The following is a 70,631-nucleotide window of genomic DNA, read 5'->3' on the forward strand; positions in this document are numbered from 1 at the left end:
CTTTTCTATACACCCACTCTGAAGATGTATACCGAGTACTTCTGTCTTTTCTATACACTCACTCTGAAGATGTACACTGAGTACTTCTGTCTTTTAGAATTGTTGCAATTCCTAAGGAACTACAAATTGGAATTTCTTATAATACTGTATTTAACTTCATGTGAGCATGTAGTACTGTATGATGTATTTTAACTATCCCGTATACAGAATATTTATAGCAAGGGTATCATAACATTTGCAGATCCAGGATTAAGAAAGAAGGCTGGCAAGCCACCATGTGTAGTCCAACAGTTGTAAAAAGTCTATGGATTTTTATCATGCTGGTATATGAACCTCCATATAGTGTGGCATTTCCCTCTAAATCTGCCTCTGAATAAGTAAGCAATAGCCCACAATCTTATAGTTCCAACAAAACCCTTATTTGTCAAAAAATAATTGTTATAAGAAATAAAAGGGAGACAAAACAATCTTGCATTGATAGCTTCTATATTTATCTAGAGCTAGACAACACTAGGCCAGCATATGTATGTCTAAGCTCTTCCTGATTTGGATGTTACTAGGTCAAATTTTACAGAAATGTCTGAATATCAGATGATTTCATATGAATAGACTCAATTGTTATCAATTTTACCATGATAACATCCCTTTGGCGAACCCCTTTTGATTTAGGGAAAGTTTATTTCATAATACCCTCTACAGTCTTCATAACAAAAAAACTACAAAACATACATGACGTATGTTCAAATAGATTTTAATCAATATCATTTTGGATAAGGAAGTGATATTACTGCCAGTATACAAAATACTTATATATATATTCAAATTAAATAATAAAAAGTTGGTGTAAAGAGTGGCATTACCAATACTAAAAGTACCAGTAATACCTTTGATGTTAGATTAATTGACTCATCGATGTTCCTTCTATTTTTAGCAGACCTTGAGACAAAAAAAAAGATAAAATGAAATGTGAAGATAAACAATTCAGAACAAAGAAGCAAAGATAAATTTCGTAAACTTACCGGGTAAAGACGTGTGGTTACAAAATGAAAGAATGTATTAAGAAAAAATATTGAAAATCTTGTTTAATGTCCATTGGAAAATATCAGACATAAATAAGCACCTTGCTCAAAAGCTGGATTTTTAAAGGGCAAGTTCATAGGGTAAAAGTCAGCAGGAAAACAAGTCAGCTTGCCAGACAAATTATCAATTCTGACTCCGAGCTGATCATGAACACCTTTTGCTATTTCTCCAAATGCGTTGTGCTTCGCTTATTTGCAGTAAAATCAATTGACGTCTTTAGTTTGATCTATGATATATTGCAGTCAAGGTGAATAAACTGCCATGCAAGAGATCCCCATGGTGGCTAGGAAATAAAGACTAAGAAATCCCCATGGTGGCTAGGAAATAAAGACTAAGAGATCCCCATGGTGGCTAGGAAATAAACACTAAGATGAACAAATCCCACCATATTGTCAGAGATCCCCATGGTGGCTAGGAAATAAAGATTGAACAAATCCCACCATATTGTCAAACAAAACTCAGATAAAAAGTAAGACTACAATTCACAAAACACCGTAAATAACCAGAATAACTAGAAAAATCACAATGTAAAAACGGTTTCAAGTAATTTAATGGAACCAACAAAATATAAAAAAAAATCAACAAAGTTCTTTAAATATGTCAAATAGATCAGATTAAGACATTTTCTTGTTAATGACTCCTCAGGTGGGCAATTGTGTTATGAATGAATACGTTTATTTGCAAAATGTATATATGATCGTATATACTTGCTATGGTAATCAAAACATGTATTGCATACATGACATAATGATAAACAGCAGAAAACAGCACACATGGTACATTGTTAACTATTAACCAACTAGATCTAAGTACATTATAGCCAACAATGACTGTTTATTATATAAACCCAAACTGGGCTTAATACAGACAAACTGGGCATCAACACAGGGCCATTACAGAAAAAAACCATTACAGAAAAACAGGGCCATTACAGAAAAACAGTGTTAATATCAAATATAATAAATTTAACATTACCGCCGATTTTCAAATAATGGGATCACTGTTCATCCTGTTTTTCAACTCATAACTTCTGTCAACTCAACATCTTGGATATTTGGTATATTAAAAGCTTTATGATGGTGGAGCATAGGCGTATCCAGAGGGGGCCTGGGGGCCCGCCCCCCCCCTTTTGTGGGAAAAAATTGGTTGATTATATATGGAATCACTGAAACATGACTGGAGAGGCCCCCCTTAGGTCAGTCAGCGCCCCCCCCCCCCCCTTTCCCCCTTTGTGAAAAGTTCTGGATCCGCCAATGAGGTGGAGTACAAATTATTTTTTTTCAAACTAAACTGTCATTAAAAGAGTAGAGAGTACATCCAGTTGGCAGCAACACATACACTTTTGTTCAGTTGGTTAATAAATGTATTAAGAAATGGGTGTCCTCGGCGTTGCCTCGGGCCATTACAGTCTTCCTCGCCCATTATTACAAACAAAAAACTGTAAGGGACTTTTCACAGTTACAGAAGAATTAGAACATGAACTTGATGTATTTCTCAATATCATTTTATTATTATATGCTGATGATACTGTTTTGATGTCTGAAACACCACAAGATCTTAAATAAAGTTAGATTTTTTAATGAATACTGTAACTATACTGGAAATTAAAAGTAAATGTATCCAAAACCAAAATATTATGTTTTTCATATGGAAGATTACCGGACAATTTACACTTCGATGATCAAGAAATAGAAATCGTTCAAGAGTTTAGTTATTTGGGTATCTTATTGACAAAAACGGGAAATTATAAAAAGGCGATTAAATCACAAGTTGAAAAAGGGACAAAAGCGATGTATGAGATACTAAAAAGGGTTAAATTGCATAGCCTATCAGTTTCTTGCCAGTTAGATCTTCTTGATAGAGTAGTAAAACCTGTTCTTTTATATGGATGAGAAATATGGGGATTCAGCAACTGTGATATTGTCGAAAAGGTTCATCTAAAATTTTGTAAGTTTCTCCTAAATCTGAAATCTTCCACTCCAAACTGTATGATATACGGTGAGCTAGGACGTTTTCCACTCTCTACTGATGTAAAATTAAGGATGATATCCTACTGGTCTAAATTAATTATGGGAAAGCAGTCAAAGTATTCATGTATTATTTATAAGCTACTGTACCACTTGAATTGTACTAAACACATAGATTTTAAATGGTTAATATGTGTTAAAAATATATTTGATGAATGTGGATTTTCTTATATCTGGAACACCCAGCTCTTTTTAAATGATGTATGGTTGAAATATAATTATCAAAGTAAGATTGTGTGATCAATTCAAACAAACATGGAACGAAACTATTCAAAACTGTTCCAAAGCCTTGAATTATAGTATTTTTAAGAATTTATTGTGTTTTGAAGAATATTTTAATATTTTAGACGAAACAGATTTTTTGACATTATGTAAATTTAGAATATGTAACCATAAACTTCCAGTCGAACTTGGAAGATGGTACAATATAGAAAGGGAAAAAAGAAAGTGTAATTTATGTAAGCTAGATATTGGAGATGAATTTCATTACATTATTAATTGTTCACATTTTAGAGAAGAGAGAAATAAATTTATCAATCGAAATTTTAGTATAAAGCCAAATATTATAGTATTTACTGAAATTAAGTCGTCTACAAATAGGACAGATCTCATTAATTTATGCAAGTTTATACGAATTATAAACAAGCGAGTGTGTCCTCCTGAAGAAGTTCTTTTAGTCTTTCTTGTTGTTGTATGTATTGTATATTTGTGTTTATGTATTTAATATATTGTATTATACATGCATGTCTTCTCTGTACCTATGTATTTGGTGATGAGAATAAAGATATATATATATATATATTACAGACCTTGGACATATAACAGGGCCATTATAAAAACACCCATTAATTGGACATCTCATTGTCCATTCAATCTTAAGATAATTCCATAATTTTATTATCAAAGTTTTGTTGACAGCTTTTAAAAATTGAAATATTTGGCAAAGAACAAAAGTATTTTGGTAAATAATGTGACCTTACAGGACAAACTATCATCAAGATATTCGTCTTCAACAACGTTGATATTACAACAAAGACATAATCGTAAGTTCTCTTGGAGTATTGGTATATCTACCAACTTCGATATTGAATTGAAATGTTCCACAACGTAGTTAGTAAGTAATCGATCATCACAAAAGAAATTTTAGTAATTTTCAAGACAAAAATCTTTCTTGACTATTCTATACAGACCTATACGCACAAAGTTTTTCACCTCACAAAGATGCTGACCACTGTTGTAAAAATTGATCAGCAATACGTTTTTGAGCAATATCAAAAATTACATTAGTTAATATAATATCCTGTCAGTAAAATCCCCCAAAAGTTCAGATCAATAATTAGACAGTAAATCTCATACACAAAAGTTTTACCATTATTTAACATTTTTAAACGGTTCTAAGATCTTCTACGCATGTAAACATCGTAGACAACTTACACTTGTTTTTGTTTTCAATATAATATGCCGGAACCAACATTTTAAAATGTTATCAGTAGCTTTCTCTTAAGATTTCTTATATTTTAAACGTTTTGATAAATACTATTGTAAACTGCAACTGGGAACAGTATATCTAACATATATGTTAAAAATTCCTGACCAACATGATCGGTTTTCAAAACAATCCAACCACCCTGGGTTGAAGTCATAAAACTTCACAAAATCATGCTCGAAACATGAAATCCATCATTTTAATTGGTTGAGTTTGGAGTATGAGTACAAAAACTGACTCGAAATGTTTATGACTTCAAGTCCATTTTAAGCACAATCCAACGTCCGTATGCAATACAACAATCTTCTGTGCATTTTTCAAAACAAGTTTATACTCAAGTTCCAATACCATACAGCAAGTTCAAGCAGAGTTTTTAATACAATATTGCATCACACTACTTCTCCTTATTTTTCAACACTATATAGTAGCGTGAAAAATGCAACAAACTTATGTTCATTTCTCTTCCAATACAACAATATGATATAAATAAAAGTTGTGGTATGATTGCCATGCAATGACCCAGGGGCGGATCCAGGATTTTTGAAAGGGGGCGAAGTTTTAAAGATCGGTGAGCGGAGCGAGGCGAAAAATTTTGAGAGCTTTTTTTGGCTAAAAAAAATAAATAAGTGTAACATGCAATTTTTAAACGCTTCCTGTCGTGGGGCATGTTTATTTTGTAGTTCTCCCTATTAATTGTCTTTCATAAAATGATAGTATGGATCCAAAGCTATGTACTGATAAATTTAATGTGGGACTTGTCACGGTCAGTAAAAAATAGACAAGGAAAATTCTCGACGGTTTGTACATGTTGTAAGTTAAGTTATCATAGCCTCACAGATATCTTGTTGTAAACAAGATATACAAATGTACGCCTGGCTATTCAATGGAATTTACAATATGATGGACAAGAGTTAAAAAAGACAAACAAGCATTTTTTTTTTTATCTCAATGTTAAGGGAAGTGAAGGTTCCAAATCCACCAAAGGCTACAAATGAGTCTAATGACAACGAATTTATGAATGACGGTCGACAAATGGAGACAGAAAGGAAACACCAAGAAGGCAGATTGCAGTCTGGTCTTGAAAAAAGTATTCAATAAATCAGTTTGGCAAAACAAACATTCCGGTCAGACATGCAAACCCCGGCCACAAAAAAAATACGCCCGTTTTGATTCATCATGTCATTTAATGCTTAATAATTCTGTTGGAAATGTTTGTTTCTAATAGCAAAAAAATTGACAAGATTTTTGTTTTCATTCTAGTTCCGGCCAGAACTTGTTTAAGGAAAAAATCAGAGTCATTTTTTTCTCTCTCAAATATCTAAGACTGCCTACTCAAATGAAATGGTTCGTACCTTAATTAGACTTTAAATCTATTTAGAGCTTATACAGACTTGGAATCATTATTCAGCTATGTTATTTTAAAATAGGCTGGCGTTTAGGATTAAACTTGTTTTCGTAGGTAAATAATATTGCTGTGGAACTTTTTTTTTAATGAGAGTGTAATAGTCTATAGAGTATTACTTTCTGTTTGGTGGAAAAGTGAAATAGAAGTCAAAACGTTCTTCCCAATCCTTTGTCGCTTTAAATGTGTTATGATTGTCATCCCCATGTAGCCTAAGCAATGTATTACTGTAATTTGAATTTCAAAATGACCGAGTGACGTCCTATCAAAGGGGGCGTACGCCCACGACGCCCCTTTCTGGATCCTCCACTGATACCTTTATGTAACACTGTGTTATATAGAGGTGTATAAAGGGGGGAATCTGAGACGGGTGTCTGTGGAAAATGGGCCAAAAAATGGAAAATAATGGGTTGCTTAAAGATTAACTGCAAAATTAAAAATATACTGATTACAGAAAAGGACAATTTATTATGTCCAGAATACGGTTATCCTGTAATTACACAAAGATTTTGCCGAATAAACAAGCATACAGAAATGAAACGGTTAATGTTCTCTCAGGATACACTTTGTAGCAACGGTGTAGATTAGTGTACTAACTATATTAACAGAGACATATCTATTAAGCAGAGTATTATATCATGTCCCGTGGAAATAAATATAATCATGATGAGTAACTGCAGACTATATTTGGAGAATGATATTCGTTTTTGCTTCTATATTTGTGAAGGTTTTTTTCTTAACATACCGTCAGAGACATATATGTACTGTATTTATATGTCTCTGATACGGTTACATCGTTAATTAAGTATTTACGTATAGTACCGCTGAACATTTTTTTTTAATAAGTTTAGCGGATAATGATAAATGTAGGCTTTGATCTCAAATGAGAAAGAGACAACTTTGAGATTTTATCTCTTTTATTTATTCAGTTCATTAGGAGTATTTGGTTGTTTTTTTTTGGTTTTTTTTTTTCGGGGGAGGGACTGGGTATTTATTGGGACTATTATAGTTCCAGGTATTTAATGGGGAAAATCTCATTTTTTTTACTATCTTATTCAAGCTGAAATAAAAGCTTATGTTAATTGTCTATGTTTTGTATACTTTGTAGACCAACGTTTGTAAATATAGCCCAACATGCAAACTTCTTATACGTTCAGGTATTTCACATCCAAATTTTTATGGAAATATTCTTTATAAAGAACAAAACTGTCAGTATTCACCCCAGAAGCTAACAAAACCTTTAAATAGACTTATTAAGAAGGGATATAGTTACGATACTGTTGTCAGGTCATTAGTTATTGCATATTTTGGCGTTAATATTGATTCACTTATAGGGTCGTTGCATCGGAACTAAACACATTTATTCAAAAACCAACTGTTGGCATGACACGGGTAATGTTCTTCTCATATATGTTATGATGGTATGATACTAAACCCCTAACGGTAAGGATTGTGCCTGATGTTCATATGATGAAATCATAATCTTTCAGTCAGTTTAATTGAAGTCTGGAGCTGGCATGTCAGTTAACTGCTAGTAGTCTGTTGTTATTTATGTGTTATTGTCATTTTGTTTATTTTCTTTGGTTACATCTTCTGACATCAGACTTTAATGAATTTTAAATGTGCGTATTGTTATGCGTTTACTTTTCTACATTGGCTAGAGGTATAGGGGGAGGGTTGAGATCTCACAAACATGTTTAACCCCGCCGCATTTTTGCGCCTGTCCCAAGTCAGGAGCCTCGATCTGGCCTTTGTTAGTCTTGTATTATTTTAATTTTAGTTTCTTGTGTACAATTTGGAAATTAGTATGGCGTTCATTATCACTGAACTAGTATATATTTGTTAAGGGGCCAGCTGAAGGACTCCTCCGGGAGCGGGAATTTCTCGCTACATTGAAGACCTGTTGGTGACCTTCTGCTGTTGTTTTTTTCTATGGTCGGGTTGTTGTCTCTTGGCACATTCTCCATTTCAATTCTCAATTTTATGATACTTAACCCCTAACGGGAGGGATTGTGCCTGATATTCATGATGATGAAGACATAATCTTTCAATCAGTTTAATTGAAGTCTGGAGCTGACATGTCAGTTAACTGCTAGTAGTCTGTTGTTATTTATTTGTTATTGTCATTTTGTTTATTTTCTTTGGTTACATCTTCTGACATCAGACTCGGACTTCTCTTGAACTGAATTTTAATGTGCGTATTGTTATGCGTTTACTTTTCTTCATTGGCTAGAGGTATAGGGGGAGGGTTGAAATCTCATAAACATGTTTAACCCCGCCGCATTTTTGCGCCTGTCCCAAGTCAGGCATATAGCCTTTGGTCTTTAATTGTTGGTCTTGTGTTATTTTTTAATTTTAGTTTCTTGTGTACAATTTGGAGTTTAGTATGGCGTTCACTATCACTGAACTAGTATATATAATTGTTTAGGGGCCAGCTGAAGGACGCCTCCGGGTGCGGGAATTTTTCGCTGCATTGAAGACCTGTTGGTGACCTTCTGCTGTTGTCTGTTCTTCTATGGTCGGGTTGTTGTCTCTTTGACACATTCCCCATTTCCATTCTCAATTTTATTTGCCGACTCCAAATAAACTGAGCTTATTTATTTATTATCAATATTTATTATATATTTGTATGTACATTTCGTTGTTTTATCTTGGAGTTTTATACAAAAAAATGATAGCTAATTTATATGGTTCTAGGTTTTATCAAGATCTATCAAGGAGGGTGGTAAAGGGTTATTTTCGTGCAACGTGATCGCCGTTTTTTTATTTCACGTTTTTTACTTTTTTATTTGACGTTCAGTCGTGCAAGACGGATGCCTCGTTCAACGTGTCCAGCTTAATTAATTTTACGTGCATCGTGCTTTTCAAAGTCACGGCTTATTTTGCGTGCTCGGTTTTTTAAAATAAAATTCAAACACTTGGTAGGGATTGTCAAGAAATACCATTTTAAAAGCCGTAAACCAATAATATCATAAATGTGTATACTAAATCGGGAATATCAAGTAAAACAAAAAGACGACGGTTAATCATGAGGGGGGATAGGACCTTTATCGGGTCTTTTAAAGCTCGGGAATTCGGGATTGACCCTTTCGTGATCCGGGAATCCTTTTTTCCGATTTCGGGACGTCGGGATTAACTTTATTTAGATTCGGGACGTCGGGATTAACTTTATTTAGATTCGGGACGTCGGGATTAACTTTATTTAGATTCGGGACCTCGGGATTTCGTTTTTTTAAGTCCGGGATTTCGGGATCAGGACCCCTCCTATCCCCCCTCAATCATGATACTAGAAGTCACAAAAGGTTAACATAAAAGTGTTTATTTTTCGTGCGACGTTCATTACAGAAATTATTTCACGTGTGAAATTATGTCTTTATTTCACGTTTTGTTTCGTGCAAGCACCCCCCCCCCCCCTTTTTACCACCCTCACCAAGGATTTGAATATAGCCTGTTCTTAATTTAATTTTAATTCATTTTACTTTAATAATTTTATTTAATTTTATTTAATTTTACCATTTTGTTTTACTTAATTTAGTTATTAATTTAGAATTTTATATTATTTTTCATTTTTATTTATTCATTTTTAGGGGTATTTTTTTGTTAGGATACTGGCTGAGTTTTATGGAGAGTTGTCGTTCTTCTTGTACTCTCCTGTTATTTCCTGCGCCCACCCAAAATGGCAGATGACTGTCAGAGTGAACATGCAACAAGTTTTATGTTATATTGACTATATAACTAAACTATCATTGATTTAAATTAATTCATAGCTTGATATTATTCACCCGTCATTATTCGTACACTTAAAAACAAGTTATAGGTGCAGAAGACATGAGAAAAATGAACTGATTTAAAAAGAACATTTTTTAATCGCACCCATTTTTGTGACCTCATATTATCCTGGGGATTTAAATTGTGATAGACAAGTCCATTCAAAGGCAACTGACCACAACCTGTAATCACTGACCATGAGGGAATATAAAGTTGTAGTTTTAGGCAGTGGTGGTGTAGGAAAAAGTGCTCTAACAGTTAAATTTGTAAGTGGTACTTTCATGGAAAAGTATGATCCAACTATTGAAGATTTCTACAGAAAGGAAATCGAGGTTGATTCAGCACCATCAGTGCTAGAAATTCTTGATACTGCAGGAACAGAACAATTTGCATCTATGCGAGATCTGTATATTAAAAATGGACAAGGTTTTGTTATTGTTTACAGCATAACAAGTTTACAAACATTTCAGGACATAAAAACAATGAAAGAACAAATACAGAGAGTGAAAGGCATTGATGATATACCAATGATATTAGTTGGGAATAAAGCTGACTTAGATCATCAAAGAGAAGTACCATCAAGTGAAGGGGCTTCATTATCTCTGGCGTGGGGGTGTCCCTTCACAGAGACTTCAGCCAAAGTTACACAAAATGTAAATGAAGTTTTTATTGAAATAGTGAGAGAAATGAACACTAGTCCTGTTAAAGAAAAAAAAGGCTGCTGTGTGATAGTATGAAAATAAGGTTTGTACATGTACATTATGAAGAGCCAAACATTATCATTCTTATTACAAGGCATTTTTATTATTACAAGGCATTTTCATAGCGCATTATATAAAAATACAATTACTCTAAGCGCTTTACAAAACAAAAAATGTTTGTTTGAAAAAATTGTACCACAACAGACATGACAGAGAGCTTGAGATTTAATGTAACTCAATAGCTTGAGGTTTAACTCAATAGCTGTACTGTAGTGGATAAGAGGGATATTCGGTGTATTAATTTATGTCAATGACACAAAAAATGGACCCATCATGCACTCAACAAAACCATAACCTTAGAATTTTTTAGTGCTTCCCTTTTCATTGTTTTGGATTGCTTGTACCAATTGACAAAGTCATGTGACTCGCTATGGTGGAGTTGACCAGTGTGTCGATCAAACATCACTCAGTCATTTAGAAATTCAAATTACAGCAATACATTGCTTAGGCTGCATGGGGATGAAAATCATAACACATTCAAAGCGACAAAGCCAAAGGATTGGGAAGAACATTTTGACTTCTATTTCACTTTTCCACCAAACAGAAAGTAATACTCTATAGACTATTACACTCGCCCCCCCCCCCCCCTCCTTTTAAAAAATCCTGGATCCACCCTTGCATTGTTTGCACCTGTCCTGCATGTCCTAAGTCAGGAATCTGTTGTTCAATAGTTGTTGTTTGTTGACAAATGGTTGATGTGGTTCTTAAGTGTTTTTCATTTTAAACCGGATTTTTGTGACAAAAATGTTGGTTATTGATTTGCATGATTTGGGGATGTACGGCGGGCGGTCGGCAACCAAAAATTGTCCGTGCATTTACCCATGAACCGTTCATCCAAAGCTTTTAAAATTTTAATATGTTGTTACTGATGACAAAATGGAGGTCAAGTTCAAGAATGACGATTTTGACTTTTACCGTTCAGGAGTTATCATGGTTATGTTTCTTGAAAGATTGAAAAATGGTGTTTCCAGTCGTGTCCGTGCATTTACTCATGAACTGTTCAACCAAAGCTTTTCAAATTTTAATATGTTGTTACTGATGACAAAATGGAGGTCAAGTTCAATAATGTAGATTTTGACTTTTACCGTTCAGGAGTTATAGTTCTTGAAAGATAAAAAAAAATGGTGTTTCTATTCATGTTGTTGCATTTACTCATGAACCATTCAACCTAAGCTCTTTCAAATTTTAATATGTTGATACTGATGACAAAATGGAGGTCAAATCTGATATTGACGATTTTCACTTTCACCGTTCATCAGTTATGGTTCTTGTGATATTGCCAGGACACAAATAAATGTTAATAAATCTGGTTGCTGTCGTTGTGACAGCCGCTTGTTTTATATAGATTAGTCCGTTGCTTTTCCCATTTGTATTGTTTAACTTCTAATTAGTCATTTTTGGGACTCTTTGTATTTTGTAGCTTACTGTTTGGGTGAGCCAAGGTACCGTATTGAAGACCGTACTGTGACCTACATTGTACATTTGTTTGTACATGTATATTTGTTAACTTTTATAAATTTTAACTTTGACATGTTGATGGTGAGTTGTCTCTTTGGCACTTATTCAGTCCACCTCTTCTTATATTTATGTACACATTTAACATTTTAAGACAGACACAATATGTTCATGATGTTGGAATAGTTGTTCAAGATTTACTTTCTTGCACTTTCATATGGCATACTTTAAAACATGGGGGATACTTTTTTGCTACATTAAAATGTACATGTACATTTACATTTGTAACTAATGTGTGTTAATAATATGCTTTATACATGAACATTAAATTATTAATTAAAGAGGAGATTTTTTCTTCATTTCCAGTCCAACTTCCAGATTTTTTCTGTTATAACTTTATAGGGTTACATGCATGTACAATGTATATAAAGTGGACTAAACTTGAAACACTTTGAGATATTTGCATGATTTGTTAGATAACACTTCCTATCAGGATTTCCTTATAAGAAAACCTTGCTACCTACAATGTGCATGTACAAGGAAGCTTTTTATCATGTTCTTATAAATGGTAAAATGGAAGTCATCTTCACTATACAGTGTACAGTAAAAGGTCTAAGGTAGTAATTGTTAGAGGTGAAAATTTCATATGCATTTAGCATTCTCAGAAAACAGAATTTGCACATGTTGTAATACTGTCATTCTTCTAAAAATCAATGCATCAAATACACATCCATAACACAATCTACATCATTGTACATGATCTACAAGAATATCATATGAATATTAGATAAATGTTAACTATCACATTACCATGATGCTTAAGGGCCCTGGGGAGAATACTGCAATCAACTCGCATGGTATTCAATTGCAATGACAGATTAACTATTAAAACCCATATGTTTTAGCTAATTTATTAAAATCTAATATAGACATGATAGACAGAATGACAGAGAAATTTTATCCTGCAATAATGATAGCAAGATAAGATCTTCAAAAATTCACCACAACTAAAATATTCAATCAACTCCTTTTAATGTAGGAGCTATTACCCTTCAATAACAATTTTTGCCTATTTTGGGACTATGTTAGGTTAAGAAATACTGTGAACAGATTATATGATAAACAAAGTAAAATTTAACACAACTGAATTTGTGAATCAACCTCTTTGAAGATGTACTGGCCCTACATGTAAATGTTTGTGTTTTTATCTTGAAAACTATAAACATGGTCATGATGGTTGGTTAACAGTAAGACAAAATTTGAACAAGAAATTGAATTAACTCCCGATTGGGGTTATATTTATTGGCCTTAAATGAAATGTCACTGGACCTTTTTATGCCCCACCTACGATAGTAGAGGGGCATTATGTTTTCTGGTCTGTGCGTCCGTTCGTCGGTCCGTCCGTTCGTTCGTCCGTCTGTCCCGCTTCAGGTTAAAGTTTTTGGTCGAGGTAGTTTTTGATGAAGTTGAAGTCCAATCGACTTCAAACTTGGTACACATGTTCCCTATGATATGATCTTTCTAATTTTAATGCCAAATTAGAGATTTTACCCCAATTTCACGGTCCACTGAACATAGAAAATGATAGTGCGAGTGGGGCATTCGTGTACTGAGGACACATTCTTGTTTTTTATGAATACATGCATTTATAAACACCAAAAAATGTACTTTTCCCCAAACAAAAGGTAATACTTACCCTTTCCAGCATTTACATTTATTGCAATGTAGTAATTATGTTATTTAAGGAATTACTATTTTTTTTCTGTCAAGAAGAAATAACATAAACAATATGGTGCACACTGTACACAGGTTATTTATAAGTGTACATGTCAATGCATTTGCACAATATTTTTTAGGTTATTTCGAATAGACAGAAAAAATAAAACAGTCATTCCTTATACAATGTACATGTAATTTAATTTAATTCTAAATTCCATTTGTAAGAAGTAAATTTAGGGAAAGCATTTACATGTATGACGTCACGGTCATATGACAAAATTACATGTACAAATGTATGTCTATGAGCTGATAGACAAAACACTTTCAGCCAATCAGAAGGTGTTTTACATCCAAAATTCAATTATGAAGGAAGAATACTTGTTTTTCTTAAATTAAATTATCAAATTATGTGAACCTGATGACAACTATACATTTTCTCTTACTACGTAATATAAACTAAACTGTATAATTTGCAGGATGTAAACTTATCTAAAGATGTAAAATTGTACTTATATGTATACATGTAATTGTACATGTCACCTTCTATTTACCATTATGAACCCGATAAAGGAGTTCTGTCAAATAGCTAGAAACTTCAGGCTCAACTATGTTTGTATTATTCAGATCACCATACTGAAAGGCATACACATGTATATTCATGATGCTATAAAGTGAAATATTTGCAAAGTCTCTCAACTACAGTATTTCTTATTTAAAAAGTCTGTTATTGATCGTTGTTCTGACATTCATATTGTACATGTACATGTTGTATGCAAGTCTGTCTCAAGCATGGGTTGGTATCAGCATACAAATTTGGGTGCAGACAACTAACTGGGGTTTTAAACCAACCCAATTCATATATAATCATCAAACGATCTGTTTAATGTGGAAATATTTAATACTGGTAAATTGATAAAATATGTATAATAAAAATTTACTCAATTAAAGGAAGTTAGCCTTGCCTATTAAGGGGTTTATTTAGTTCATACTGAAATATCACTCAAAGTAAATAGAACCATAATTAGCCTACATTTGTACATGTACATGTACATACATTTTGTATTTACCCAAATATACGTTTCATAGGAAAATCATTAAATATTTAAAATTATTTATTTTCTAGCTGTCAGTCTTACAATCTGTGACATCTTATTTAGATATATTTACCACACATTGGGGTCAGTCCTATTATTAACAAAAAAAAGATCAGATCAAAGACTGTTCAGACATCTTTTGAAACAAATGAGTTTTATTACCCAATTGATATTTATAATATATATTTGAAAAAAGTTACCCTTATGATATCAGAGGCATGTTTGTGTTTACAAACCTTCAAGGCTTTATATGGGAAGAGACCCCTTCTGGTGCATCATGTAAGTGTATGTCACCACTGAAACTTGTGGGAATTTTGTATTAGTTCATGTAAACTCAAAGGAAATGCAATACATGTATGGTGTGTAATTTGATTGAAAATGAAAAAGCCAATTATTTTGTCAGGAGTACAAAGACATGATGAGTCAGGTTGACAATAAAGGATAGTAGTTCAAATACGTTGTTTTCTGTTAGACATTGTTGTTTTCTGCAGTAGTTCAAATAAATCTGAATATATATATATACCAGCATTCCAAAAATCTACATTCTCTACAGGAATAAGAGAAATAGATTATGGATGGAACCTGTATTGATTGTGTTAGCAGTAGTGTTTCCGACACTTGTCATTAGGCTTGCCATTGATAATGGAATGGATTCCCATACTAATTTGTTTAATTGGTTTTACAGCCTGTCTTTTATCTATTGCTGAGGTATTCAATTAGACAAGGATTGTTGTCATGTGACTTGGTGTTAATGTCATTGTAGATTTTAACTCTATTCCCTAATATGATCATGTAACAAATAGATATACCTCAGGATTTATGAGGACTGTGTTTTACAGAGTTGTCATGGTATTTCTTTTTATTGTTTCTTTGTTCCACTGACACTGTAAATACCATTGGATATACAACAAACTTGTTGTTTTTAAAACAAATGCAGCTATTATATGCATGCAATGAGTACCAGATGAAACTACCATCAAAGCATAAGTTCAAAATTTATTTACAGGTTGCATACATGTATATACATGTACATTGTATATTAAACTACCAAATTTATTTATATTAAAATCAAAGTGGCTACATGTTTTTTAATCATAATTTTTAAGTTCCCTGAATATGAAAACAATGAAAACAGTGTTGTATCTTACATACATCATTTTCAATTCATTAGTAAAATATGATATGATTTAACATATTTACTGTGTGATAATTGATATCTCAGCATTATTAATAAAATATTTGACATAAATACTTTGGGACGCCCCATTGGTTATTATGTACATGTATATAAAGTAAACATTGACACAGAAGATAGTCATAAAAGTAATATACATTTGTGATTATTGTATTAAATCAGAGACTTTGTCATTGTCATAAGCTCCCTCAAATATTTCTACAATTTCTGATCTTGTCTTTAGAAGGCAATATGTGATCACAGATTGCCTCAGCAGTGGTGATAGTGTTGGTCTTGTCATAGTGTCATCAGCATTAAAGTTCATTCCGAGATCATGGGGATTACAGTTCATTAATACATGAATATTTAAAACTTTAATTACTATGCGGTAATTAGAGATCTACATGCTCTGGTTTATTAGCCATTGAACTGCAAATTTATATTTCAGGTGTAGGTTCCAATTTATAAATTGTTTTTATATCTGGGACAAAACAGATGATTAGTAAACTTTCATTTTAAGTTGTACAATTCACATTGTAATTAAGCATGACATTATTCATCCATATTTGTGATATGTATGTCCCAGGTAATAAATTTCAAGGTAATATGTATTGTGTAGACTGTAGTCAACAAACTACAATGAATAATCCTGTAATCCTGAATATTACAAACACTTTTTAAAGGGAAAGATATAGAAATAAAACAATGAAAACCCATATGTGGCTGGCATGACAGTTATCAATGTGACCAAAACATACTTGTCAAGAAAATAACATAATTTAAATGATACATGTATTACATTGTAAATCTAGAATTGGGAGTTATATTGTACATGTATCTTCCTTTGTCCAGAATTGGGAGTTGAACCAACAATGAAGGTTATAGGAAGATCTATATATCTAATTTATAGTACACAAATATACAAATGTATTACCTTGTCAAGTTTAATACTATACTACAATGTTTAATGTTTAGTTCCTAATGCAAAATGCATTTGATCAGATTTTATTTAAATGTTAAAACAAATATTATTTAGCTGTTATCATTGTCTTTTATCCAATATTTTTAGGTCTTATTTTATACTTTCAGATCTCCTAGATGTTTTAAAATGTTACAGACAATTCATTCTCAAGGTCAATGGTAATTAAAGAGGTCCAATTAATTCATGGGCACAGATCCAGCTATCAGCCAACATTTGCAGTTGTCTCCCCTGAGCACAGCAACCATTTGCAGTTATCTCCCCTGAGCACAGCAAACATTTCCAGTTATCTCGGCTTTCATCTTCATATTCAACAATATAATCATCAGCTTTGTTCCATATATTAGTAGAGCAGCTCACAAGATCCCAAGTATTCTACAAGAGACAAACATTGACAAGCAGTGGTTAGATAATCATCATTATAAAGTCAGGAATTGTATTTGATAGGAAATTATTGGAGTTTTATTTTTGTATTAGTATGTCAGGTACACATGAACATGCAGTTTATAAACAGTCAAAGATAAAGCTGTACAAATGTAAACCCTACCTTAAACCAATGTAAAGGTATCATTTCTTTGTTCAGTAGTGTTAAACCATAGTTGTGTAATGTGCTATTTTCAGGATAGTAAAATTAACAATTGTTTGCTTATTTGTGGACTGTGACAAAGTGCTTTATAGTCTGTTTCAAAACCATTGATGTATTATAAAGTTTACAGCATAGCCTCCATCTATTAAAATGCATTGTTATATAAGTGCCTTGATAGGAGTTAAGGTGTTTCAATATTTCTAAAGAAATGGTGGCTAAATACATACCTAATAACTTTATTTGTTAAATATTAGATATATAATATGCACAAAAATAGTCTAATTTGACATGAATGGTCAGTCAGGAGTAACACTTATACAAGTCGCTTGTATTAACTGGTTCTGGTAGATAAATTTTGAGGCAGAGTAACTGAGTTATCTCCCTTTATCAATAATTAATAAAAAAAAATGCTATACAAGAATGAAAGTCATATTTCTTCTTTTTTTTCTTTTTTTTTCTTTTTTTTCTTTTTTTTTTCTTTTTACAGCATTGCTCCAACAGTTTTTAATTGTCAGTAGTCATAAAAGTTATATTATGTAATATCCCTGACCGATGATTGGTCTTGCAATGATTATTTAACTGTTCTATGCAAAATTATTTTGAAAACATGCTTTATTAGATTTAAGTTAACATTGGTAAAATTTTAACTCAATAGCATTAAAAAGTTTTTACAACCAAGCCCCATGGGTAATGTGCATGCTATAATAAAAAGGACTTTTTGACCTTTCAAAGATGTAGAGTTTTAAAGATCATATATGTGATTTTTTTTTGTCTTAAACAACAAGTTTTCAGTATATTTTAATTTTTAATGGTTATGAACACTGATTTATCTAAAAATTAAACATTTTTGCAGAAATGCAGTAAATGTTTACCCCTTGATTAGTTTTCTTCATAATTTTATGGAAATTTCAATTAGACTTGAATCTTGACATGATTTTTACAGACCAGAAAGCAATTTTACAAGCCTACTTTGTGACGACTTTAGAATAACACAACTTTTGTAGAGTCCATTTTGTATTTCTGATGAACCAATTCAGTGAAGTATATATACCTCAGATTTCACTTAGATATGACGAATAGAACTATTTTCTTTCCAATTCAATTGCAATTTCCAAGATGTTTCTATTGTCAGAATACTGGTTTCAGGACTATGACATGCTAATTTGTAGGATCCAGCCATAAATGGTTAATGCTGTCAAAATAGCACTTTTACATGCAACATAGAATACAGTTAGTAAATTATTTTATCAAGAGTCATGCTTGTTATACTTGTTATTCACTGATCAACATGTTGTGGTTATACTGTGATTGCAGTGTATCCTATTACTCTTCTTGGGCATTGACTATCATATTTTGTGTTAGTTTATACTTAATGTCTTTATAAATCATACTTTATTGTAAGATGCATCAGTATTTAAAGAACATTGTTTACATTTCTGTTGATCAGAATAACAGTCATATATATATTATATCTATAATTTATTACAAGTACACAGATAAAGAATTTTTCAATAATGTTTTAATAATCCTCAGCTCAAAAGCACTATAGCTATTGTCAGGAAATTATTCTGTTGTTTAAATCTTATTTTCATTCCATATTGGAAAAAATTTCTAAAACAAAATTGTAATGGCCGCAAAAAATAAAACTGATGTATCTATACTGGTCAGATGCTTTAATGTCAAAGCACACAATGGTGATCATGATATAACTTTTGTTTTAGTCAAACAATCATACTTAATATCTCAAAGGAAGAATTATATTGAACATGCATGATTTGTAAACAAATTATTTGAGATACAGATCTCATGTTTTAGGTTTAACTTACAAAGTTATGAAAACTCTGTTCTATTTTCTGGTCTGATTATCATTATTATGCTAACCAATGAATATTCAACTTCAAAATATTTTTAAAGTGTGTATCATGACAAAACTAAGGATCTCAAAAATATCTTCACCACAGTGAGTGTGGTGTGAAGTAGGACCTTTATTTCTAAACAAGATGCTGAAAGGTTGTTAAATCTAGTGGTTTTCTTTCTTTTTATTTATTTTTAAAAGGGACCAAAACTCAAAACATTTTGATTTTTTATGTTTTAAGTTCAAAAATCTATTAAACATTGTCCATATTGGACATGAAGCTGTACACCGGTCATTGAGAAAATTAATCAGAAAAGAAAAAGAAAAGGAAAACTTCTTTTGTTTTCCATACACCTTATCGCTATTTGTCAGCCATTACTGGATAGCACACAGGTTCCCGTAAAATCTTGATGTCATAATACAAAATATCTGACGCAACAATGAAAAAGTGATTGTTGTATGCGTCAAAAGTTCAAGCGGCCGGGTCAGCCGGGATAAGCGATAAGGTGTATTATTTGCATGAAAACTATTATTCTTCTGTCTTTTATGCTCAGAAGTCAGAAATATATTTTTTTATTTCCTGACAACTATTGATATGTATTTGGAAGAGACAATTTTATTTTGTGTTATGATCTATTACAAGTATTGAATCTTTGTAAGAAATTATACTGTGCTGTTATCCCTCTTGTCTTTCATTTTGATTTTTGTAAATTGTAGGTATCATGTTTTAAATAACAGTGTTTATTAAATTGTAAATTCTGAAAGGAAGATGATATATAGAAATCATGCTTGTAATAAGTTTGTTTTGGTCTACAATGTTACTGATTAAGTACTGACTTTAACATTGTATATTGATAACCAACACCATATGTAGCAGTAGAGTTGTAATGTTTTTTGAATGGTCAGTCATGTGACTTCAAAGAAACTTTCATTGGATTGTAATCAAACTTGAATACATTATTACACATAACGAGGGGGTTAACCTTTGGATGTTCAAGGTCACAGATACTAGAAATTTACCCATGTTTGTTTATGTAAGGGATTCCAGGTTGTCTCAATTCACTTAAACTGTTCAGTACTTTCAGAATTATGTAAGTTTATTGATAAATGTATAAAACGATATAGTCACATTTAAAGTATTCCAGAAACAATCCTTGTTCAACGTTGCGGTGTTGCATGTCATTGTACATTACAATTTGAAATATTATATAAAAATTGTATCTTACAACAGTGATAACTCAATTTAGGAGGTCAAAAGTTTTGACCTAGAGATTTTTATAATAGTAAAATCTGTTTCAAGGATATTAGAATTTAATATTTAAATTCTAGGACATGTAGGTTTCAACAACTTTAACATTTCAACATTGTTCAGGGAAAATTTTGCTTTGAACCAATATAACCCTCAAGAAGTTATAACACAGTTTTAAGGAACCATAAGCACAACACTGTAACACATACCTACTGTGGATTCATTTATTTTCTAGGATGAGGTTTATAGAAAATTTGGCTTTTGATGAATTTGTAGTTCACCTTTACCCATGAAACCAACAAAAATTATTATCTAACAAATAATAATAAATCCACAGTTGATAAACTCATCAATTAAAAAGGGAAGTGTTGTATGTAATTAATACCAAAACAATGTAAAAAGGGAAGTGTTGTATGTAATTAATACCAAAACAATGAAAAAAGGGAAGTGTTGTATGTAATTAATACCAAAACAATGTGTATTCAGGAGTTCATTCATTATAAAGTGATATATTTAATGCTTACATTTCATATTTAAATTAGAATTGTAGATTCTCCATTTTTAGATTGTGAATGATTAGAATGTGCTGATTGAAAGAAAATTAAGTGTAAACATTAATGTAAGTTCATCAACATTATTACCTCCCTTGTAATGGTATTTATCATTAATACAAATGTATACAAGTATAACCTTTAGTATTATTTCATCATTCAAAGATCATGCTACAACATTCAAATACAAATATTATATACATGTATCTAAAGTTTAAATGATTAAGTTGAATGAACTAATGTGTATTAGACATTTTGTTTGATTATTGTGAACTGATTTGTACAAACGACATTTCTCTTTTTTATACAGTGTCATCCTTTTTACTCCATTACTTAGATATTCTTTATAACATATATAATCATTGTATTCCACTGCAGATACTGGAAATTCATTTTACTGCACAAACAATAAACTATCATGAACCAAACTGTATTGTAATATGTTGTTAATTTAAACTTACCATAATTCATAAAACTTGTACTTTAACAAATATGTTTCTGACAAGGGTATAAAACATTTACCCCTAATTTCTGAAGTGAATGATTTGAATTGACTTATCTCATTTAAGATCTCTTTATTTTCTACAATATTGCTTTTATTTTTTTTTACATGCATCTGTTTTGAGTCATTTGAACAACTGTTTTATTGTTTATGTATGGGTGAAAGATGGTCAAGTCAAGCTTTATTATTTAATTTTTCATGACAATTTTACTTTAGTTGAAAATTTATCAACAAAAAGTTAATATTTATTGAAGTCTACCATAGACACTTCTCTTTATATTGTTCCTCTGAAACTGTACTATGCTATTCCACCATATTTATTTGACAATTTTGTGGGATTGATCAGACTTGGACTATTAGCTTATTGTACCATAATCTTGCTAAAGTGTGTAGCTGGTGTACCACAAGTCTACGCTGGTTTGTGACAGGGGAAATTACTCTGGTTTGTGACTGGTTTTCCATAAGTCTACTGTAGTATGTGTCTTGTCATTTGGCTACAATACGACAAGGTTTACTTACCATGATCTTACAAGGTTGGTGGCTACAATGTGTTTCTGGAAATCCATAGACTACTATATTGATTGTGACAAGGGGCAGTTAGATACATAGCTGCTTAGGGAATTGTGTTCCAGAATTCAATCTTGTTTGTGACAGTGAACAATTGACCACAGTCTAGCTAGCATACCTCAGTCTATTTATGTATGTGACACAAAATATTTGGTTACAAATTAGCAATCTTGTAGTTATGAAAAGTCATATTTTATATTAAAATTATTTTATCATGAGAAATTTGATTCAAGTTAGGAGCTAACATTGTAATGACAAGTTTACTTTTACTGTTGTTGAAAAATTAATCAAATGTATGGTATTTCATTTTTCTGGCTGAAATCACCTTAAAAAAAATGAAAAAAAATTTATTATGATGGAAGTCTTTATTAATTTCTGGGTATCAAATTTGTTATACCATGAACAAAGCACATACATATATATCTTATACCCATGCATAAATACTTTTCATAAAGCTTAAAAACATTCATGTATTTTACATTTGAAAAAATATGAATATGTCCATCTGCATTAAATGCAAAGCTTGTTTTATATAGACCACCATTGATATTGTAATTACTGTTGGGATTTGTATAAATGGAAATCTCAGTATTACTTATAAACATATTCTTTATCTTTTGTCTTTCTTTTTTATATACGATCTGAAAATTTCTTAGGGCCTCGATGGCCAAATGGTCTGAGTAGTTTTGCTTCAATCACTAGCCAGTCAACACTCAGGTTGGGATTTCTAACCTTGCCCGGGTTGGTGCACTCTACTCCAATCTTAATGGACTAGCATTGTCAGTTTTAGCCAAAAGAAAAGAATAGGCTGCCAAAGTATTGAAAAACAACTCCTTAATCCATTTAGAAATAATGGACACAACAGCAAACATAGTCGACATTAAAATTCGAATGGGCAAGGATGAAATTTGAAAAAGAGACAGGATGACAATTTATGTAAAAAAAAGTCAGGATACACTAATAAAAAAGGGCAGGACCGAAAAGAGTGAAAAATTAAAAGGCAGGACAGAGATTGCAACTCTCCCCGTAAACATCAAATGGTAGCTCTCAAAGATGAATGATTCTAATCTTTGATTGAAGTCATTTCACTTTCTCAGATTAAACAAAATCAGTGGAAACTTCATCATAATTAAAATCTCATTTAATTTCATTTTATTTGAGTTCTCGACATTTAAAAAATCTTTTACAATTTATACCATATCTTAATAAAATACTGAATGATACAATGTTTACAAAACAAATCAAAACATTTTATCATTTTAGCTCACCTGGCCCGAAAGGGCTAAGTGTGCTTTTTTCATCACTTGGCGCTCGTCAACTTACAAAAATCTTCTCTAAATCTACTACGCTAACGTTTATCAAACTTTGCCAAAATCATCATTGGGGTAGTTTTTTTTTTAATCATTCTTTCTTTTTGCCTATATGCACCGACGATTAAGCGAGTTACGGTCGATCTGAATTTCATTCCAATTGTGTTTTTCACTAGCATATTTTCGTCTTGAACATGCTGTCTCATTGGCACTCAGAAAAAGAAGGAAAACAGCAACACAACTGATTATTCATAATGGAGATGATGTCAATCTCATTAAAGTCCGATGTTCTGATACGCTAGCCTCCACTAAAATCCGATGTATCAGAAGTGGAGGGTAGCGTATCAGAACATCGGATTTTAAAGAGATTGAGATAATCAAGGAATTGTATATTTAACAATTTTCAACATGTTTCGAAATAAAATAATTTACATAGTACCAATTATATTTAGCATTCGTAATTTAGACCAAACTGTAGGAAAATATTTCTTCTTTAAAGTGATATCCCATTTTCTCACTTTTTTCTTTCTACTTTTCAATATTATAAAGAAATCGTAGTGTACTCCCAGATTGATAGACATATTTTGACAGAATAATGAAACTCAAAACAGAAATTTCGAAAAATCGTAGAAAACTCAGAAAAGTAACAAGAAACTTTAAAAAGAGCTTAACGACAGAATAAGGTTTCAGCTTCATAATGATATCAACTGTTTTGTTTTGTGCTTCGTATTTGTCGAGTTTTTAGAAAAACATCAAAACATCGTATTTTTTGTTTTGTAATCCGGATGAAACTCCCTCAAGTTTCAAGACAGAGGTCTAATCTAATGAGAATTTACTCAATACAATATTACAAACCTATGTTTAATGAGGCATTAAAATGATACCTAAGGCCTTTCCTTTTTCAAGGAATAAAGTTTATTCTTGATTTCGGCTTTATGTCTCATTTATATCGTCTCAAGCAAGACTGAATTTGACACAGACTGTGAAATAGTTTGGGCAAAAATAACATCTCCAAACAATAAAACATTATACTTAAGGTGCGTACTATAAACCACCTTCAGATAAAGTGGAATCTTTAGAGAACATGGGTATCTCTCTTAATACTGCATGCAAGAAAGCAAATGCAAACATCTGGCTAAGTGGTGACTTCAATCTCGGCCACATAAACTGGGAGAAAAACTTGATAGTACCAAATAAACCAGACTCAGCATTACACCAACAACTGCTTAATATTCTGGACGATAACAATTTAGTACAAGTAATAAACAAAAAAACCAGGAATGATAGAACATTAGACTTAATGTGCATGACAAACCCATCTTTTGTCAACAGAATTAAGACCCTCCCACCTATAGGACGAAGTGACCACGACATTGTCTTCTGTGAGATTAACTTTGCTTTACCATCACCAAAACAACACCCTCATAAAGTACTTATTTACAAAAAAGCAAACTGGGAGAACATAAAGAAAGATCTTGAAATAATTCATGATTACTTAAAAGTGAACAAGAAAAATATGACTGTCGATGATCTGTGGAACACCTTCAAAACCAAAACGACAGATACCATCAACAAAAACATACCTACCAAAGAAATTGGGAAAAAATCAAAACTACCATGGGTAAACAGAGACCTAAAAAGACTCATCAGAAAGAAAAACAAACTTTACACAAAGAAAAAACATGACTCATCCTACAACAAACATGACTCATCCTACAACAGCAAATACAAAGAGATCAAGACTAAACTCCAAAAAGAGATGAGAAAAGCATACTGGGCATATATTGAAAATATGATCTTCGACATTGACATAAAAGAACCAGACCAACAATGTTTCAACAAGCAACCCAAAAAATTATACTCATATATTAAAAGCCAAAGAAATGAGAACACCGGCATTGCACCATTACGAAGTGAAGGTACCCTTCATACAAACCCCTCTGAAAAAGCAAACATCCTTAATAAGCAATTCCAATCAGCTTTCACATCTGAAAAAAATATAGAAATACCAACGAAAGAACCTAGTTCACACCCTATAATGGAAAAAATAAACATCAGTAGAGAAGGAGTATATAAACTAATAAAAAATATAAACACTAACAAAGCTACAGGACCAGATACTATCGCTGGCAAAATACTTAAAGAAAACATTGAAATAACTTCATACATTCTTACTATCATCTTCAACAAATCTCTTGAGACAGGCAAAGTACCTTCAGACTGGAACCATGCTAACGTTACACCAGTATTTAAAAAAGGAGACAAACATCATCCTGGAAATTACAGACCAATATCACTTACCTGCATCTCATGTAAATTATTAGAACATTTATAAGCAAGTAACATGATGAAACACCTAGAAACAAACAAAATATTGTATGAACTACAACATGGATTCAGATCTAAAAGATCATGTGAATCACAAGTAATTTCTCTTGTACACCAACTTGCTCAAAACAACGACAAAAATATTCAAACTGACCTAGTAATCATGGACTTTGCGAAAGCGTTTGATAAAGTGCCACACAAACGCCTACTTTACAAACTAAAACACTATGGCATCTCTGATCAAGCAATTCATTGGATCGATTCATTCCTCTCCAATAGAACCCAAACAGTACTCCTCGAAAACACAACTTCTAACATAATTCCAGTAACATCAGGTGTTCCTCAGGGGACTGTACTAGGACCAATACTCTTTCTCATATATATTAACGACCTACCAGACTATCTAAAACAGAGCCAAATAAGACTCTTTGCAGACGACAGCATAATATATCGGCCTATAACCTGCCAAAATGATTGCATAAAGCTTCAAGAAGACATAGAAGCAGCTATAAAATGGGAGAAAGACTGGCTCATGTCTTTCCACCCGGACAAATGTACCATCCTTAGAGTATCAACAAAGAAAAAACAAATACATTTTTATTACAACATGCATGGTCATATCTTAGAACAAGTTCTATCTGCAAAATATTTAGGCATTACACTTTCTTCAGACCTCAAATGGAACAAACATATTAAACAATCAGCAGCAAAAGCAAACCAATCATTAGCATTCATCAGACGTAATCTAAAAATAAATTCTAAATTAGTTAAGGAAAGAGCCTATCAAACAATAGTTAGACCAAAACTAGAATACTGCTGTACAGTTTGGGATCCACACACCTCAGAAAATATATGTAAATTAGAACAAGTACAAAGAAGAGCTGCAAGATATACTTGCAACAGATATCACAATACCAGCAGTGTATCTGAAATGATAGAACATCTAAACTGGCAATCCTTACAAGAACGCAGACTAAAAACCAGACTCCAAATGTTGCACAAAGTCATCAACAATGAAATTGCAATACCATCGCAAGATATACTCATAAAAAGCCAGTCTAGAACAAGAACTACCCATCAACAGACATACAGACAACTTCAGTGTAATAAAGACACCTTTAAATTTTCTTTTTTCAGCCAATCGGCAATCAAAGATTGGAACAAATTACCACCCGATATCGCAAACCAAACCTCTACAGACAACTTTAAGGATGCACTCACTCATGAGGTGCTCCTTAAAACATACTCTCATCTAAACTAAATGTGCTTATTGTTTTTATCTTATAGTTAAATATATATATATATATAAAAAATGTAAAAATTGAAACTTAAAAAATTGTAAATCTCATAATTAAATAAAAGAAAAAAAAATGAAATTAACTTAAAACGACCTCATACAGGCATGCGCCGGAAAGTAATCCTCAAAAAGTTGATGGTATTCCGTAACTAAAGAAGAAGATGACCCCGTGAATTTAAAGACCGATCTATATGACAGGAAATGGACCACCGTCATGATTTTTTATATTATTCATCATACTTCCGCCTAAGCCAGACATGGATTATAGCTCTGCGGGTGCTCTGCGGGTATCCCGATTGATCTCGAGCCGCGTTTCCATTCCTTTTAAATATACAATTCCTTGAGATAAGGTAGGCCGATTGGATCAACATTAGGTGTCTGCAAAATATAGAGGGAATCAGAGGCCGAGTGGTCAAAGTAGTGGAACTTCCTATCACTAACCTCCTAACAAAGGTCATGGATTCTCTCCTTTACTCTGACTTTCTCCAACAATAAAAACTAATACATCGAAATTGCACAGTTGTTGTGAAACTAGTGTTAAAACTTGTTAAAAATAGCAAAAATAATCAGGAAGACATCTACAAATCAGGCCGCATGACTGACAAAAATCGTTAGTTGAATTCTTATTGACGTTATTGCGCTTGAACGAAGATTTTTCCAGTTTTTTGCATTTTGTCTATCAACTTGCAATATTCAACAGATAGATAAATAGATCGAAACATTGAATAGAATTTTTTTATCAGCAAGACAAAATCTACATATGACCATCAAATCTGAAATCTTCAGTCGACTATTATTGGAGTTATCGCTCTTATTATAATTCGCCTTTTATCGTGAAAGTTAACAACATACTAATCAAATAGAAACTATAAAAAAAGGAAATGATCAGCAGGATAAGATCTATACAAACGCAAACCCGTGAATGAAATTGTCAGCTCTTTATAGATGCTTGATTTCTTGATTGACAACATATTTGTTGCGTTTGGAGGAAATGTTTTTCAACAGACTCGGAATTCAATGGGAAACAGTTATCTTATAAAACGTAATGTCCTATTTATATGGTTTATGGTCTCGCCTTGACGGAGTCGAAAAGGAGAATATGTATGCTGTTTCCGGAGTCGGCGGCAACGTCAACAGTGTATAAGTATGTGATAAGGTCTAGCTTATGGTAAACCACTAGTGGTAGACCAATGATATTTGGTATGCAGTTATAAAGGCATTGGCACATCTCATTTCAACGGAGATATTTGCCCTGCCCCATTCAGTCATGGTCTATTGACTTTGAAACTTTTGCTTAGTTTAGATATATTAGTTTATGACTATATAAGTTTAAGATGAACCACTAATGTCAAGTCAATGAATTTTGGTATGCAAGTTCATTGGCAACTGCGAGTCTCATTTCCATTGAGATTATATCTCCCACCTTTTCATCATGGTTTATTGACTTTGAAACTGTTGCACAGTTTGCCGGAAGTTAATTTTTGTGTTTAGATTTGTTTAAAGGAAAAGACTATTAATGAAAAGTCAATGGTATTTAGTATGCAGTAGTATTAGCATTGATACATCTCTTATTCAGGGAAATTGTTTAACCATTGACGTTCAGCTCAGGCACTTGTCTTATATTAAGGTATACAGGAAAAAAATTTCTGAGACAAGTGCCTGTGATGTTCAGTTATAAATCATTCAAATGTCATTGACCTTGAAAATTTGGATATCTTGAATGTTAAAGTAAATGCTATTATAATTTTAACATTTGTATTATCAAAATTTGTAAAACGCGAGAAATGTCTATGGGTTAACAGTTTATAAAACACATTCAAGGCCGTAACTAGGCATCTATTTTAGTGAGACAAAATAATTGAGCCGAGCAAAGCTAGGCGAAAATTTTTTTTGGAGGGTATGAAATGAATGGTGCAAAATCCTGCATTCTTAGCATTTTTTGAGAGTTTGATAATGTTTTGAATTTGTACACTTTTTATATAAATTTTTCATATTTTAAGACTTTTTCTAACACCAAATTTTTAACAACTTTATTTAAATTTATATGTAAGATAATCATCCAAATATCACTGATTTGAGTCTGCTGCCAGAACATAAAACAAACATCGATTCAGTAGAGTTTGCCACATTTTTCTATGGCCGGTTCAGTCAAATTGTTTCAGAATCATGATTTGGTCTGCTGATATCCTTATCGCGATGAACATGGAGCATGACAAGACCGCACAATCTCTCACCACTCATGTATGCTCTTTTCCAAGTTTTCAGTCGTTTCAGGGCAGGCTGTGTTTCTAAAGGTAGCACATTATCATCAACACAATGATCAATGTCTTCTTCCAATTCCTTCTCCATCAGAAATTCGGTAGCAGCTTTTGTTTGCAAAAGGGAATTAAGCTTTCCTGTAAGCACCATCATACAGTCGCAGTTACAAAATATTAAACTCGCTTTTATGCTGACAAAGAGTAGACAAACTAGGGATAGAATGAGATAACATACATGTATATGATTCTATTTATAGAGTAAGTATATATGATATGGGTACAGGGGAATTGGAATGGAGTTTTTGACGTTTACATGTAGTTCCGTAATTTCAAATTATTTCTGGAAATAGTTGGTGGTATTTTAGTTCCAGAATCTATAAATTTAGGGGTTAGGTGTTGGAGGTGTCCGATTCCGAAACCCCGAATATAAAGAAACGAAATTCCGTAGTCCCGAATATGTAAAGACAAAATCCTGTGTTAAAGGTTCTACCATTCCTCAATAATATCAAATTGGAATATGGGATATTTTTTTCAATTTTTAAGGTTAAAGAAACATGGGTAAAAACTAATCCATGCATTCATGTTTCATATTATTTATATTTTATTTATCTGTAAAGAGAAAGATTAAAGTTCGTGAAATGAATACGCAGATAGGACTGCCCCCTTGCGATGCCCAGTACTTGATTTGTCAAAAGTTGGTGAAACGGAGAAATGAATACGCAGACAGGACTGCCCCCTTCCGAAGACCAGTACTTGATTTGTCAGTCTACTTATCGTTTTTGGATTGTTCTAATGAAGTTATATGCAATACTCAGACTCTGTTCACAAAAAAAAAACTAGTTTACTAGAATTATTCCTTCTTTACCTTCAGTGTCGCTTTTCCTTTTATCGTTACTAGGTTAAAGTGTAATCGAGAAACATCACCCGTTGAGATGCTGAGTTATATCCAGAAAGAATAGTTTAAAAGGAATGATGACAAGTTATAGCAATTAAGGTTGAGACAGAACAACAAATGACTATTATATTTATATATATGTATAAAAAAAATAATCAGTGTCGAAATTTTGCCTCACTTGCCTCAAGGGTAGTTACGGCCTTGACATTGATGCATTGCTTAAATAGTTTAATGTCTTTAAATATCACACACCATTGGTTATAATATATATAATAGCGATAGTTCGTAAAAATTGTCAATGATAGTGTCAACAATCTAATTATAAATCGAAAGGAACCTCTAATACTGTGGTAATTTCTCGTCCGGCCCGAAGATTTAAAGTAACATTTACAAGATCAGGATTGTATACTCCAAATGTCGGCCACAAAGGTCGACTAACATCGACATTTCTGAATCTAAAGATAAACTTTCTACTTTTTGCATCTACAACAATCCATTGTTTATTTCTTGTATCAAGCAAGAACCCGTATGTTGTTTTGTGGGTAGTGCCTGGAGGAGAGTTTTCTGTTGCTGGTGTGTGAAACAAACGCTGCCCATTGTTCCAACACTGAAGACAAATCGTGCGGCAAATATTACATCGACGTGCACAGAACGTCCATGCAAGGGCATGGTTGTCCAAAGTGTAATTCATATCAACTTCAGATTTGCGAGCAATTCCAATTTCAAATATCAGATCTTGGCGTAGCTGACGTTTTACGAAGAAGTGGACCGAACATTCGAAATAATGTTGGTTTGTTTTCCCCAGTGGTTTCGTTGCTATGGTTCCTCTGTAGTTTTGGAAAGCAGTAGACAAATCACGTGATGGTGGTCGTCTTGACTTCTGGTTGATCAACGTTTTATAATCTTCCGACAGTTCATACTGATGATAAGTGCTTTTGAGGTCAAACGAAAATTCTGGGCCTGAAAATATATATAACAATATTTCAATTGTTAACTTTCAGATAAACGAGAAATTGTCTTGTTGAAAAAAGTGGCTTATTATATTTATATACATGCATTGCTTTAACGTTAAGACTGAAAATCCACATTGTTAAGAAGAAAGAATATAACATTAAATTTTACCACCCACGTCGTTCTTACTATACACACTGTCGAAAGAAAAGGGGTAGTTCCATTTTAACATATTTTATACGTTCCAAACAATGAAAAAGTCTTCTGTAAATACTTATGGTCATAAACACTAAGCATATAATATAATGCGTTAGCTTTACGGTTGTTCATGTGAAGCAGAATTTCTTAACTTGCAAGATGAAGAAAAAATTGGTTATATAATTTCCTTCAAAATTTGATATTCACAACTTTTTAATAGATATCTACCATGTTTACTAAACCTTAACTGCGCTAGTTTAACTGTGACCTTATTAAAACTTTAAATAAGTCTTCAGAAAGGAAAAGAAAATAATGTTATAAATATTAAAACATACAAATAATTTCTCCTACAGCTCTGTAAGGTGGAAATTCGTTGACATTTGAATTTCGGTCTGCATTTGAATCGGCATCTGTGTCTGAAATTATAAATGAAATTTTACAGCAAGATAGAAAAAAAATCTTTCATTTGGCGTACTAACAACTAATTGACTTATGGGAATTGATTTGAAATCTAGAAACATTGATAGGATACTAGTACATTGATAATTGAATGGAATACATAGACAATTCTATATAAAAACGAAAAATTGTCGTTTAAAATATAAATGATGGCTTATTCTAAGTAATTTATTATTCAAAAACCGTATTATGCAAAATCTTGTTTACCGACTGAAAACCACACAAAATACAAATCTAACCAGGAGATACGGTAAGGCTTTCCAATTATCGTATCTCCTGGTTATATATGGTGTAATAGTGTGTGGTTTCCACGGTGGAAACCACACACTATTACACCATATATAACCAGGAGATACGATAATTGGAAACCATGCAGTAGGCAATTTAACCAGGAGATAGCATAAGTGAAAAACACACAATATACAAACATAACGACGAGGTATGGTTAGTGAAACTGCACAATATCAAATCTAACTAGGAGATATGTTTAGTGAAACCACACAATATCAAATCTAACAAAGAGATATGTTTAGTGAAACCACACAATATCAAACATAACCAGGAGATATGGTTAATGAAACCACACAATATCAAATATAACCAGGAGATATGGTAAGTGAAACCACACAATATCAAATCTAACTAGGAGATATGGTTAATGAAACCACACAATATCAAACATAACCAGGAGATATGGTAAGTGAAACCACACAATATCAAATCTAACTAAGAGATATGGTTAGTGAAACCACACAATATCAAACATAACCAGGAGATATGGTAAGTGAAACCACACAATATCAAATCTAACTAAGAGATATGGTTAGTAAAACCACATAATTTCAAACATAACCCACAGGAGATATGGTTAGTGAAACCACATAATATCAAATCTAACCAGGAGGTATGGTAAGTGAAACCACACAATATCAATTCTAACCAAGAGATATGGTTAGTGAAACCACACACTATTACACCAAATATAATAAGACAAAGGACAAGTGGTAACAGGAGATGAAAAAGTGAAAACCACACACTATTACACCAAATTTAACCAGAAGATAAGGTAAGTGGAAACCACTCAATAGACAAATTTAACCAGGGGATAAGGCAAAAAGAAATCACACACTAGAAAAATCTAACCAGGAGATATGATAAGTGAAACCATACAAAATGATATATAACCAGGAGATATATGCTAAGTGGAAACCCCACACTATTACACCAAAATAACTAGGAGATTGCTTTAAATACTGGAACCACAAAATACTGCATCCAAAACTTATAGTAAATAGGGTTTTGTTTATAAATGCCAAGTTTGGAAAAAAATATGTATATATGTAGTTAAACAATACCAGTTAATTTCCAAATTTCAATAGTTTTGAGCACAACAAACCTACCGCTCATCATCCCACTTGTGACTCTTATATCAGTAGATCTGTCCGACATTTTTCCTGTTAGAGGCTGTGATTTTCTAGCTGTTTTGGTCGCTGTAAAAATTAAAACAGTTGAGGATTAGTACTAGTAAAACATTACGTACCCGCGTCAATTTAGATTATCGTGTTCATTTGTTTGTACTTGAATAACATCCAGGTCTTTACTATTAAGTATATTAAACAGCTGCGCCATGAGCGCATGATACGCCCGACGTCTTGTGTGGAAGTTTTATGCAATAATCATAAATAGTTTCTGAGGAAGTTTTAATCAATAACCATTTATTGTTTTTGAGACACGGCGGGACATGTGAAACCCCCCCCCCCCCCCCCAACCCTGTTTTTTTTTTACAAATATCACTAAATTTTTTTGAATCAAACCAAAAAGTATACAGATCTTTAAATTAGTATAACAAAGAAGTGTGTACAGTTTCAAGCAATAATCATAAATTGTTTTTGAGATACAGCGCGACATGTAAAAAAAAACCCTCCCCTTTTTTACAAAAAACTCAATAACTCAAAAATAAAATGTAGAGTCATCACCAAAAAGTATACAGATCTTTAGATTAATATAACAAAGAAGTGTGTAAAGTTTTAAGCAATAATCATAAATCGTTTTTGAAATACGGCACGACATGTAAAAAAACCCTCCCCCTTTTTTACAAAATACTCAATAACTCAAAAATGAAATTTTGAATCATCACCAAAAAGTATACAGATCTTTAGATTGATATAACAAAAAAATGTGTAAAGTTTTAAGCAATAATCATAAATTGTTTTTGAGATACGGCGTGACATGTGAAAAAAAACCTCCCCCTTTTTTACAAAATACTCAAAAACTCAAAAATGAAATTTTGAAGCATCACCAAAAAGTATACAGATATTAAGATTAATATAACTAAGAAGTGTGTAAAGTTTTAAGCAATAATCAAGAAACGTTTTTGAGATACGGTGCGACATGTGAAAAAAACACCCCCCCCCCCCCCCCTGTTTTAGTTACAAAGTGCTGTAACTCAAAAAGTTTAAATCTTATTATCACCAAAAAGTATACAGATCATTTGACCATCATAAGAAACAACTCTATTAAGTGTCATGAAATTTGGATAAGTCGTTCTCAAGTTACGGTGCGACATGTTTACGCCGGACAGACGGACAGACGGACGGACAGACAGACAGACAGACGGACGGACACCGGACATTTGTATACCATAATACGTCCCGTCAAAATTTTGACGAGCGTATAAAAATAAGGAGATTTGTTATGGTTGTATATTTTGTCAACATAGAAAAACGACTGGTCAAAATAGCCCGAAGGCAACCAAATGCTTATAGTTGTATTGTCTTCTTGTAAACAAAACTGTCAAATATCATTTATAGTAGTGACAGATTTCAAATAGTTATGCTTACACGTGGATTTAAGGTTAATACGAAGATCGGCTTTCTTCACTGTAAGGTCTTCGTTCACCATAAATCCAAAACCGTCCTTTGATAAAGTTAAACCAAGCATTGTAACATAAGCCCTGTGCTCTCCAGAACGTACGGGTGTAAAGTAGACTTTGTAGGAGCCAAATTTCTTCCCATGATCCACTACAATACCTTGGTAACGTTTTCCTTTTGAGTCGAGTATATCCACTTTGATGTCAATTCCGCTTTCGTTGATTGGTCGATTGTGAGAATCGTGAGGCGAGATAATGAGAACTACTTGTTCCTTACCCATAGAAATATCGAATGTTTGAACCCTTGTCTTCGGTACATAAGCGGCTGTTGCCCAAATGTCACCCATTACTTTTCCAAATTCCCTGAACTCGTCCTCCATGTTTACCAACTCAAAAGCCATCTCTGCTGTGGTGTGTGGTGTAGTGTCTATCTGTTGATCACGTAGAGCATTTGTCCTACTGATAATCTGATCCTTCATAATCAAGAATTCTGCTCCGTTGCTGTAAGCTAAATGGTCTTCAGAAAATTTAATAGCTTGATCTATTGAATCTTTCTTTGTCGAAAGTTCATCAAGTTGGAGGTCAAGAGCGTTCTTCTTTTTACCAGACACATCAGAAAGCATTTGCTTTAGAACTGCCTTTCGCTCATCTAGGACATCAAAGCATTTTGTAAAGGCCTGTTCAATATCTTGTTCAATGGAACTCTCTTTCAAATATAAATTCTGAACTTCATCATTTAACAGATCTATGGCTTCATCCACTTTGGTTTTCTTGTGTCGTATGTCTAAAAGATTATTTTCAACTATTCGTTTCTTTTCTACGTATACATCGTTCAAATATTTTACGTCGTGACCATCATCTCGCTGATGAAATTGGACTAAACACAAACTACAGATAGGTTTGTTGCAAGACCTGCTCTCACAAAAATGTGAAAATGGCTGTCCCTCGTGTCCTTCTACGGTGCATGTAAGCTTATTATGGAAGTCTTCTAGTGGCGATTCTTTCAACATATCCAGAGATAAAACAACATGACGTTTGGTTAACTTTGTACGATTATGTGCATCGGAGCAAGTTTTACACAGAAATTCGTCGCAGTCTTTACATCTACTTGCAGCTACCACTTTGTTAGGATGGCACTGGTTGCAATAGAATTCCGCAGACTTCTTCTGCACACGGTAACAGTCTACTACGTGACGTCTACCGCTATCAATCGGGAAAGCGCTGATGTCATTTCCTCTTGCTTCGAACGTTTCGTTGCAATCTGGGCATTTCACGTTCTGGTTTTCTATCCGTCTTTTCAAGCAGTTCGAGCAGACTGTATGTAAACATGGTAATACGTGAGGTGATCTTCCTTTCTCCCCAAAGTATTGTTGACAGTCAACACAAGTTAGAAACGATTCGATATTTTGTTTGTTGTTAGCCATTGATCTGAAACGAAGAAAACCTTTACAATAGAAAATAAATGTCTATATGTCTTTTAAAAAAAATCTATGTCAACACTTAAAAACCAACATTCTTCAAGACAATTCTGTACAATCTTTTATTCCATAAAATTGTGATCTCTATGAATGTGTAAAGTGTTCGATATTTATTGCTTCGGTTTAAATGCGGTAAACATATTAGTTTTGTCTTCTTTTCTAAATGCACTTGTTTCCCATGTTTATTTCTTTTTTGTATTGAACGGGTTTCGGTGGTGATTATGATATTGGATTTGTATACAATGCTGATATTGCTTGCTAAATTATTATTGGGTAATTACTTATTTCCTAATAAATGTGCAGTGTTTTGAATGTTGCAAAGTGGTACATGTAAAATTATTGTCATTTTAATTTCCTGATGAAAGTAAATAAAAAATACGCTTCCGACGAACCAATTTTGTTACTTGTAATTTTTCGGGGCATTGTATCAAAACAAGTTCCAGCATTAATTTTAGAATAACTTTGTCTTGTTGCTGGGATTTGTATGTTGTTTTGAATATTTGTAATGTCAGCTGCCTTACGCAACTGTAGTAATAACAAACGTTGACAAATTTTCGTCAAGCTAAAGTGTATTATTTCACATGTTATTCAAGTTCAACTAGGTTATATCTTGATGTTGACTGAATTGCGCTACCAATTATATGTTCATATATAAAAGCTGTGTGTTTTTATTATAACTGAAATTTGGTATTTTATAATATTTTTTTGTCTTTAAGTATTTATTTGTCACCTTAATGCATAATGTACCCTATTTTATCTGTCACTTTATATATAAAGTGTATAAAGTATAAGTCTTTTAGATTTTTTGGTCACTTTACGTAGTCCTGTAGACTTTTTTGTCACCTTACTAAAGCTGTCATAAGTCATCTCGACTCTATCGGTCACTGTACCTAAGCTGTAGTCAGTCTGTTAGACTCAGTGTATCACATTTACTTTGCAGCGGTTATTCTTTTAATCCTGTCGATCACGTTACTTTAAGCTCTATAACTCATGATATAGATTGTCTATCATCTTACTTCAGTTATAGTAATTCATAACATTGTTAAACCTACATAATACCACAAGTCCTATGAATTTACATCATTACTAATAAGCCCTCTCACTGGTAAACCAATTTTGAACTGAAACAGGTCGTAAAGGTCATTGCAGTTAAACCAGTACTGTTCAGACAATTGGCTTGTAGTCAATCAAGATTGGTTAACTTTTTAGAATTGGATTTTTAATGCCCTTCTACTTCGTATTTTATTTTGCCTTTTCACATTTTTTTTATTTGGGTCACTGATGAGTCTTTTGTAGACAAAACTTGCGTCTGGCGTACAACAGTTATTAAGACTAGTACATTGATGATTTATTATTTAGTCTATGTTCAGACAGTTCAGTAGTTGATAATCACCTGACGTGTACAGAATAACAGCATACTGAAATTCCTGTAAAAAGTACTAAAGTCTTTAAAAGACCAAGGTGTTTCTTCCCCAGAAATGAATTACATCAGCTGTATTTAGCAAAACCTTTCGAAATTTGGGTTCTCAATTCTCCCTAACTTCATAGTATATCTGAACTTTTACTGTTCTTATTTGAGTGTCGATGATGAGTCTTTTGTGGACAAATCGCGATGTACAAAATTTATATACAGGTATCTACTATTAGTTTATTTGACGGCAATCAATCTTTCTGAACAGTACTGAATTTATTACAAGAAAATGTCTAAAAAATAACTTTAACTCGTAAGAAAACTTAAAATTCATTGTTTCAGACTTTTCAATGATTTTATAAGACCAAAATTACCATTTCAGACTAAAATTAATTTACTAGTGTCTTGACTTGTAAACTGAAGATAGTCCTCTTGATTTTGTCATTGCCATTACGTTATCTAAGCCACAATAAGCCATCAGTACTTTGAAACTGTACTATTAGTCATTTTGATTCTGTTACATTACCTTAACTGTAATATGTTATCAGGTCTTAAACAAATAATGAGTACTTTTTATTATGTTGTTTACCTTAACCGAGGACTAAAATGTTATAAGTCCCCTTGATTTTGTCGTTTACTTAAACGATAACCATAATAAATCCTTTTTTTTAGTCCTCCTTATTATGTCGTTAATCTTACCTCAGTCGTTATATGTCCAATGTACCTAACCCGTAGAAGGTGTTTTAACTTTGTGGTCAAGACGCAAATAGCTGTATCCACTTTGTAAGTCTCTTACCTTATAAAAATAAGTGCAAGCAGATATAATTCCTTTACTACTATATATCAAATGTCTCGTCAGTAATATTTCCCAAATTTCATTTTAATGTTGTTCTTAACAACTATCGTGTCCACACACTGAAATTTTTCACGATCAGATGAAACTTAAATCTTAAGCGGTGGAAAAGTGATTTTCAATTGAATCAATGATGCGCATGGAAAGCGCGATTGTTGTGAAAATTTTCGTAAGTAATTTTATATTTCTGTTATATTGGACTGGTGAAAATATATAAAGAATTTGTGCACGTATACAATCATTATACATCACGTTGTCAATAATCCCAATTAAAAAGAGCTTTTATATTTTAGAAAATGAAAATAACACTTTTTAACGATGATATATAGTGATGTTTTTTTAAGTCATTGATTCAACTGCATTGAAGATGTTTATTGTATTGTCTATTTTGGTCATAAAGAGCGCTAATATGAATAATTAATTAAATTTGAATTTATTGAAATTGTTCATTGTCTTTTTAAGTCATTATCTGTGTTCAGTTTATTGGAGTTGTTTGTCTGTTCGGGTCATGTTTTTGGTTTATTAAAGTGTTTGATTGTTTTCAGTCTTTAGTTCTGTTTATTGGAGTTGTTTGTTTGTTCGGGTCATGGTTTTGGTTTATTAAAGTGTTTGATTGTTTTCAGTCTTTAGTTCTGTTTATTGGAGTTGTTTGTCTATTTTATTCGTGTAATCAGTTTTAGTTGTTGATTGTCTATTAGAGTCATGTATTTTGTTTAATGGGGTTGTAAAATATCTACTTGGGTAATGCAGTTGAGCTGCTATTGGAGTTGTTAATTATCTATTTGAGTCCGATATATTCAGTTTAATGGAGTTGTTGTTTGAGTCATGTATTCAGTTCGTTGGAGTGGTTGATTGTTTATTTGAAATATTTTTTCAGTTTGTTGGAGTTGTTGATTGGAGATTTTAGTCATTAATTCAGTTTGTTGGAGTTGTTGATTGGAGATTTTAGTCATTAATTCAGTTTGTTGGAGTTGTTGATTGGAGATTTTAGTCATTAATTCAGTTTGTTGGAGTTGTTGATTGGAGATTTTAGTCATTAATTCAGTTTGTTGGAGTTGTTGATTGGAGATTTTGATTGTAGTCAACAATCCAGTTTGTTGGAATGCTTCATTGTTTACTGGAGTCATAATTTAAGTCTATGTGAGTTGTTGGTTGTTTATAATAGTCATCATTTAAGTCTATGTGAGTTGTTGGTTGTTTATTATAGTCATAATTTAAGTCTATGTGAGTTGTTGGTTGTTTATTATAGTCGTAATTTAAGTCTATGTAAATTTTTGATTGTTTATTGCAGTCATTATTCAAGTCTATTAGAGATTTTGATTGTTTATTCAGTTGTCAATTCAGTTTATCACATTAAAAATAGACCAATAATCTTACTTTTTTAAGATGTTAAACCACGGAAACATGTCTCTAGTCAGTTGAAACACAGACATATCGTATATGCCAAACAATTCTGGATTGTACTGAGTTTTCTATAAGATTCTTTATTTGTATAATCCACAGTGAAAGATCCAATCGCGGATATATGTGCACTTGAAGTAGAGTACTTTGTTCAGTACCCTCGATTGTCATTGAGCATACGATGTTTTTTCATCCACGTGCTCCCTCCATTTCGTTACTGTTTTTGAAGAAAAACTGAGTTCTGTTGGTCTTTGTTTTATGATATATTGATTTAAGTTATTTGTTGGATTTTTTGCTTTTAATTCTTATCTTTCCACAATATTTGAGTGTTGGAAATTACCCCAATTTTTAGCTTTGACTTGACGTGTATCCCTTATCGGTGTAAGTTAGTTGGTTGATTAAATAGCCAGCGCCAATCCCTCGAACATTTTATAGAACTTCATCAATATCTTATGTTTTTCGCCGTTCATGGAGAGATAAGATCTCTAGATTCAATTCAATACACATCTGTCACACATCCTAAAACTCTGGATTTGTAGTCGTGCAGGATGATTGCTTCGCTCTTTTCTGTATGTTTCCAAACTTCTCTATTTCGTTGGATCCTAACTCAGCACTATACTTCATTATGGATCTTTTTGGTAGGTTGGTCAGTTTGATGCTCTTTTGTTCTTTTATTGACATATTAATTGATATAAGTTTCTTCTCAGAAAAACTAGCAGTTTGTTTTCCTAGTAATTTTCGTATAATGGCTAGTCGGCTTTAGATCATCTAAATCTAGATCTTTTTAAATCTTCACCTATTTGTGGTTATCTATAGCTGATAGAAGTGTGTCATTTGTGTTTTATACTCATAATTGCGTAGCATTTTTAGAGTTAATATATTTTCCAATTTGCTGCCAAAACGTTTATGTTTGTCCGATCTTTTCGGTATATTAAGCAGTCGTTTTCAAAAAGCCGAACTTAAGATTTTACTTAGGAAGGTATAGGTCCTAAAACTGTGCCTTGGTGATCATAAAACTTATGTGGTGACGATTTCAATCGTTGTTCTTCAAACCTCTGTCGAGACTATGTTAGTGTCAGGAGCACACTTCTGTTCTGAATCTGTTTGGGTAAGTTGTAGAATTCTTATGAACTTCATAACAACGGGAATGATTTCCATAGAGTGAATATGCAAATGCGTAGCGTATCATTTGAGGTTATCACACACAATACGATGGAACAGACGGTATGCTACTGAAAGTGAAATTAAAGATATTTCCAAAATTATTTTGCGTTTGTCTGTGTAAATAGTTATCAAAGGTACCAGGATTATAATTGAGTACGCCAGACGCGCGTTTCGTCTACATAAGACTCATCAGTGACGCTCATATCAAAATAGTTATAAAGCCAAACAAGTACAAAGTTGAAGAGCATTGAGGATCCAAAATTCCAAAACGTTGTGCCAAATACGGCTAAAGTAATCTATGCCTGGGATAAGGAAATCCTTAGTTTTTCGAAAAATTCAAAGTTTTGTAAACAGGAAATTTATAAAAATGACCACATTATTGATATTCATGTCAACACCGAAGTGTTGATTACTGGGCTGGTGATACCCTCGGGGACGAAACGCGTTTAGGTTTTGTAGGAGAACGAGAACAAGTAAGTCAATGTTGAACAATTAGTACCCATGGGCCATAGAAACACTGATTATCTGTGAAAAATAACTTCCCCAAACTCAACACATATGTCTAGTCTTTTTCGATAATCTTCTTTTGTTTATTTGTTGAATTTTGCTTATTTTTTTTTTTATAGAGAATGCGAGTTTCAAAGATTGTGGTCCTATAAAGTTATTGTATAATATTTCAATTCTTCGAATGTTACGTTTCGTTGTTAACAAATCCAGCAAGTAAAGAACTTCATCCTCATCTTTCTACCCAGATTTGACAGGTTTGGGTTCCTTTTCTTCTGAATATTTGTTTTCTAATAATTGTAAGAAGTATATATGTTCCAGACTATTCGATATAAATATATATAGAGAGTTCCCTTACAGAAATATTTTCGAAGGTCAACATACTATATATATAAAATACAGTTGCCTGTTGTGCAATTCCATCTCAAGTAGTGCCCAGTGCTCCAATTAACAATAGCACTGCACCATTTGATGTTCTGGTTGGTAAAGGTTGGAAGCTTTAATTTGAAAGGTTGTCAAGTGGAAAATGTTCATGTATCCAACAGCAAATTGTTTAAAGATAAACTCTCAACCATAAATCAATCTTGGTAATACATAGCATGATTGCTCGATTTTGTAAGTTATTGGAGGATTTATTCCATTCGAACAATGCGCCCAAGATATGAAAGAATAGCTAGAATCTTCTTGTCATCCTCATTCTAGCATTAAGTTCGTGTTTTCGTTCAGTTTTGATCTAAGATTTCCCAAATGAGTTGTATCTTTTAATGAGTCTGATGTTATTTTCATGCATAGTCTTTTTACTTGTTGACCAATCAACTCTCGGTAAGGAAGGCTGATAATGAATAATTGCATGACTAAAGTGAACTTTCAGGAAACACTCATGGAATTTGAGTAGTATTATTATGTTATGAGAAATAACGGTTCCGAATAATATATGACTGTTTTCAACTCTTGTTTCATTAATTATGAATGCAACAATTCGCAGACATAATCCTGGCTTCTGTAACAATTTATAAACCCTAACTGTTGAGTATATTGTATGAAGTAGGTACTAATTAAATGTTGCGGTTGGGATATATGGTACTTTTGACGAGTTTGGAGAAAATATGCGTAGCTGGAAGTCCTGACTCCTAAGTAATATTCATCCAGACATCACTGGCGTATAAATATCCGACTTGAGAAAACTAGGACGCATATATTGTAGTTTAAGACCAGACTTAAGATTTCCAGAGACTTTATATATATATATTAACCTGGAGGAGGAGGCACAAATCCGCCTAACAGCACAAAAGTCATGTAATGAATATATTTACACACAAGTAAAATTATCAATTTGCCATTATAAGAGTTTAAAATATGATACAAGACAGCTTTACAGCATTATATACAGCATAGAAACAGAAATTGTACGAAAAGTAACATAAATCATATTGTACAAGCAAATCACATTTGAACTTTAACCGGGTTCTAAAATACATAATCATTGAGAATACATTTTATAAAACATTTAATTTCCACAAAAAGATTTCTAAGAATTTATTTATTCATTAATGAAATGCACGTTTATACCCCGAGGGTTAAAGGTGCATATACACAATACAGTACTCTGGTAACAGAATATATAAGGAGCATATTCTAAATATTCAGAGGTAATTTCAAATTCACAAGCTGCTCTCATTTAGTTACTGGTGTCATAGACGATGTGTGAGTCAGTTTATTTCGTCATTTCAGAAGTTTTGAAAGCCATTACCGTTACTTTACTTTTGTCATCGGCATAGATTTTCAGGGTACTGCATAAAGCATATGTTTTTATCTTTGACATGCAAAACAAGCACACTACGAAATGCCGTGTGAAGACTGGAATTAATGACAAGAAAGGGACTTCTGGGACTGAAAATTAGACCAAACAAAAAGTAAATAACAAAAATACCGACACTCCAAGACACTCCTAGGATTAAAGACCGCTCTATATGAACACTGCCCATATCAACGGCGCTCTCCTCCATCCTATTTATAGGATTCGAAACGTATACCAATATAGATACAGATATTGAAAGTTGGCATATATAGGCCTAAAGTGTGCACATCAGGAGTCATAATTTCAGCTCTTTTAAACCGAAAAATTTGAAAAGTGGGGCGAAAGTTACCAGAGGAACAGTCAAACTCATAATCGAAAATAAAGGCTGACAGCGCCATGGCTTTAAATGAAAAAGATAAACAGACAAATAATAGTACACAAGAACTTGGCAACATAGAAAACTAGAGTGAGAAACACGAACCCCAATTAAAACTCGGGTGATCTCATGTGCACCGGAAGGGTAAGCAGATCCTGCTCCACATGTGGCACCCGTCGTGTTGAAACCTGCAGTATTTATATTTGCCTTTTTCCGTCTAATATTAATCTGGAACTATATACTTATATTTTCCAAGAACTATTACCGACTGGAACAAACTACCGGATAACATTGTAAATTGCACTTCAGTAGACTCCTTCAAACCTTCAATTTCAAAGCATCAATATTAACTCAATTACAACATCTTACTTTATTAGTACAAATCATTTTTTTATTTTTTTTCATATTTTTTTTAAATTGTACATTTTTCAATCTATGTTTTGTTGTAAGTTTCCTCCTGTGACATAATCTTCAATTCGTTGAAGTCATTGAAGGCGGTCACTATATGGTAGAATAGAATAGAATTATATACCAATATAACAGTGTGCAATTATGCCAATATAATAGTCCCATTGTTTGTCTATTATTGATTTTTTTTCTAAATCAGAATTATTAATTAAGGAACGACCATTTAACTTGAAAAGAGGGGAAGGTTTTTTCCTTTAAACAAAATATTCCAATTGATCACACAATTTGATGGACAGAAAAAAAACTTCTGAATCCAGATTTCCCCATATCTTTTTTATTTTGACAAATATTTTGAAAAAAAAAGTTTTATTGAAAGTGTCGAAAAAATAAATACAAATGAACAAAAATTTCCGACTCGGTTAAAAACAATAACCTGTTCCCGTCGGGTACCTCTGAAAATGATAAACCGGATATGGATATAGTGGTAATTATTCAATATGGTGGACATTTTCGACCAAAGATCATGAATGGGGTAAAATTATCTATTAAATAGCAATAAAAACAATAGTTTCCTTTGGCAAAAATAAATAATGATATTGTATATAGAACAACACATCACAAATTATATAAGATAATTGGTGTTATGCTACTATAAAGCGCAAGGGCATGCGATACAGTTACAGCCAAATACAGGGGAGGTAATGACGTCGCTGTCAACGTAAAATGGTATTTTAGCGACGTCAAAATGTGTCGTATTGGGAAGAAATTCATCATTTAATGATTTCAATCATAAGGTTGAAAGGGGAACATGTGCCCCTTTCTTAAAATTGACATTTCGCTTGATAATGTATGAAGATCATGTGCACCAATTTTTATAACCAAAACATCTATGACAATATTATGAATTATTTTTATTTGATAAATTGCATAATTGATAGATTACATCACAACAGTCAACTGACCAATCAAATAACTCCAATTAGTAAATTGGGAATGGGTTAGTTTTTTTATGGGACTATTATACTTATAATTAGTATAAAAGTCCAAGTTATTTTAAATACCTATAAAAAAACAAAAACTGGGATTAAAAATAATGTAATTCTAATTTCTAAGAATCTCTAAAAGTGGTTCATAAAGATAATAACTTTTTTTAACATATTTAGAATAACTGGTGTGGGTATAAAATAGATTGTATACAAATTTTTGAAAAAAATCATACTGGTCGGATCGGGGATATTAACATGATAAAGTGTGTATAATACATGCTCTTAAAATTTTTTAAATGACAAATTATGCCAATACAGCATTGAAATACTAGACATTATTTTTTTTTTAAATGGAAACGGTCAGTATATCTTCAGAAATGTTCAGTTGAGCTTTAGCAGCTCTATTGAAACAGATTAAGTTTTTATTAAATTCATTTTGATGACAATACAATACATTGTAATATCCTTTAATATCAGTGTTCTCCCCAGGCCGGTTTAGCACAGCGATTTTCAGATAAAAAAAAACGATAAAATACTGAATTATTTTAATTGAAGAATTTATAAATAAAAATAGCCTTCTAAACACGAGTTTATGAACTAAAAATTGTACTATTTCTAATTAGGAACGGCAGCCTTAAATATTTCAAACAGATCATTAACAATTGCAATTATATAATTTAGTCCATCCAAAGTGATCTTTAATTACCTATTTAGGAATTAAACTGCTCATCAAAATATTTTAAATCTCACAACACATGAATACTTCAGATATTTGAAAAAAGATGTTTTAAAAGATTGACAGGAAATTAAAGGATCTAATTGGAATGGAATCAACAAATTACGAACAGATATGCTTTTCAAGTGAAAAACATCAACAAAATTTATACATAATCGGGAATGTCCTTCTTAAAATACTCTTTGTCTCACACCGTAACTATATATAATACTTTAGCTATTTGACCAACGATGTATTAAAAAAAAATGAACGAATTAAATGTCATCTTTCCCTATTTTTTAATGTAATTATAAGTCTGTTTCAACTGGCAAGAATACCACTAAAACGGACAAGCAGTTTATTCTTTAAATTGCTGTCATTGAATATCAAGAGAGAAAATAAATCCCGAAATTGATTTGAAACTTTGATACTCTATAGTTTTCCTGGAAAATATTCACATCCCTCGGTATTAGTGTACTTCCAGTTGCGTATATATTACATGCATGTCGGAACAATTGTGATGATGGCGAATTTCTTCCTTTTTTCGAGAACAATCTAATTGATATATAAATGTCCATAACTTCGATGAGCCAAATAAAGTTATATATCGACCTGTATTTAAATCTCTTCTTCTTCTTCTTTTGGTATACTATAATCTAGATCGTCATTTGATGATTACATACTGTTGGCATACGTGGACTTGTCATTTTACAAAACTTTTACCCCAATTTATGCAAAATGTATGTTTCTTTCTTATGTTCTATGTATACATGTATATGTTTTAATTTGCTCTAAAGGTCCGTAACTTATAATCCAGGCGTATATAGGAATGGTCGACAAGTGCGTACATTTTTTTAAATCAATATTTCTGGCCTTCACCATTGACAACGGGTATATATTACATTTTACCAAATTTACCCTTGGAAAAAATACGTATATAGATTTTTATTTCATCAAATCTGTTTGGTTTTTTTTTTTTGGTATTATTTATATTTTTATAAATAATTCTTTTCACCAGAAATGTTATTCATAAACAAGCGTATGAGTTTAGTAATATCACTTTCGGACACGCAAGATAGAGATGTATATTATATATATACACCTAATAGTTCAAAATGGAAAGTTATAAGTTATCGGCCGTGTACACTTATCAATACACTAAGAAGTGAAACGATGCATGAATTTGCAAACTCGACAGGAAATCGCTTGAATACCTGGACGTGTCACCTCACACCCCCTACAATATCTTTGGGAGTAATACCTTTAGCCATGCGGGTGATCAGTGGAGCGAAGATCCTAATTTATTTGAATAAAGTTTATTACATAAAAGAATTATAAACTAATTAGATTTCCGAAAACAATTCAAGTTTCACGGAAGACTTATTTATGATTTGAAATTTTGACTTTTTCACTATTAAATTCCTATATTATCAGTCTAAAAATAACAGATCATGGTTATTTAAAAAAAAAAGAAGAAAATTTTCCGTATCAAGTAAGTTAACTAGTTAACTAGTCGGATAAAACAACCGTACAATTGACGAGATATCGACACTCAATTACGACTACATCGGGTTACTGTAGTTTTGGTCCTTAGACATATCGTGACTGCAAATCGGAGAAGGTGACAAAATGGCCGACAGCAGAGAATTGATACTCTAAATTTAAAATCGATGGTGATCTCTTATCTAGCAGAATAAAACTTTAATATCTATGAATTTGAGCATTTTTATACAGAATAAACATAATATCAATTTTTGATTTTTTTGCGAAGTTTCCCTTTAAGGAACATCTCAGATTCTTATGATTGTCTTGCTTTAAAAGGTAAAAACGAACAAAGGGATTGAACTTAAACAACTTTCCTATAATGTTCTTTCATAATCTTCCTGTTTGATAATTCCCTTGACTTATATGCATGTTTTAAACAACATGGAAAATCAGAATTAAGCAGTATTTATATTTAGTATTTTTATAAATTTAGAAACACGTCAGAGGGAATTCCCAGTTTTGATCAAATGCGATAGTTCTCTGAATTCCGATAAATCTATTTCTGTCATTTAAGAACTGAAGTGGAGTTTTTCTTATATGTTACCGTTATGAAACTGATATTTGAGATTGTACTTCCATAAAGAAATAGAGAACCATCTAGGTCGTTTAATAATCATTTAATATACGTTCTTGCTCCAGGGTTTGTTTTGGAAATTATGCGCATGCGTATAGTTTTCTTGACTTCAAGGGTTTTTAGATTGAATGGTTGCTCTGGATTCTCCACTCAATTAATTAATTTATAACTCATGGGATCTTTTCTATGTATGTCTGCTATTGAAGGTTATTGTTAATGCATAATTTTAAATCATATGCATCATTTAAATTAAAATAAATGTAGTCCTCATCGTAGAACACCCCTTCAGGCGAAATGGAGTTTTCCATATTATCATTTCGAGTTGTCTCCCTGCCAGAAGTAACTTCCGTGGATTCTGAATCAAAACAACACGTTGAGTATTAGCTCCTTTCTTTCAATAAACGTCGTATTATATTAAAAACGATCGCATTTTAAACCGATAAATGTGTACGGAAAGGAGTCATGATCACTGACCCAAAGGAAATTAAATATTTAAAGAGTTAGGAATGGGGTTCCTCCTAGAATTAACGTAGTAAAATAGGTGATAAGATACGAAGTGAAATACCTTCTCTCAGTCTGAGTTTCAGTGACCGCTGTGGAAGTAAACTTGGAATTGATAGTACAAAAATAAAACATAGGCCTGATTACATTGTTCATACACTTTTATCCGTGATTGGCTATTTTGTAACTATTTTAAATGTGCAGATGAATTAGTTTTGAAAATAATATTATCGAGCTACATCATACATGTATACACGTGTCAATGAAACAACGGCAATCGTATCCCTCAGAGCAATCTGCTCTTTGATTTTTTCCCGCTTTTTAGCTCACCTGGCCCGAAGTAAAATTGTTTATCAGGTCAAGATCTATCTGCCATGGAATTTTCAGATGAATCGGACAACCCGTTGTTGGGTTGCTGCCCCTGAATCGGTAATTTTAAGGAAATTTTTCTGTTTTTAGTGGAAGAAGACGTCAAGTCTTCTGAAGACTTAAGGGGCTGACCATTGGCATTGAGTCTCCGTATGCCGCATTCATTTCGTGTATTACAATTTCAAAACAACTTAGATTCCTGACACCGATTTTTACACATGATTAGGCATCTGAATCATTTAATTTGTAAATTATGATTGTAAAACAATCACTATCGTAAATATGACCCTTTTATTTATGTAAATTATTAGATTTCATCTCATCCACATGAACGTTATTTGTTTACTTGTAACAGGATGTTTTAACTGTAGATATTTGTATTACGCATGCGTGAATTTGGTATCGGGACAACTCGCCCTGTTTACAAGTTCGCCCTTGAAGTTACGAATTTGCAATCCTGCAGACAAGAAGATTTTGTTTTTATATAAATAAAAAGGATATATAAAGTGTTGTCTTTATTCATGGTTTTCCTTTGTCATGTGAATTAGATGCCCTTCGTAACATACATGTGAACCTCCCGTTTAGGAGAAAAAACTCCTGTGTATGAAATTTTTCAGACGCCATATTTCATCATTTCTTACTACTGTACGGGTGTAATTGACACCTGTGTTAAATTTTACCTGAACATCAATGAAGATGTATAATTATATGGCTTCACTTGACAGCTTGGGTGTCAAACATACTGGTAATCAACGATGTTTACCTCCGGCTAACTGCCGTTTTGTTATCAAAACGATGTGTATTGGGAATATTGAAATACTTTTTTGTTACTTCCCTTTGTTTTATCCTGTTTTCAGTTATTTTGCTTTTAAAAATGTAAATTGTAAAAAGACTATAAATGATTAATATTTTAATCAAATAATCATAAAAGGATGTTGATTAAATGAATTTAAATGATTTTGGACAAATAAAAAAATTAAAATTTATAAATTATTTTAGCAATCTAGACCTCCTTTCAAGGATTAAATTGAAGTTTATATCACAATTTTGTTTTCAACTGTATGTTTTTTGAATTAATTTACGATGTTGCAAATATACATGTGGAGCTTATTTCTTTCTTATTTGTCTATACATTTACAAATGATAAGGAGATGAAGACATGAACAAAAATATATACAGATAAGATATATAAATATAATGATTCATTTGCTAGCAGTGAACAATCATTTGTCAAAAACAAAACAAAACAAAACAAGAAACAGATTCTTCTTATTATTTTATTTTATTCAAATAGAGAGGCAATAATGGAACTATAAACATTACAATTTGATGGAAATTTGAAGAAAAAACACAATTTCTACATCATTTGGTTACATTTATGACAAAATTTATGTCGATAAAAAAACAAGATGTTTTGACCATTCAGTACTTAACCCTTTCCTCCATAATGACGCTTTTTGACGCCACCCCCTTTACTCCATAATGACGCCTTTTGACGCCTGTGTAGTACCTCAGTTGAAACACTTTGACTACAAAGTGTCTGCAGTAGACTCAATAAAATTTGTATCCAATATGAAAAGGAATATCATAGGAATATTCTACTTAAATTTTTTTAATGAAATATTTGTTTTTTGCAATGCATTTTAATACTTTAAAGCCTATTTTCAGCATTTTATTGAAAAATTCTATTTTGTGTTCATTTTTTACAGTGGGTTGTGATGATCTTCCAGTTAGGTTACCCTCATTTGGAGTGTTGTTCCCAACCTGTTAAAGGTCCATCTTTGTGCATAATTCAAAATTTGAAATTTCAACAAGCATCTAATATTCTTAATCTGGAAAATAAACCCTGGTCTGCTAGCTTCATGTATATTTTTTCTACCGATTTAATATATAACTAGAATCATGCAAACAGACTTAAGGAAAAGGCATGTAAGTTCATCATACAAATATGACACTTTTTCTAGACAATCCAGATCTTGCAAAATACGTCGCTAAAAATTGTAACCTTTAAAATTGTTGTGCAGTAAAAACCCATATGGGAACTTTCAAAAGTTGGCAGGTATGTAACAAGTCTTACTATTTTTATGCTCCATTTATGGGCAATATGTTTTCTAGTCTGTCCGTCCGTCCTGCTTCTGGTTATAAAGTTTATGGTCGAGGTAGTTTTTGATGAAGTTGAAATCCAATCAACTTGAAACTTAGTACACATGTGTTCCTCTTGATATGATCTTCTTAATTACTGCCAAATTAAAGATTTTACCTAATTTTCATAGTCAACTGAACATAGAAAATGATTGTACGGATGGGAAATCCATGTACTTATGACCTTTTCTTGTTTGAAGAAAAAAAATACATTTTAACGATAATGGAACAAAGCAGCCTGGGTAAGTGGGGCTGCTTTTATTGTAATTCAAGTTACCTTTTATTCACCTTCTTCCACTTCAGAGCTATCAGCTCTTTGATTGGTTATTATCTCGAATATTATTATCGATAGAGATAAACTGTAAACAGCAATAATGTTCAGCAAAGTACGATTTACAAATAAGTCAGCATGACTGAAATGGTCAATTGACCCCCTAAGGAATTATAGTCCTTTATAGTCAATTTTTAACAATTTTCATAAAATTTGTAAATTTTTATTAACATTTTCCACTGAAACTACTGGGCCAAGTTCATTATAGATAGAGATAATTGTAAGCAGCAAGACTGTTCAGTAAAGTAAGATGTACAAACACATCACCATCACCAAAACACAATTTTGTCATGAATCCATCTGTGTCCTTTGTTTAATATGCACATAGACGAAGGTGAGCGACACAGGCTCTTAAGAGCCTCTTGTTTTGGTTTTAGTACCAAATTTAACAACAACAAAATACGGGCTGTCATACTATTGTCCTGACATGTAAATTTTTTGCAGTTTTTAAATCAATTGCAGAAATTTACAAAGAAAAAAGAATATTTCAGACTTGATGACATGTAAATGTAGCATATAAGATTATGAGTTAAAACACAAAATTTCATACCTTCGTACGTGGAGTAATTCTGCATAGGGGAAATTCTTTAAGTGAATAGAAATAAAAATATGACTTTAAAATAAATGCATGAAATGAGGTTAATTTGTTAAATTTAAATGATAAATATGATAGAATTATTTATTTTACTTTGTTGAATGTTACCCTCATTCCAGATTCTAAATAGAATTAATGAATGGAGTATAAAGTCAATATAAGATAATATTTAAATGGATAATTTGTAAGAGTTGATTTATCCAAGATCAACAAGATCAAAGAGGTATATGTTGTTATTGATAACAGCTTGTTTAAAGGTATACATAGTACAAAAATGTATATATACATGTATATGTTAAGAAATTGAGGGTTCTTCCTTTGTAAGTTTATATCCATTTACAGTTGAAGGGGAGTTTTCCTTATATGTTCAAGATGTTGATGCTGTTCATTCTATTTTACTAAACCTTTGTTTGCTACAGCTATGAAGATAAGGATGTTAATTTAAGATGTATATATATATACAGAGCAGCTTACAACATGTACAATGCAATAGGAATTGAATGATTTCTTGACTATTGTAACATAAATTGGATTTTTTTCCTTTGATGTTTTTATGAAATAATTTACTTAAAAAGTGTGGTGAGGGAAAACCATGGTATATTATATGCAAATTTATGTTGTACCATACTTTGCTAATTAAATATGCAACTCGACTAGAATCCAAAGGAAAAAAGGCGGAGCTTTAGCCATGGTATACATTTTGTAACATATTCATGTTCATGTTATTCCATGGCTGAAGCTCCACCTTTCTTTTTTTTTTTTAAATGTATCCGCCTCTAAAATATTTAGGAAGCTGTAAAACATACTAAAAGGTCAAGATCTTCATTTGTTTTCATTTTATAAGAAAAGGCAATAAATTATGTGTACCACATTTCAAGAAACCCTTTTCAAACTATATAGGATTGTTACGAATTTCCTTAATTTTGGAAACAATTACTAAGTGTTTCTTCTTTCAGTTTTGAAAAAAATAAAATGTAAAACTATCATTTCCTTTGCGAAAATGCAATTAAATTTCGATTTAAAAAGGGGGGTATCTATACAAAAAGGAATAAATATCGGCTACAAATATCTGTGAAAAAACATGATAAGGGGACGTACACTATCTACGCCCCTGGATCCGCCACCGTTAAAATATTGTTTTATCATTAAAATTGTGTTTTAATAAATAATCTAATAAAATAACGGAAGAAAAGCATTTTTCAATTAGATGAAAATTCTGTAAAATATGATTAATTTGTATGATACATTGAAAACAAAAAAAAAACCAATTCTTACCGTCATTAGAATAATTATTTAATCCTTGTCGTGGAATCCGACATTTTTGTTTACCTCAGTCTGATGACATTATGAAATTACCTGCGCCTACAATCATACACGGGGCGCAAAACTAAATCCGACATTTTCTTTACTTTCTGCAAATTCAGGGGTTCTATTATATGAAATATACAGACGATCATACACAAAGCGCAAAAGTGACTGGCTTGCGCGAGCTTCCATTTCATTGGATAAAACTGTAACGTGATCAATTTCCAGTCTTGAAGCTGTCAATCATTTTATTTATATTACAAATTTTATATACCATGTGTCTTACTCATTAACATATTTAAACAAACGAACCCGAAGGATAACCATGGTATATATAGTACTTAAAATATGCTAGAAGTGACAGTTCTTGAATTTTAAGGAAATATGCAAAGAAAGCACTGCAAGTTCCTCAGCAAAGCTGTTTCTGACTTGCATGTACATCATGTACTTTAAAAATTTATAGAAAAGGACATCTTGAATTAAAGCCTGCTGTCAAAATTTATTTAAATTGATGCCTCATGAACTTGAATTGCTTTGTTTGCACCTGTTTAATGATTTGTTTCTGTGCCTCACACAACTAGAGACACGAAAGAGCATTTAATGTTTAATGATTTGTTTCTGTGCCTCACACAACTAGAGACACGAAAAAGCATTTAATGTTTAATGTTTTGTTTCTGTGCCTCACACAACTAGAGACATGAAAGAGCATTTAATGTTTAATGTTTTGTTTCTGTGCCTCACACAACTAGAGACAGGAAAGAGCATTTAATGTTAAATGATTTGTTTCTGTGTCTCACACAACTAGAGACACGAAAGAGCATTTAATGTTAAATGATTTGTTTCTGTGCCTCACACAACTAGAGACACGAAAGAGCATTTAATGTTTAATGATTTGTTTCTGTGCCTCACACAACTAGAGACACGAAAGAGCATTTAATGTTTAATGATTTGTTTCTGTGCCTCACACAACTAGAGACACGAAAGAGCATTTAATGTTTAATGATTTGTTTCTGTGCCTCACACAACTAGAGACAGGAAAGAGCATTTAATGTTTAATGTTTTGTTTCTGTGCCTCACACAACTAGAGACACGAAAGAGCATTTAATGTTTAATGATTTGTTTCTGTGTCTCACACAACTAGAGACATGAAAGAGCATTTAATGTTTAATGATTTGTTTCTGTGCCTCACACAACTAGAGACACGAAAGAGCATTTAATGTTTAATGATTTGTTTCTGTGCCTCACACAACTAGAGACACGAAAGAGCATTTAATGTTTAATGATTTGTTTCTGTGCCTCACACAACTAGAGACAGGAAAGAGCATTTAATGTTTAATGTTTTGTTTCTGTGCCTCACACAACTAGAGACACGAAAGAGCATTTAATGTTTAATGATTTGTTTCTGTGCCTCACACAACTAGAGACACGAAAGAGCATTTAATGTTTAATGTTTTGTTTCTGTGCCTCACACAACTAGAGACATGAAAGAGCATTTAATGTTTAATGTTTTGTTTCTGTGCCTCACACAACTAGAGACAGGAAAGAGCATTTAATGTTAAATGATTTGTTTCTGTGTCTCACACAACTAGAGACACGAAAGAGCATTTAATGTTTAATGATTTGTTTCTGTGTCTCACACAACTAGAGACATGAAAGAGCATTTAATGTTTAATGATTTGTTTCTGTGCCTCACACAACTAGAGACACGAAAGAGCATTTAATGTTTAATGATTTGTTTCTGTGCCTCACACAACTAGAGACACGAAAGAGCATTTAATGTTTAATGATTTGTTTCTGTGCCTCACACAACTAGAGACAGGAAAGAGCATTTAATGTTTAATGTTTTGTTTCTGTGCCTCACACAACTAGAGACACGAAAGAGCATTTAATGTTTAATGATTTGTTTCTGTGCCTCACACAACTAGAGACACGAAAGAGCATTTAATGTTTAATGTTTTGTTTCTGTGCCTCACACAACTAGAGACACGAAAGAGCATTTAATGTTTAATGTTTTGTTTCTGTGCCTCACACAACTAGAGACACGAAAGAGCATTTAATGTTTAATGATTTGTTTCTGTGCCTCACACAACTAGAGACACGAAAGAGCATTTAATGTTTAATGATTTGTTTCTGTGCCTCACACAACTAGAGACACGAAAGAGCATTTAATGTTTAATGATTTGTTTCTGTGCCTCACACAACTAGAGACACGAAAGAGCATTTAATGTTTAATGTTTTGTTTCTGTGCCTCACACAACTAGAGACACGAAAGAGCATTTAATGTTTAATGTTTTGTTTCTGTGCCTCACACAACTAGAGACACGAAAGAGCATTTAATGTTTAATGTTTTGTTTCTGTGCCTCACACAACTAGAGACAAGAAAGAGCATTTAATGTTTAATGTTTTGTTTCTGTGCCTCACACAACTAGAGACATGAAAGAGCATTTAATGTTTAATGATTTGTTTCTGTGCCTCACACAACTAGAGACACGAAAGAGCATTTAATGTTTAATGATTTGTTTCTGTGCCTCACACAACTAGAGACATGAAAGAGCATTTAATGTTTAATGATTTGTTTCTGTGCCTCACACAACTAGAGACACGAAAGAGCATTTAATGTTTAATGTTTTGTTTCTGTGCCTCACACAACTAGAGACATGAAAGAGCATTTAATGTTTAATGATTTGTTTCTGTGCCTCACACAACTAGAGACACGAAAGAGCATTTAATGTTTAATGATTTGTTTCTGTGCCTCACACAACTAGAGACATGAAAAAGCATTTAATGTTTAATGTTTTGTTTCTGTGCCTCACACAACTAGAGACATGAAAGAGCATTTGGTATATCCACATTCCTCATCATAGGCAAAAATAAAATTCATGACACAAATCTTTATTTTGTTGATCTTGTATAGCTTATCATTTAGTCCGTTTAGTTTCTCTCTATCTTATTAGTTTGTGCTCAAAACACAAAAAAGGGTAAAAAAAATCCTAAATTAAGGGCTATCACTTCTATCATGTCTATAAAGAGTGACAGTATACTAACTATATCAGCACTTTAGACTTGTTAATAGGTCTTGTCCTGGTAATGACTTATACGACCACAAAAATTAAAAAAATTATGTTGATATATTGGTATCACTTCGTTCGTAGACGGATGGTTTCCAGAAATTAACTATATTTCTCAAAATTTTTCTCAAAATTTCAGATATCAGAAAATTAAAAAGAAAATTTCGTTGGGTTAATGCCACAACCAAATAACTGAAAATATAGCATTTTTCAGACGGCATGTTTTTAAGTTTTATGGGTACTTTAAAAGTTATTACATGTAAATAAATGATTTTGTATTTCAGTTTCAATGTTTACTAACAAATTATCAAATACATAAGAACAAAATAAGTAAGACAATTGATTTATTGCTTCAAATTGATTGAGACATAATAAAACATAGTATAACATTGAAAACACAATTGCCAAAACCAAGTTACGGGTGATACAGTATTGATGCAATTAAATATCCATGTTTAAAAATATGGTATGATAGTACCATAACACGGTAAGTACCATTATGACCTTTTGGCTGTTACGTTAAATATGAAAAAAATGCTGGTAGTAGTGCCTTAATCATTTAACAGAAGATAATTGTTTTTGACATATCAAAATTTATCTTATCAAACAATAATTTGTATGACAGAATACAATAACAGGCATTATGTTTTTTTGGCATTACAAACAAATTTGTTTATTTTTTACAAAATATGCCATAACCTGTTATAAAGAAATAACTTATGTTGGCAATTAAAATTTATCATTATTTTATCTTAAAAATAAAGACCACAACGCAATATCCAATATAAGATAATCAATTAATGAATTGAAACAAACATCATTATTGATATATTGATAGAAATATCGTTAAACAATATGTAAATTTGTAAGATATTTTTGTAAGAATTACTGAATTGACTATATTGATCAGAATTTTTAAAATGTTAAAGCTTGAAGCATATATGCAATCTATCACTCTTGTTCTGAGTCCTGTTCTTCTTCCTCTACATCCGGGTCCGGTAGATTATCAGGAACCTCTCCATTGGCAGGAAGATCTTTGTAAAATTTGTGATACTCAGCGGGAATAACCTTGGTTTTGCAAAGGTTAAGAAGATCCTTCTTCTTTGCCAATGTAATTGGTTGCTTTCCTTTGTATTTTCTTGGCAATTCGTGTCCTTTAATACTTGTTACAGGAACTCCATTTTTGTCAAGCTCGATGATCCTCAATCTTCTGAAGTCTTCGTCAAATGTATGCTTAAATAATATATGTTGAGGTTCCTGTTTGGAATATCGTAGCCATTTGATTTTCAGCCAGTTGACCTTTTCACCGTTGGCATCCACCTTGCTGTAGGTAAGTGTTGTCTTTTGGAGCTTTTTGAAATCGTAGATATCCTCATGTTGTATAGGTACAACCGAGTACGGATTAGTCCTCCTCGCCATCCTGACAACTGTTGCCCACTGGCTTGGGATGTAAATCTCAGTTTTTTTCTTCGCAAACTCGATTGCTGAATGCATGCTGTCGCATTCCATCTGGGTGTGTCCGCTTTCTAGGAACTTGTGGTCAATTATATCTATGTTTGGAAGATTGATGACAGCATGCATTAAGCCAGTTGCAGTAAACTGATTTCTATTTTGCCCTGCACATGCATCTGAGTAGAGAATTACATTCTTGATATTGGCTGTGAGAGACAACAGTTGCAGATATAAACAGGTTGTGATTTCACAGGCTCCACGTTTACCCTCTACCTCTGACCATAAGTAGCAAGTTGCATTTTTGGTACCTAAGTTATAAACTGACAGATTATAACAATTCAGTTTCCTCATGTAGTAGATTTGGCTGACTAAGGAACAAGGTGTTTGTAATACAGCCTGTAAGTCAAAAGTTGCTACAAAGGTATCATTAGTTGTTTTAGATTTATCTTTGTCTTTCTTCTTTTCCTCTCTCGCTCTCATCTTCATCTGTTGGTGCTCATAATACTTCTTCTTTTCGTTTTCTGAAATAGATGCATCTGCAATACCTCTGTCATAAGTAACACAAATATTACATTGGTCCTTTTTGGGAACATGAAATGAGAAATTGTACTCTTCGTTGAATGTTTTTCTGTATATTGTTAAACTAACTAATTGGTTTTGTGGAGTTGACTCTTTGTAGTAATCAAGATAAAGCTGATACATCCTGGGTACGTTCAACTCTGCTCCTAGATATCTTCTGTTGGAAGACTTCCTAGTGTAGTGCCCTTCGACAGCAGGAAAAGACTCAATATGACTTCTCACCTTCTGTAAATATTCTGATTTGGTTTTATTGTGGGGTGTGTGTTTACCTCGTTTGTCAGCGCCAATAAATACTCCACCTGACTCATTTTGCATGGCATTGTCAATGTAAGCATCGCCAACATCTAATGTTTTCTTAAAGTACATTTTGCAAACTACTGTCTTCGTACCTCCAATATCAAAGAAATATGATCGATGAATATTTCTTTTTCTCTTTTGTGTGATATCATTGTTTGGGTCGATGTACTTTCTTGTTTGTTTTTCTTCTACTCTTGATATGATGAAATCCTTTTTCCTTTCGTACGATTCCAGGGACCAAAATAAATCAAATATTTTCTGTCTGTTTTCTTCAGTAATTTTCTGGCTACATTTGAATTTACACTTGCTGCAATCTACAGATTTAACCACCTTTTGATGTACAGGCTTCCCTCTTTGTGACACATATTCTTTCCCAGACATTCGCAACTTCTTTCGTATGTTCTTTTTCCATTCATCTGGAGTAGCTTTTCTTTTTCTATAGAGTTTCTTTTTAGGAGGTGTCATAAACGTATGCGATTTTCGTAGAGGAGTTCCTCTTGGCCGCCCAACCTTTTTCCTAGTCTTTGAAGGAGTAATTGGTTGTTGGTCTGTTATATTTTCAATTGCATCATTCTGTACGTCATTTTGGTCTTTCTCTGCATGTTTGTTGCATGGCTGCTCCTGGCTTGCCTGTGAACTATTCTTGACACATCCATCATAATGAGATGGAATTGAGTGATCTTCTGATGTTATGTAGGAAAGAAAAATAAAACTTGATTGGTCAGACTCACATAAAGTTGGTGTTATATCTATCACTGGTTTCTGGGAAAGACTTGTGAAGATTTTGATTGGCTTCCTACTCCAATTAGAAAGAGCAAGTGGCAAAAGGTCAGCTGCTCGATTTGTCCATTTCCCACTACATTTGAGCTCTTCAACTTCTGTGCGAAAATCGATCCAAATCATATCTTCTTCAAATGATTCATTTGTTTCGTTATTTGAGAAAAAAACAACATATTCATTAGCGTTGTCTATAATATGTCCACATAACATTCCTCTTAATTCATTCTCATCTTTAACATACGCACTAGTAACCCGAATTTAGCTTGAACGGACAAAAACGTGTTAACGATATTTAAATGAGATTAATCGTCATTTGATAAAGCTTGACAAAAATTAAAAATTATTTTTAATTCATTTCAATTCATTTCAATTCATTTTAACGTCAGTCAAATAGATTTCTTTGCAGTCAATCAATTGAAATCAAGTTGATGGTAATGTACGTCAAACTAATAGGCCACGCCCCCGTTAAACTATTTCAAACTGGCATCAATTCGTTTTAAACATTGTTGAGACCCGAGCTTTGTACAGGTAAATCACTCAAGCAAAACACCCTTGATTTATGTATCGTTTATTTTTTTTCAAATTTTATCGAATTTAGTTAAATGCGTGTATTCTTAGTAAATTCGCACGCTTAACAATTTTTAACAAATGAATGAACAATACACGTGACATTTAAAAAATTTAAATATTGATGCACGGTTTTAAAAATGTGAATCTGTTGAAAAAAAAATAGTAAGATGTATAACATAATTTGAATTTGCCAAAATGCAGTAGATCTTTATCTCACATATTCGTTTCAAAAATTGCTAAGTGCTATGAAAACTCGTGAAAAATAAGTAACGTGTGGTCCCTTGCAATTACTTACGAAACTTTAGGTATTCCTGTATATTTACCGTTTCTGTTTTTCTGTTTTACTATATTGTACTCGTAAATTAAATATGTCATGGAAATAAAAGTAACTTCACAGAAATTATTCATTGCGTATATAATTCAAATCTTATATTTTCGGTAAACAACAAATATTCACTAGCTGTATATTAATATATGAAATAGCTTGTAATGAAAAACAATGTTTTATTAAATAATAAAATTGATGAAGATAATGTTGACATTTGTTGAATTTAATAAACAGTCAGTCTTGCTCAAAAATGTAAATGAAGTAACAGATTAATGAACTTTTAAAACAGTGTTGAATTGTAATACTGGTCGCTGGAGCAAAACAGGCGTAAATTTTGGAAGAGCAGCAAAATCAAACGAGCATATTGAAGCGTTGTTGCGATTCTGGAAAGGTATATTATCGTGCTATCATGCACCGTGACGTTTGATTGGCTATTAGTCGGCACTTTCTTACGCCTTTTAATACATTTTAAAAAAAAATGGACATTAAGTTCGTTTGGGGCATCTAATTCTACCTTATAAATTGAAATGACCATACATATTGTAAAAAAACAAGAACGGAAAAGAAACAATTCTGCAATGTTGCTCTCATATTATTTTATTAGCTATATTTTAGCGGAAATTTCTAAAAACTAATATTTCATCTAGGTGCTCTGGTTGAAGTTCGCGTTACATATTAAAATGTAAACTTTCAATCAGGCCAGGTGTTGTCATCGAAAGTCCAATATGGTACAAATGTTTAGACTCTACGTTGTCCGAGTTAACAAATAGAATTTAGAAAAATACACTTCATTCCTCGAGAAAATAAATTCTATCTATTCACTAATATCAATAATTGATTAACTTGAACTTTGAAACAGTTACATTAATATATCTTTTCGCACCCTTTAAGCTAAGGTCATTAAATCTAAATAACTTAATAAAATTAGTTGCTTCAATATTTTTTCAATCAATAAATTGCAGGACTAAATTGAATAAAGCATAAATAAAAAACATTTTTTTAACACCAGGAGACTGTCCAGTGGTTGTTCCGTAGATAAGAACTCCGATTTGTTTGACGAGACATGCTTTTTAATTGGGACATATGGTTTGAACCCCCTTTTTGCTGTAATCAGTGGTTGTCGTTGTTGTATATTATCTTTTAAGTATTGTACATCAATCAGGCAGTTAGTTGTTTGAATTTATATTTGTAATTTTGGGAACTTTTATAAATGATTATGCGGTTTGGGTTTTGCTCTTTGTTAAACGCTGCAGGGTGATCTAATGATATAAATGTCTGAGAATACACGCTAAATAATAGATTATAACTGTGGTTAAAGAGTTTTAAACTTTAATAACTCTCTTAAACTATCCTGGATTTCTACCAAACAAGGAGAGAAGCTTGTTTTTGATCATAAGACAACTTTCAAATGTAAATATTGTAAAATAAAACGTTTAACCGTATTTTTATTTGTAACTGAACTTAGTTTTTCTGTAAGCTAAGATACATTCACTGTGGTAAAAGTCTAAAAAAAAAATCATATTTTCATGTCGGGGCCTTTTATTAATCGTTCGAGTTTACGGAAGGGGTTTTCTCGTTATTGAAGGTCGTATTGTTTCATATAATTGCCTACGCCCACTTCATTTTTGAAGGTTGAGCGTACACACACATGTTTATCACGTCACCTTTTTTATGTGCCTGTCCCAAGTCAGTGGCTTGTCGTTCAGTAGTTGCCGTTGGTTCATGTCTGTCATATTGGGTTTTTTTCTTTATAAGTTAGGCCGTTAGTTTTCGAATTTAATTGTTCCCTATTTGTTCATGTCGTCACCTTTTAAATATAGCCTTCTATAAGATATGGTCGCCTAACATAGCTTACATCCATTTAATATGATGGATAGTTGTCTAATTGCAAATCTTATCACATCTCCTTATTTTTCTGTTGAAAATGAACTTTGATAAGTTGGTCAAGCGGTTGTACAGGAAAGGCCCAAGTGATTGTACAGTAAAATCGCAAGCGATTGTACAATCAATTAATTTATTCGATATTGAAATAATGACTATTTTTTAATCTCTACTGGGGCAATATGGCTTTTTAACTTTCGGAAAGGAAATAACAGAAATGGTACTTTGAAATTTTGAGATGCAACGATTTGTATTTCAATGGTTATTGACATTTTATCGCTGTTGTGTGACAGTTCTGATCGATTTATTAATCATAATACATAGTTTTGTATTTTATATAACTTCCCAGATACGTTGTATTCGTTCCCTCACGCTCACATCAATAAGCTGTGATTTCTGTTTGAATTCAATTTTATGAATATTTTATTTTGCTATATGTCATTTATCATAAGTTTCAAAATCTGCGTCAACTTATTTTGCCTCTTTAAAGGTATAAAATGAAATTAAGCCATTTTAACTTTACTATGGCATGGAACTAGAGAACTAGAACAAAAGGGGACCAAACCCCCGATGCCTCTTATCTCATCCGCCACTGCATGTGTGTATCAACGACATGACGTTTTACAAATACGCAAATCGATACTTGTTCTGAAACTATACTATACTATACTATACAGCAGACATATATATGAAAAAAAGATGAGGTAAATGTATGAGTGCCAAATGCGATAACTGTCCACCCAAGATACAATCTGTTAAAAGTAAGCAATCATTATTTCAATGCTGAAAAGTAAACTATACAGGGACGAAAATTTACTAGTGTAAACAATTCAAACCAAAAAATACAAAATGAGAAGAAAAAATATCTAATAAATAAAAGAAATATAAAAGGTGTAGATCCAACGATGCAATTTTTGCAAACCATATCAGAGTTCCCGTCCTCGTCGCTCATATACATTGGTCATATGGATTTTACGAACACAAAATTCAAGGATCACTTATTTAACTATACTTTTAATAAAGTTGCTGTCCTTGTGAATATTAGCACCGACGGATAGCTTTAAACTAGTAAGTTTGTTTAATAGGTAATTATGTTTCGTTGCTGTCTTGCGGACAAATACCTAAAGTTTCCGTGTCATCTTCAAACATATTAATGGATATATATTTGGGTTATTCAAAACTCTTTTCTTTGCTTTTTGGAAAATTGTCATATGTAGCAATCAATACAAATATACATTAATTGTCAGAAATATTAAAGAATTAAATAACTCAAGGATTTATATAGAAAATCCTTGACGCACCCTATAAGCTGTTTTACTTTTGGAATAACGTTTTATCATTATTGAAGTTTAGTTTTTTTGGCACAAATAAAAGAATAGATATTTTTTTCAAAATAAGGGCATATCCAATGCAACCCCTCTTTGAAGTCCTCTAAAAAAAAGTAAAATTCACCCGTATTGGTATGCTGGTGTACGTATATCACACGTTCCGTCTACAATATACTGAAATGACACGGCCGGGTATTGTAAAGCTATTGAGGGACTTTCAATGTCACATTCATATCCCTGGGTGAAGAAATTACAGGTTTGTGAAACACCGTGTGTACACTGACTTTTAAATGAGTTTTAGTATACCATGCTGTCTATTCTGAGCAATTTTTGTAGGTTATAAATGAAAAGGGAAATCCGTCAAAAACATTATGTGAACAGAAAGCGGGCTTTGCAAACGTGTCCCTAACGATAAAAAATGTCGAATTGATTATTCGATCATTCGAAGATGAGTGAATAATGAATATTTATTTTATTTAGAATTTCATATTAGTTATTTTTGTTTATTGTATTTCATGTATTTACAAATTTTATACAAACTCATGACGATTTAGACCTTGACATTTCGTGTAGAGCTAAGACCCCGTTCACACTAGCATTTTTTTTTCAATCGATCTAATTTGAATCGATCTAAATAAAACCAGTTAGCGTTCACATTATCTTTAATCATAAAGATCTCTACCGGTCTAAACCGATCCACTGCGTTAACACTACAATTAAAAACGCAATCGATCTAACCTTTTTACCCGTAATCTGTAAACATTGTGTAAACATTGATACTCTGGCGCACACACTTGAAAAAAAAATGGATAAAGTTATTGTTTCTCCTGAATCAGAAGTTAACATTTTGGTACAGGTGTTATTGCCGCGTTTTCTATAATTTTGAAAAAAATATCTGTAGTAACGAAGTTACAACACGACGAAATATTGCGGTTCCTGAAAAGAAAAAAAAAATCATCATAAGAAAAGAAGGCACAGATTTCGCAATGCAAAGCGATGGCGAAGACAAAATGTTTTCAGTTTTTTTTAAATGTCTGTAAACAGAGAAATATGGGTTAAACAACGAACCTCTGAGATAGTTTTGGCGCTGTACATGCGCATACATTATTTTCGATCCAATCGTACTAGTTTAAGCCGATCTCTGCGTTCACATTTAAAGTAAGATCGGGACATATGGTTTGAACCCCCTTTTTGCTGTAATCAGTGGTTGTCGTTGTTGTATATTATCTTTTAAGTATTGTACATCAATCAGGCAGTTAGTTGTTTGAATTTATATTTGTAATTTTGGGAACTTTTATAAATGATTATGCGGTTTGGGTTTTGCTCTTTGTTAAACGCTGCAGGGTGATCTAATGATATAAATGTCTGAGAATACACGCTAAATAATAGATTATAACTGTGGTTAAAGAGTTTTAAACTTTAATAACTCTCTTAAACTATCCTGGATTTCTACCAAACAAGGAGAGAAGCTTGTTTTTGATCATAAGACAACTTTCAAATGTAAATATTGTAAAATAAAACGTTTAACCGTATTTTTATTTGTAACTGAACTTAGTTTTTCTGTAAGCTAAGATACATTCACTGTGGTAAAAGTCTAAAAAAAAAATCATATTTTCATGTCGGGGCCTTTTATTAATCGTTCGAGTTTACGGAAGGGGTTTTCTCGTTATTGAAGGTCGTATTGTTTCATATAATTGCCTACGCCCACTTCATTTTTGAAGGTTGAGCGTACACACACATGTTTATCACGTCACCTTTTTTATGTGCCTGTCCCAAGTCAGTGGCTTGTCGTTCAGTAGTTGCCGTTGGTTCATGTCTGTCATATTGGGTTTTTTTCTTTATAAGTTAGGCCGTTAGTTTTGAATTTAATTGTTCCCTATTTGTTCATGTCGTCACCTTTTAAATATAGCCTTCTATAAGATATGGTCGCCTAACATAGCTTACATCCATTTAATATGATGGATAGTTGTCTAATTGCAAATCTTATCACATCTCCTTATTTTTCTGTTGAAAATGAACTTTGATAAGTTGGTCAAGCGGTTGTACAGGAAAGGCCCAAGTGATTGTACAGTAAAATCGCAAGCGATTGTACAATCAATTAATTTATTCGATATTGAAATAATGACTATTTTTTAATCTCTACTGGGGCAATATGGCTTTTTAACTTTCGGAAAGGAAATAACAGAAATGGTACTTTGAAATTTTGAGATGCAACGATTTGTATTTCAATGGTTATTGACATTTTATCGCTGTTGTGTGACAGTTCTGATCGATTTATTAATCATAATACATAGTTTTGTATTTTATATAACTTCCCAGATACGTTGTATTCGTTCCCTCACGCTCACATCAATAAGCTGTGATTTCTGTTTGAATTCAATTTTATGAATATTTTATTTTGCTATATGTCATTTATCATAAGTTTCAAAATCTGCGTCAACTTATTTTGCCTCTTTAAAGGTATAAAATGAAATTAAGCCATTTTAACTTTACTATGGCATGGAACTAGAGAACTAGAACAAAAGGGGACCAAACCCCCGATGCCTCTTATCTCATCCGCCACTGCATGTGTGTATCAACGACATGACGTTTTACAAATACGCAAATCGATACTTGTTCTGAAACTATACTATACTATACTATACAGCAGACATATATATGAAAAAAAGATGAGGTAAATGTATGAGTGCCAAATGCGATAACTGTCCACCCAAGATACAATCTGTTAAAAGTAAGCAATCATTATTTCAATGCTGAAAAGTAAACTATACAGGGACGAAAATTTACTAGTGTAAACAATTCAAACCAAAAAATACAAAATGAGAAGAAAAAATATCTAATAAATAAAAGAAATATAAAAGGTGTAGATCCAACGATGCAATTTTTGCAAACCATATCAGAGTTCCCGTCCTCGTCGCTCATATACATTGGTCATATGGATTTTACGAACACAAAATTCAAGGATCACTTATTTAACTATACTTTTAATAAAGTTGCTGTCCTTGTGAATATTAGCACCGACGGATAGCTTTAAACTAGTAAGTTTGTTTAATAGGTAATTATGTTTCGTTGCTGTCTTGCGGACAAATACCTAAAGTTTCCGTGTCATCTTCAAACATATTAATGGATATATATTTGGGTTATTCAAAACTCTTTTCTTTGCTTTTTGGAAAATTGTCATATGTAGCAATCAATACAAATATACATTAATTGTCAGAAATATTAAAGAATTAAATAACTCAAGGATTTATATAGAAAATCCTTGACGCACCCTATAAGCTGTTTTACTTTTGGAATAACGTTTTATCATTATTGAAGTTTAGTTTTTTTGGCACAAATAAAAGAATAGATATTTTTTTCAAAATAAGGGCATATCCAATGCAACCCCTCTTTGAAGTCCTCTAAAAAAAAGTAAAATTCACCCGTATTGGTATGCTGGTGTACGTATATCACACGTTCCGTCTACAATATACTGAAATGACACGGCCGGGTATTGTAAAGCTATTGAGGGACTTTCAATGTCACATTCATATCCCTGGGTGAAGAAATTACAGGTTTGTGAAACACCGTGTGTACACTGACTTTTAAATGAGTTTTAGTATACCATGCTGTCTATTCTGAGCAATTTTTGTAGGTTATAAATGAAAAGGGAAATCCGTCAAAAACATTATGTGAACAGAAAGCGGGCTTTGCAAACGTGTCCCTAACGATAAAAAATGTCGAATTGATTATTCGATCATTCGAAGATGAGTGAATAATGAATATTTATTTTATTTAGAATTTCATATTAGTTATTTTTGTTTATTGTATTTCATGTATTTACAAATTTTATACAAACTCATGACGATTTAGACCTTGACATTTCGTGTAGAGCTAAGACCCCGTTCACACTAGCATTTTTTTTTCAATCGATCTAATTTGAATCGATCTAAATAAAACCAGTTAGCGTTCACATTATCTTTAATCATAAAGATCTCTACCGGTCTAAACCGATCCACTGCGTTAACACTACAATTAAAAACGCAATCGATCTAACCTTTTTACCCGTAATCTGTAAACATTGTGTAAACATTGATACTCTGGCGCACACACTTGAAAAAAAAATGGATAAAGTTATTGTTTCTCCTGAATCAGAAGTTAACATTTTGGTACAGGTGTTATTGCCGCGTTTTCTATAATTTTGAAAAAAATATCTGTAGTAACGAAGTTACAACACGACGAAATATTGCGGTTCCTGAAAAGAAAAAAAAAATCATCATAAGAAAAGAAGGCACAGATTTCGCAATGCAAAGCGATGGCGAAGACAAAATGTTTTCAGTTTTTTTTAAATGTCTGTAAACAGAGAAATATGGGTTAAACAACGAACCTCTGAGATAGTTTTGGCGCTGTACATGCGCATACATTATTTTCGATCCAATCGTACTAGTTTAAGCCGATCTCTGCGTTCACATTTAAAGTAAGATCGGTTTACTTTAGACCGACTCAAACTAAACTACCTCTTTTGGTGTTTTAGTTTAGACCGATTGAAGACAGATTCAAAGCGTTCACATTGGCCCTTAAATCGATCTAAAGTGAACCGGTCTAGTTTAAATCGATAAAAATGTCCTAGTGTGAACGGGGTCTAAGACACCTGTTTCTAGTTGAAGACTAAAAAATGCGGTCTTGATTTAACTAAAAATGTATGGTGTTTTTGTCGTTTGGTTGCTGTCAAATTGAAGTATATCCCACATCTCCTATAGTATGTGCTTTAAAATCTATGTATACGAATTCATAATTGAAAGGGTTATTTGCATGAGCATAGATCAATTCCATGAATATACTAATATATTAATCGGTGTGAGCCGTACCACATACTTATATATGAACATCATTAATTTCGATCTAAAAAAGTCCCTATAAAGAAATAAATATTTAAAAAAGTCTTAATAAATTCCGATGATCACAAATCTAATCTATATTCGATTTCAATTATTTTGTGATTATATATAATATGTTGGTATTTTTTTTTGGCAGAAATAACATTTTTTTTATTTATCTGATATGACTTTAAAACACTGATTGAAGATGTATATATAATGTTCACAAAGTATCATAATATTCCCAGTTAAAGGAAAATAACAGACTTTTTTTCTGTAATTTTGTTACAAGGTTTTTAATTGTTTAATTATATCGTAAATTGCTAGGTCAGTGTCGGAATCCGGGCCATAGCGTACGTTTTGCCCTTGATTTGCCCTTGAAGGGCGATATCTTTTTGCGCCAAAAAGTAACTCATTTGCGCCACAACTTAATTGCGCCAATACCTCTTTTGCGCCACCTAATTTTCAAAACTATAGGTATCATTTGCGCCAATAAAATAATCATCTAATAGCGCCAAGTTCATTTATATATAACAACTAAATGATTGACTAGGCACCAACAGCAAAAAATTCCTCTGACATTGTACACTGAAATTTCAAATTAGCCTTGCATCCTAATAAAATTATACCGCTTTCTGGATCGTTACACAATACAAAGTCATCATCTTTGTTTGTAACAACACCAATATCATCCATTAGTCTGTGAAATTCTGCTCGATTTTTAGATTAAGCCGGACGCAGTTTTCTTCTCTCTCTATACATAGACTGACACACATATTTTAAATCTTTCTTTTCTAAATTTTCTTCTTCAATTTTGAAGATCTCTGAATTTATTATTTTTGAAGGTCGCTCTGACAACACATTGGTTGCTTTTCTTTTACACGCAGTTTTCAAAATTTGACGTTCTAATTTCTGGACACTGATAATGAAAAAAATATATTTCTTTTTACAAATGAAAGTATGATATTTTATACTACCAAAATCTGCTATGAAATTTAAAAAAAGCGAAAATGTATTTTATACTCGTGATAGTTGACTTGTATTTGCATTTTAATTTTAAGAATATTTTTTTTATAGTCTCTCAAAACTCTTTATAGAGTGGCTCTTGTTGTTAACTTGTGTTTTAAAATGCTGTATATTTTATATGTAACAAGTGGCGAGACTTTAATAAAGTATTTGTCTTGTCTTGTCTTGATATAGGTAAAACATGTACAGGTATGATATAGGTAACAAATATTAACAGGTAAATGTGGCGCAATTTCATTTCATTTATTGGCGCAATTAATACCATCAAAATAAAAGAGAGTGGCGCAATTAATATCTTTTCAAAACTGCAATTGGCGCAAATTGATTCTGCCCGATTTGAAACTATATAGTTTTTAGCATTATTAAAATCGTTGTTTTTGGGTTTTTTTTCATCTTTGCTACACTCGACATTATTTCTTCCGCTGTATCACAGCTAGTGCATTAGTCTAAATGTCCGTACAATGTATAGTAATATTTCTATTCTTCACTTTTTTATTCTAAAATATAAGCGTTGTCTATTTTTATCTGACAAGCCCACACATGGACTTTTAAGTAGTATAGAAAGTTCGCTATAGTGTTCCATCCTGGTCTTAGTGCAGGTTCGAGAGCTAAGTGCACCAAGGCGGCCCTGCAAGTCCCTGACCCACAATAGCAACACCGTCCTTTTGAGGATCAATTTGTTAAATTGCCGGAACTATCATACTAACAGCATAATAGTCCCCGTCACAGACATATAATAAAACAATGTATTATATGTCTCTGTCCCCGAATGTTTACGCTATCTTAATTTGTAAATAGTTATTTTGTATAATAGAGTGTCTTGTAAGTCATTTTTGGGAAGGATATTGTTTTTTTTTTATAGTGTATGTAAATAATTGTGTAGGAATAACTTTTAATGCAATCAATTTATAATGCATTATAAAAAAAAAGCTAAACCATGTCGACCGTATGTTACCGCAAACAAGACAGCTGATTGGATAATTGAGATAGATTGTTACGCCTATATTGATACTTGATGTCCAATCGAATACCAGCAGACACCTGTCAGTAAAAACAAAAATGCAGGCGTGGATATATTAGAGATTTATTTGTGTATTCGATATTTGAAAAATAAGTTAGGTAATCACTTTTCGTTTTCCCCTTTTCAGGTGAATTTATATAACTGTTTTTACACTTTCTTATTCAACAGA

General features: G+C 32.4%; 5 protein-coding genes across 6 annotated transcripts; 3 read left to right on the forward strand and 2 right to left on the reverse strand.

The window, feature by feature from the left end:
* Positions 1–9,629: 9,629 nt before the first annotated feature.
* Positions 9,630–21,113, forward strand: LOC139517840 (ras-related protein Rap-2c-like). Its single transcript, XM_071309295.1, has 3 exons — positions 9,630–10,507; positions 17,056–19,727; positions 19,893–21,113. The coding sequence occupies exon 1, from the start codon at positions 9,961–9,963 to the stop codon at positions 10,498–10,500; it is 540 nt and encodes a 179-aa protein (XP_071165396.1). The 5' UTR covers positions 9,630–9,960; the 3' UTR covers positions 10,501–10,507; positions 17,056–19,727; positions 19,893–21,113.
* A 3,536-nt stretch (positions 21,114–24,649) lies between these two features.
* LOC139515516 (uncharacterized) lies at positions 24,650–25,900 on the forward strand. Its single transcript, XM_071305093.1, has one exon. It carries the CDS (start codon positions 24,650–24,652, stop codon positions 25,898–25,900), a length of 1,251 nt encoding a protein of 416 aa, XP_071161194.1.
* Positions 25,901–26,500: 600 nt separating this feature from the next.
* On the forward strand, positions 26,501–27,154 carry LOC139515517 (uncharacterized protein B0403.1-like). The gene has a single exon (XM_071305094.1). It carries the CDS (start codon positions 26,501–26,503, stop codon positions 27,152–27,154), a length of 654 nt encoding a protein of 217 aa, XP_071161195.1.
* A 3,404-nt stretch (positions 27,155–30,558) lies between these two features.
* Positions 30,559–38,866, reverse strand: LOC139517841 (E3 ubiquitin-protein ligase TRIM45-like). 2 transcript variants are annotated; one of them, XM_071309296.1, is made up of 5 exons: positions 38,506–38,866; positions 34,792–36,248; positions 33,352–33,441; positions 31,828–31,908; positions 30,559–31,303 (listed from the first exon to the last, which is right to left on the reverse strand). In XM_071309296.1, exons 2-5 carry the CDS (start codon positions 36,242–36,244, stop codon positions 30,663–30,665), a joined length of 2,265 nt encoding a protein of 754 aa, XP_071165397.1. In that variant the 5' UTR covers positions 36,245–36,248; positions 38,506–38,866; the 3' UTR covers positions 30,559–30,662. The 2 variants fall into 2 exon arrangements, with proteins under 2 accessions (XP_071165397.1, XP_071165398.1); XM_071309297.1 differs by having other exon boundaries at positions 38,409–38,613.
* A 17,804-nt stretch (positions 38,867–56,670) lies between these two features.
* LOC139517845 (uncharacterized) lies at positions 56,671–59,682 on the reverse strand. Its single transcript, XM_071309305.1, has one exon. The coding sequence runs from the start codon at positions 59,660–59,662 to the stop codon at positions 57,296–57,298; it is 2,367 nt and encodes a 788-aa protein (XP_071165406.1). The 5' UTR covers positions 59,663–59,682; the 3' UTR covers positions 56,671–57,295.
* Positions 59,683–70,631: the final 10,949 nt, after the last annotated feature.

This window comes from Mytilus edulis, chromosome 3, assembly GCF_963676685.1.
Source record: "Mytilus edulis chromosome 3, xbMytEdul2.2, whole genome shotgun sequence".
Taxonomy (NCBI): Eukaryota; Metazoa; Mollusca; class Bivalvia; order Mytilida; family Mytilidae; genus Mytilus; species Mytilus edulis.

Bases quoted from the DNA above. Each gene is read 5' to 3' on its own strand.
- LOC139517840 (XM_071309295.1), top strand. From the start codon at position 9,961: ATGAGGGAATATAAAGTTGTAGTTTTAGGCAGTGGTGGTGTAGGAAAA.
- LOC139515516 (XM_071305093.1), top strand. From the start codon at position 24,650: ATGGGTATCTCTCTTAATACTGCATGCAAGAAAGCAAATGCAAACATC.
- LOC139515517 (XM_071305094.1), top strand. From the start codon at position 26,501: ATGCATGGTCATATCTTAGAACAAGTTCTATCTGCAAAATATTTAGGC.
- LOC139517841 (XM_071309296.1), bottom strand. From the start codon at position 36,244: ATGGCTAACAACAAACAAAATATCGAATCGTTTCTAACTTGTGTTGAC. The intron at 33,442-34,791 runs GTAAGCATAACT...TAATTTTTACAG, and splicing joins TATTAACCTTAAATCCACGT to CGACCAAAACAGCTAGAAAA. The intron at 31,304-31,827 runs GTATGTTTTAAT...ATATATTTTCAG, and splicing joins AGCTGTAGGAGAAATTATTT to GCCCAGAATTTTCGTTTGAC.
- LOC139517845 (XM_071309305.1), bottom strand. From the start codon at position 59,662: ATGTTATGTGGACATATTATAGACAACGCTAATGAATATGTTGTTTTT.